The sequence below is a fragment of the Elephas maximus genome, chromosome 17, assembly GCF_024166365.1.
Source record: "Elephas maximus indicus isolate mEleMax1 chromosome 17, mEleMax1 primary haplotype, whole genome shotgun sequence".
Lineage (NCBI taxonomy): Eukaryota > Metazoa > Chordata > Mammalia > Proboscidea > Elephantidae > Elephas > Elephas maximus.
Window position 1 is genome coordinate 42011298 of NC_064835.1, and position 71767 is coordinate 42083064.

The window sequence follows — 71767 nt, forward strand, 5'->3', positions numbered from 1 at the left end:
GTGCGAGGAAGCCCCTGTCTAGAGAAAAGCTTGTGGTTGCCTTGAGAGGGTTTCTTCAAGTTCAAGGGAATGGACAAGCTACCGCACAGCCCAGGTCCTATTGTTAAGGCTGCAATGGACAAGCTGTGGTGATCTGAACTGATACCTGCAACTGTAGGTGGCAGGCACAGTGTGGGGGTGACATGTACCCCCTGACTGGCCCTGCCTGGCTGGGTACCCTAATCTGGCGACCTCTCTGAGCTCCAGGCAGCCACAGGGAACAACAACATCACATGCTTGGCCTTAACACTTTTAAACAGACACAGTCTAGGTGTGAGAATCAGAAGAATGCTGTCTGGGTTGGTCCTTGTCCCACCTCCTCCACTCGATAGGTGAGACGCTCCAAGCTGAGAGCTCAGAAGAAGGTGGGAGGGAAGAGGAAGAGCTTCAGGATGGTAATGTAGGAGTCTTGGGGCACGAGGCCATCGAGTTAAAAAAAAAATTTTATCTGGAAATAATTTCAAGTTTACAAAAAGCTTCAAAAATCAAAAACAGTATAAAGAACATTCTTATCCCCTTTGCTAAGATGTACCTATTATTTTCCAACACTTGTCTGTCAGTTTGTTGTACTGTAGTGGCTTACTTGTTGCTATGATGCTGAAAGCTATGCCACTGGTATTTCAAATACCAGCAGGGTCACCCTTGGTGGACAGTTTCAGTGGATCTTCCAGACTAAGACAGACTGGGAAGATGGACCTGATGGTCTACTTCTGAAAAAATTGGCCAGTGAAAACCTTATGAATAGCAGTGGAACATTGTTTGATATAATGCTGGAAGATGAGCCTCTCAGGTTGGAAGGCACTCAAAATACGACTGGGGACCAGCTGCCTCCTCAAAGTAGAGTTGACCTTAATGACGTAGATGGAGCCAGGTTTTTGCAACCTTCATTTTCTGATGTGGCATGACTCAAAGTGAGAAGAAGCAGTTACAAATATCCATTAAAATTTAGAACATGTAATGTATGAGGGAAAATTGGAAGTAGTGAAAAATGAAATGGAATGCATAAACATCAATATCCTAAGCATTAGTGAGCTAAAATGGATTGGTATTGGCCATTTTAAATTGGACAATTACTATGCCAGGAATGACAAATTGAAGAGGAATGATGTCGCATTTATCATCAAAAAGAACATTTCAAGATCTGTCTTGAAGTACAACGCTGTCAGTGATGGGATAACATCCATACGCTTACAAGGAAGACGAGTTAATACGACTATTATTCAAATTTATGCACCAACCACTAAGGCCAAAGATGAAGACACTGACAGTTTTTACCAATTTCTGAAGTCCTTAACTGATCAAACATGTAATCAAGATACACTGATAATTACTGGTAATTAGGACATGAAAGTGAGAATCAAAGGATTAGCAGTTAGAAAATATGGCCTTGGTGATGGAAGTAATGCCAGAGATCGCAAGATAGAATTTTGCAAGACCAATGGCTTATTTATTGCAAATACCTTTTTTTCCCCCAACGACATAAATGGCGACTATACAAGTGGATCTTGCCAGATAGAATACACAGGAATCAAATCGACTACATCTGTGGAAAGAGATGATGGGAAGCTCAATATTATCAGTCAGAACAAGAACAGAGGCTGACTGCAGAACATACCATCAAGCTGAAAAAAATTAAAACAAGTTCACAAGAGCCAAAGTACAACCTTGAGTATGTGCAACCTGAATGTAGAGACCGTCTCAAGAACAGATTTGACGCGTTGAACACTAATGACCAAAAGCCAGACTAGTTGTGGGATGATATCAAGTACATCATACATGAAAAAAGCAAAAGGTCATTAAAAAGACAGGAAAGAAAGAAAAGACCAAAATGTATGTCAGAAGAGACTCTGAAACTTCCTCTTGAACGTAGTGTAGCTAAAGCGAAAGAAAAAAATGATGAAGATTTCAAAGGGCAGCTCAAGAAGAAAAAGTAAATTATTATAATGACATATGCAAAGACCTGGAGTTAGAAAACCAAAAGGGAACAGCACACTTGGCATTTCTCAAGCTGACAGAACTGAAGAAAAAATTCAAGCCTCGCGTTGCAATATTGAAGGATCCTGCAGGGAAAATATTGAACGACACAGGGGGCATCAAAAGAAGATGGAAGGAATACACAGAGTTGCTATACCAAAAAAGAATTGACTGACATTCAACCATTTAAAGAGGTAGCATATGATCAAGAACTGATGGTACCGAAGGAAGAAGTCCAAGCTGCACTGAAGGCATTGGTGAAAAACAAGGCTCCAGGAGTTGACGGAATACCAAAATGAAATGTTTCAACAAACAGATACAATCTGGAAGTGCTCACTTGTCTATGCTAAGAATTTGGAAGATACCTACCTGACCAACAGACTGGAAGAGATCCATATTTGTGCCCATTCCAAAGAAAGTGATCCAACAGAATGCAGAAATTATTGAACAATATCATTAATATCATATGAAAGTAAAATTTTGCTGAAGATAATTCAAAAATGGTTTCGGCAGTACATTTACAGGGAACTGCCAGAAATTCAGGCTGGTTTCAGAAGAAGAGCTGGAACGAGAAGTATCATTGTTGATGTCAGATGGATCTTGGCTGAAAGCAGAGAATATCAGAAGTGTGTTTACTTGTGTTTTATTGGCAACGCAAAGGCATTCGACTGTGTGGATCATAACAAATTATGGATAACGTTGCGAAGAACAGGAATTCCAGAACACTTAATGGTGCTCATGAACCTATACATAGACCAAGAGGCAGTAGTTTGAAAAGAAGAAGGGGATACTGAGCAGTTTAAAATTAGGAAAGGTGTGTGTCAGGGTTGTATCCTTTCACCATACTTATTCAATCTGTATGCTGAGCAAATAGTCCAAGAAGCTGGACTATATGAAGAAAAACGGGTCATCAGGATTGGAGGAAGACTCATTAACAACCTGCATTATGCAGATGACACAACCTTGCTTGCTGAAAGTGAAGAGGACTTGAAGCACTTACTGATGAATATCAAAGACCACAGCCTTCAGTATGGATTACACTTCAATATAAAGAAAACAAAAATCCTCACAACTGGACCAATAAGCAACATCATGATAAATGGAGAAAATATTGAAGTTGTCAAGGATTTCATATTACTTGGATCCACAATCAACATCCATGGAAGCAGCAGAACAGAAATCAAAAGACGCATTGCATTGGGGAAATCTGCTGGAAAAAAAAACTTTAAATTTTTAGAAAGCAAAGATGTCACTTTGAGGACTAAAGTGTGCCTGACCCAAGCCATGGTATTCTCAGTCATCCCATATGCACATGAAAGCTGGACAATGAATAAGGAAGACCAAAGAAAAATTGATGTATTTGAAAGACTGTGTTGGCAAAGAATATTGAATGTGCCATGGACTGCCAGAAGAACGAACAAATTTGTCATGGAAGAAGTATAGCCAAGATGCTCATTAGAAGGAAGGATGTCGAGACTTCGTCTCTCTTACTGACAAGTTATCAGGAGGGACCAGTCCCTGGAGAAGGACATCATGCTTGGTAAAGTAGAAGGTCAGCAAAAAAGAGGAAAACCCTCAAGGAGATGGATTGACACGGTGACTGCAACAATGGGCTCAAGCAGCAAAGATTGTTTAAGAATGGCACAGGACCATGCAGTGTTCTGTTCTGTTGTACAGAGGAACCGACTTGACAGCACCTAACAACAACAACAACCTATTATTTTACCCCATTTGCCTTTCACTTATCCTCCATTCCCATACACACACACGCACACACACACAGAGGTATGTATGTGTGTATATACACATAATTTTGTTCCCAAACAATTTGAATTTACAAACATCCTGACCTTTATCTTAAATACTTCAGTATTTCCCAAGAATTGGGGCATTTTCTTATATTACCACAGTGAGGTTATCAGCTTCATAGATTTGCATTGACATAGTACTTTTATCTAATCTACCATCCACATTCCAGTTTTATTTGTTGATCTAATAATGTTCACTGTAGCGTCCTGCAGGGCTGGATTCAGTATGCGGTGGGATATTGCATTCAGTGCTCATGTCTCCTTTAATCTGGGGCATTTCCTCAGGCTTTCTTTGTCTTTTATGATGCTGAAAAGTTTAGGGGCTCTCGTAAAGGACCATGGGCAGAGGTGGTTTTGCCTAGTGGTTAAGAATGCAGACATTGGTGCCAGGCTGCCTTTAACCCCTGATCTGCCATTTATTAGCTGTGAGAGTAGGACAGTTACTTAACCCTTATGTGCCTCAGTTTTGCCATCTGTGAAACTGGAATAACAGTAGACCTACCTCACGGGGCTGTTACATAGCTTGAATATGTATACAGCAGCTTCAACCTGTGCCTGGTACTCAGTAAGAACAACGCAAGTGTTCACTTATTATTATTGTGGCAAACCTCCTCTTCCTGAAGGAGTTCTGAAAATGCTGTGTGCCCTGCAGGTGTGCCCCACAGGTGTGCCTCACAGGTGTGCCCCACAGGTATGCCTCACAGGTGTGCCCCACGGGTGTGCCTCACAGGTGTGTCTCACAGGTGTGTCCCACAGGTGTGCCTCACAGATGTGCTCCACAGGTATGTCTCACAGGTGTGCTCCACAGGCATGCCCCCAGCAGTGGCACAGGATCAGGGCCAGGGAGGGCCCTGTGATAGTCTGTTCTTCTATGGCTGGGCCTGCAGTTAGCCAGGGGCTCTGGTCTGGAAGAATGGGCAGTAGGGTGGGCCCTCAGGCGCTGCCGTACAGCTCTATATTCAATGGCCCCCTAGGGCTCTGCTTTAAAAAAAAATTAATATATTTTGTTGTTGGGAATATACAGAGGAAAACAGAAAACATGCACCAATTCCCTAGTTTCTACACGTACAATGCAGTGACATTGATTACATTCTGAGTTGTGCAACTATTTTCACTTCCTTTTCTCAGTTTTTCCTCCCTCGTTAACATAAGCTCACTGCCCGTTTCGTTTAGCTTCCTACATAATCTTTTGAGTTGCTGTTGTCAGTTTGATGCCATGTAGATAGTTCTTAAAAGAGTGCAATGCTTGTGGTGGTCAGGGTTGTGTGTCAACTTGGCTGGGCCATGAGTCTCAGTGGTTTGGCAGTTATGTAACGATGTAATCACCTCCATGATGTGATCCAATTTGATCAGCCAATCAGTTGTAAGGGGAGTTTCCTTGGGGGCATGGCCTGCATCCAAAATATATGAATATTCTGGCAAAGCTTGCTGGCTTTTGCTTGCTCTGCATCTTGCACCTGGCTCATCATCATCTGACATCCGATTCTTGGGACTTGAGCCAGTGGCCTGCCGTATTGCCTGCCAATCTTAGGTTTATCAGCCCCTGCAGCTATGTTAGTCAGGAGAAGCCTCCAGACCGACACCTGACCCACGGACTTGGGACTTGCCAATGTCTACAACCCCATGAGTCAGTTGCTTGAGACAAATCTCTCTGTGAGTGTGTGTGTGTGTGTGTGTATACATATATATACATTTCACTGGTTTTGTTTCTCTAGACAACCCAGCTGAAGACAATGCTCAAGGCAGGCATTCTTTATTAGTTAAGCTAAACTATTGTTTGGCTTTAAGAAGACTTCAGGGGATATTTTTGGTCTAAGGTTTAAAGATTATCTCAGGGCAATAGTTTCAGGGGTTCATCCAGCCACCATGGCTCCAGAAAGTCTGGAGTTGGAGTCCATAAAAATTTTGTTCTGCATTTTCCCCCTTTTGATCAGGATTCTTCTATAGAATTTTTAATCAAAATATTCAGTAATTGTAGCCAGGTGCCATCCATTCTGGTCTCATGGCAAAGGAGGCAGTTGTTCATGGAGGCAAGTAGCTTCAGATTCTGCTTCCTTGTCCTGTTCCTGACTCTCCCTCTTTTTCTGTTGTTCCAGGGATTAGACAACAATTGTTGTGCTTTGAATGGCTGCCCACAAGCTTTTAAGATCCCGGGAACTACGTAATGAACTAGGAGGCAGAACAGAAACTCTAAACACGTTATTAGGCCAATTAATTGGGATGTTCCATGAAACCATGACCCTAAATCTCCGAATCAAGCAACCAAATCCCATGAGGTGTTTGATTGTACATAAGCAGGGAGTGCTCTGCTTTTTGATACATATTTCTTCCAGAAATATGTGCCAACTTGGCTACGCCATGATTCCCAGTATTGTGTGGTTGTCCACCATTTTGTGATCTGATGCATTTATCCTGTGTGGTAAATCCTAACCTCTATGATGTTAATGAGGCTGAATTAAAGACAATGATGTTAATGAGGCAGGACTCAATCTACAGGATTAGGTTGTATCTTGAGTCAATCTCTTTTGAGACATAAAAGACAGAATTGAGCAGAGAGGAGAGGGGCCTCATGCCACCAAGAAAGAAGTGCGAGGGTGTCCTTTGGACCTGGGGTCCCTGCGCTGAAAGCTTCCTAGGCCAGGGGAAGATTCATGACAAGGACCTTCCCCCATAGCCGATGGAGAGAGAAAGCTTTCTCTTAGAGCCACCCACCCTGACCCCAACCCCCAAATGCCCTGCCTCACACAATATCCTCTTGTTTTGTTCACATGACTGCCTCTTGATCTATGTACAGGTTTACACACAGACTTCTGGCCTCTTAGACCATGAGATAGTAAACATAGGTTGCAATCCCCCAGATTGAGACTCAACACTCTCCCCTTCCACACCCCAATTCCCCCTTTTCATCTGTCCATTTTTCCTGCCCCTTCCATCATTGCTTTCAGGCAGGTGTTACCCTTTTGGTCTCCTATACATGATTGAACTAAAGGACATTCCTCACGTGTGTTATTGTTTGTTTCATAGACCTGTCTGATCCTTGGCTAAAGGATGAACTTCTGGATATCCTCCCTTTTTAAGAGCTGTGTTTGCTTCATTCTGGGTTCTCTGCTACATTCCAGTTGATTGAGGTCCTTGGCTATGTAAGCCCTAGACATGGAGGTGGCATAGCGTAGATGAATTCCTCTCTCTCAATTGTTACTGCTTCCTCTCTTAAAGAAGGGAGGGGATATCAGAAAATGTCCTGGTTGACTCCTCCCTCAAAGTGGTGGGCAATGGGGGCTTAGGGTGGGGTCAGCTGGGTCAGTGCTGTCCGAAGTTTCTGAGGAAAGGCGTGGCTGGGCCCCACTGATAGTGTGTTGGTGGCTGGAGGAGAGACCATTGCCTCCAGCCTCACTCCTGGTGATGATGGCCAGTGTCTTCTCCCACGGCCTGGAGCAGGACTGGCACCAGTGGTGAGATGGGCACTTGAGGTGGGGGCGGGAGGACCTCAGCCTGTACATACACTGTTTCATGACATGCACTACAGGACACAGCAGCACTGAGAGTGACTTCTTTAAATACACGGTGACACCCCCAGACACAGACAAATGCCTGCACTCACAGGAGACACTCGTCTATAGGTGGGCAGTGACCCGTCAGCTGGAACCACTGGCTCTGACAGGGAGACCCCCCCGCCGTAAGACCTCTCCCCTCACTCACCTACTGACACTGTGGTGTGTGCTGTCCGATTGTGACAAATGCATCACTTCTGAACTTGCACACAGTGACCCCACTTTGGAAGGTGACACCCTCCCACACCGACACGCACACATCTTTGCACACAGAGGGATGCCCATGGCATACTCCCAAGTGGCGGGACAGCAAGCTGCTGGCTCATGGCAACTCTTCACACACGCTCACATGAATGCTCACATGCACTCACACACTCATAAATGTTCACACACATGCACACACAATGCTCACACGCTCATATACTCACAAAACCCTTACACACATGGAAACAGGAAACACACACTCGCATCCTTTCACATGCTCACACACTCATACACCCTCACACGTATGCACACAGGATGCTCACACACTCACACACCCTCACGTGTATGCACACGGGATGCTCACGCACACACTCACGCATATTCACACATGCTCACCCATGAACACATGCACACACGGACATATGCTGCACACACGGACACACACACACAAGCATTTAGACACACTCAGACTCAGAAATGATGGGCAGAGGTGTGCTCTGCCTGCTTTCCTGACTTTCTACCCCATCCCCTGCCCTTCCTTGGGTCTTAGATTTTGGGGGGGGGGCGCGGAATAATTCCAACATCCCCCTCCCATTCCCAGGATTTTTGTGAACCGCAGCCTGGCGCTGGGGAAGATTCGCTGCTTCGGCTTCGACATGGACTACACTCTGGCTGGTAGAGAGAGCTGGAACCCAGGGCGTTTAGGGGCTGGGGGGGTGGGGTGGGGTGGGAAGCCAGGCCCCAGCTGGGCCTCCATCTGCCTGGGCTTCCCCGCAGCCTACAGGTCTCCAGACTATGAGGCATTAGCCTTCCAGCTGCTGCTGGAGCGCCTGGTGTCCATCAGGTACCCACACGAGATCCTGCGCTACACCTACGACCCTACCTTCCCTACCAGGTGCAGTGCTGGGCTGGGGGCATGGGGGCTGTCACTGACCCTGAGCACACACCTACAGCCTCTGCTCCCTCCCCAGGGGGCTGGTGTTTGACGCGCTCTATGGGAACCTGCTGAAGGTGGACGCCCATGGGAACGTGCTACTGGGCACCCAGGGCTTCACCCTCCTCTCTGAGTAAGGGACACTGGTGTGGTGGAGGGAAGCAAGGAAGAGAGGCTAGGACGGACAGAGGGAGTGAGGAAGCTGGATAAAGGAGGGAAAAGGGATGGCTGGAGGCGGCAAGGAACGGCCAGGGCCTGGAGGGCCTCGGGAGGTGCTGGCGGGGGCATTGCTACACCCGGCCCACCCCTCCCCAGGGCCGAGATCTGGAGCTTCTACCCCAGCGAGTTCATTCAGAGGGATGATGTGCAGCGATTTCACATCCTCAATACGCTCTTCAACCTGCCTGGTGAGGCGCAGATAGGGCAGGGGCAGGGGAGCCTCAGGACCCCACCTCTGGCCGGGGGGTGGGGGGGGCTGCTTCCTTGCCCCCAGGGCCGGCAACTGACCGACATCTCCGCCTCAGAAACTTACCTCTATGCCTGCCTGGTGGACTTCTTTTCCAGCTGCTCCCGCTACACCAAGTACGTCCCCACTCCCGGCCAGCCCTGGGTGACCAGTAGGGGGCAGCTGTCCAGGGGCCAAACCCGGAAGTGAGGGCCCCACTGAGGGGCAGAGTTTCCTCCTGTAGGGTTGGAAGGGGCTCTGGAGTGCAGGGGAGAGTCCCCTTGACCCAGAAACCAGTGCTGCCCCCAAGGGGTGACCCTCAGCACAGTGCGGCACCCCTCCCAGTGTGGCTGGAGGGGTCACTCTGGTATAAGCCCCAGGGTTGCTGGTCACCCTGGTCCCCTCGTTGCTCTTCCTGTGCCCCCTCGGTGGGGCCCAGCTGTGACACTATCAGCACGGGAACCTCTTCATGTCCTTCCGAAGCCTCTTCCAGGATGTGACCGATGCCATGAATAACGTCCATGAGTCGGTGAGTGGTCCAGGGCCCCAGGACCCTTGGCTCTCCTGGGCCGTGCCACCAGCCACTTTAGCATGTTCCCTTCTCCTGAGGACTTTGATGGTCTGGGCTCCCCAGTGCCACTCCCACCATCCTGGACACAGGCATGGGGCACGGGGTCACACATACACGCACCCCTCTGCCCCCTCCTGCGGGGCTGTCTCAAGGAGAAGACCCTGGAGGACTTGGAGAAATACGTGGAGAAGGATGTGAGTGACTGTAGACCCAGGGCCATGACAGGCCCTGCCCTGCTGCTCCCTAGGGCAGTAGGGCCCTCTGCAGGCCTCTTCTCTCAAGGCTTAGACGGAGCTCTATACCCTGGCACTGCTCAGGGCTTTCCTGGCTGGCCTGGGGCTCACCTGCTTTGAAAGACTGAGGCCTGGTTGGGCTTTTAGGAAGCTGAGAGCAGAGGATGGGTCCCCAGGGCAGCTCAGGGAGGTCCACCCTTGGATGTCACTCTGTCCTCTGTCCCAGGTGCGAATACCCATCCTGCTGGGTAAGATGAAGGAGGTTGGGAAAGTGTTTCTGGCCACCAACAGCAGCTACAGCTACACTGATGTAAGTATGTGTGGAAGGTGGGGGCCCTCAGCCTCTGAGCCCAGAGAACTGCCTCCTTCCTGGCCCTAGGGGAAAGCGAAGCACTGTGGAAGGGGTGGGAAGGAGCCAAGACCCTGTACCCCTCGCCACCTGGCTGGCATCTTGGGTTCCATTTCCTGGCCTTTTTGGGTCTCAACGCATTGAGCAACTTCTCTGCCATTGTGCACCTGTTGTCCCCAATGTGCCCTAGGGGCAATGGGGTGGGGGGCAGAGATAGCAATATGCTCTGGGGGTGATGGGGTGAAGGGGGTGATGGGGTGAAGGGGGTGATGGGGTGAAGGGGGTGATGGGATGAGGGGCAGAGGCCTGCAGTGGTCCCTGGCCCAGCCCAAGCCTGGTGCCCTGACCCCTGCCCTGTCTTTGCCAGGCCATCATGACCTACCTGTTTGACGTTGGCGAGGTGAGTTGGGAGCCGTGTGCCCGCTGGGGGTGGGGGCAGCACAGCGGCCCCAAAGGCTGTGCAAAGGGCAGGGAGGGCCAGGGCCACACCATGGTACTAAGAGTCGCAGCAGGTCAGGGGGTGGGAGTATAGAATGCCTTTCTGTTCTGGCCTCTCCCATGCCTAGCCCTCCCCTTGAGGAAGAACAAGTGGGTGAGAAGGGTCATTTCACATGTGGGCCTGGCTGGAATCTCCCCAGATGGGTGGGGGGTCAGCACCCTGAATGAGAGGCTTAAAGTGGCCACTCCCTCAGCCAGGGCACGGGAGGAGCCTTGGGGGACAAATGACCACTTATGGCCTCATATAAAGTCATAAAGTGGCAAGCCGGCATTTGGGGAGGAACTGGGAGAAGGTGGGAAGGGGTTGCGAAGAGGACAGAGGATGGGCAGCTGAGGCCAGGGAAGCAGAGGTTACCAGGTGTCATGGGGCATATGGCAGCCATGTCCCTGTGCATCCGGGTCCCTCTGACTATGTGCCTGTGAGTGGCCCTGGAGGCTGACAGGTACACATGGCACCCAACACAACCTCCCCAAGCAGCTTTCCAGAACCATCACGTACCTGGCTTAGCTGGGGATGCTGGGGCAGTGAGACTCCTGGTTCCTGGGCCTGGGATGGCTCAGCCGGCTGGGCTGCAGGACCTGGGCACAGGAGCTGGCAGGCTTTCACTGGGCTGCATGGAGCTTGGGCTGGTGGCTTGGCCAGGGGAGGCAGGGGGAGGCAGCTGGCTCAGATTTTTCAGGCCAAGTGTGTGTGCCCCGAGTCAGCACAAGTTCCCACAGCCCTGTCCCACAGGCGGAGGCTTCAGCCAGACCCTGGAGGTCCTACTTTGACCTTATTGTGGTAGACACACAGAAGCCCCGATTCTTTGCAGAGGGAACGGTGCTGAGGCGGGTGCTGACCCTGGGTAGCAGGGAGGGGAGCCTGCTCTGGGAGGTTGCCTGCTTTGCTGGTCTGCCTGTCCCTGGTGGCAGGGGATAAGGGGGACTTCTTCAGGGCCTCTGCCACCTCCTTCCTCCTGCTCTCCCACAGTTACCCCTGCTGCATCCAGCCCCAGCCCTCTACCAGGGATAGAAGACAAGGTTCTCCTGACTTCAGGACGCCCCTCTGCCCCCCTCCCCAGGACTTGGGGAAGCTCCGCGTGGGCACCTATACTGGGCCTCACCAACACTGTGCTGTCTACTCTGGAGGTACCCAGTCCACCCCACGCCCTGTCCCTCCATGGCGCCCCCTCCGGGTCCCTAACCTGCCCAGCCAGGACAGGGAGGGGCTGCGAGTGTCTCTCTTCCCTTGGTGAGGCAGGCTCATCTGACGTGGTGTGCGAGCTGCTCGGGGTGCGGGGGAAGGACATTCTGTACATTGGGGACCACATCTTTGGGGACATCCTCAAGTCCAAGAAGCGGCAGGGCTGGCGGACTTGCCTGGTGGTTCCTGAGCTGTCCCGGGAGCTGGGCATCTGGGTCCAGGAGAAGGGTGAGCTGTGGGGGTCAGGACAGGAGGAGGGGCACGGCCACCGGTGCAGAGTTCTGCCCCATCGTCACTGCCTCCCTTTCCTTTTGGGGTTAATAGTGGCCATGATAATCCCGCCCACTCTGGCTTATGAAGCACTGTCACCTCATGAGGGAAGATCTATTTTATAGTTTCAGGGACTTGCCCAAAGTCACAGTGCCAGTAGGGACACAGCTGGGACTCAGATCCCAGTCTCCTGACTTCAGGGCCCTGTGGCATGCCATGCACTGGAAGATTCCAGAGGAGTCTCCTTCCTCACCCTACCCACCCCACCCACTCCGAGGTACAAAATCCCTGATCCAGCAATGACTTGAAGCAATCTTCAGGATTAGCGGTTGCTGTGAGCCCAGCCAATTCAGGGTTTATTCTAACAGCTGGGTTCGAATCATGGCTGAATGACCTTGGAAAGGTGACCTGACTCCCTGAATGGCTTCCTCCCCTGACCCACAGGGTCTAGACTGTCCCTGCTTTGCGTGGGCGCAGCTGGGTCTAGGGCTGACTAAGGAGGAGGAGGGCAGGCTATGGGTGACCCAGCAGTCCCTCACTCCTGCTGTGCCCTGTGCCTTTTCCAGAGCAGTTGGAGTTGCTGCAGAGGCTGGACATGCGCTTGGCCGACCTGCACCAGTGAGAGCCCTGGCCTGCAGCCGCTGCCTGGGGAGGGTCAGAGGGATGGAGGGGTGGTGGCCCATGTCCAGGCTTGGCATCAAGGGCCTGGCGAAGGTCATCAGGAAATCACCAGGGTCTGTTTTGGGGTGGGCTCCCCTAGTAAACTGGACTTGGGGCCCCACTGCCCCCCCGGGGACTGCTCACACTCTGTGACCTGTGGCCCCTCCTAGCCTAGCACACATGTTTTCAGGACCCTACCATCTCACACGTGCACACACCCAGCCCGTGCGGGATCAGACCAGCACTCCCACTGGAAGCCATGAAATGCCCCCTTGCCACAAGATCCCTGGCTCTTGGAGGCCTGGATCCTCTCTTCCTGGGTCATGTGGCCCTTTTTGTACCAGGCACATGGATGGGAGTGGTTGTGGACTGCAAGTCATCAACTCCACCAAGAGGGAGATTCGGGTTAGAGCAGACAATGAGGTGTGAGAAGGGGAAAAGATCAGGGGCGGTGGGGGTGGGGGGTGCTGCCCAGACTTGCCTTGCCCTAAGTCCTTTAACTGAGTCTCCCCAACCTGGCCTTGTCAGCCAGCGCCCCCTGCTGGCCGGAGTTCCACATGAGAGCAGTGTATTTGCGAGGAGGCTCAGCCGTGGGGTGATATGTAGGACCTGGCTCTTGCCCTGCCATCTCCACCATTAAGCCCTCTTGAGAAGTGACTACCTGCCCAGCTGGGTCCTCACGTGACTGACGAGTCAGCCCTCTGGCTGGAGGGCGAGCCCCAGACTCTAAGAGTCCTGACAAGATGGGATTTAGAGCCAGAGGGTTCTGGAAAGAGAGGAGAAAGAAAAAAATTCCCTTGGGTGTTACTGACCAGCCACTAAATCTGGGAGATTCCTATGGAGGGGCATATTATTCAATAAGCAAGGAAAGCACAGTGGTTACCTTGCTTACCAGATCATCTGTAGTGAACAATTTCACATGGGTTTCACCACATCAAAGATGTGAAATTGTTCACTACAGATTAGTAAGCACAAGTAAGCCCATGCTTACCTCTGCTTATTGGGTCTTCTGCCACTGTCAGGGATTATAAATTTTTTTTTTTTAACTTTTATTGTGCTTTAAGTGGAAGTTTAAAAATCGAGTCAGTCTCTCATACAAAAATTTATATACACCTTGCTATATACTCCTAGTTGCTCTCCCCCTAATAAGACCGCACACTCCTTCCCTCCATTCTCTATTTTTGTGTCCATTCAGTCAGCTTCTCACCCCCTGTGCCCTCTCATCTCCCCTCCAGACAGGAGCTGCCCACATAGCCTCATGTGTCTACTTGATCCAAGAAGCTCACTCTGCACCAATATAATTTTCTATTCCATAGTGCAGTTCAATCCTTGCCTGAAGAATTGGCTTTGGGAATGGTTCTTGTCTTGGGCTAACAGAAGGTCTGGGGTCCACGACCTCTGGGGTCCTTCTAGTCTCAGTCACACCATTAAGTCTGGTCTTTTAACGAGAATCTGAGGTCTGCATCCCACTGCTCTCCTGCTCCCTCAGGGATTCTCTGTTGCATTCCCTGTTAGGACAGTCATCAGTTGTAGCCAGGCACCATCTAGTTCTTCTGGTCTCAGGCTGATGTAGTCTCTGGTTTGTGTGGCCCTTTCTGTCTCTTGGGGTCATAATTACCTTGTGTCTTTGGTGTTCTTCCTTCTCCTTTGCTCCAGGTGGGTTGAGACAAATTGATGCATCTTAGATGGCTGCTTGCTAGTGTTTAAGACCCCAGATGCCACTCTCCAAAGTGGGATGTAGAATGTTTTCTTAATAGATCTTTTTTTATGCCAATTGACCTAGATGTCCCCTGAAACCATGGTCCCCAAACCTCCGCCTCTGCTACGCTGGCTTTTGAAGAATTTGGTTTATTCAGAAAACTTCTTTACTTTTGGTTTAGTCCAGTTGTGCTGACCTCGCCTGTATTGTGTGTTGTCTTTCCTGTCACCTAAAGTAGTTCTTATCTAATATCTAATTAGTGAATACCACTCTCCCACCTCTCCTCCCTCCCCGCCTTGTAATCATCAAAGAATATTTTCTTCTCTGTTTAAACTATTTCTCGACTTCTTATAATAGTGGTCTTATACAATATTTGTCCCTTTGCAACTGACTAATTTCACTCAGCATAATGCCTTCCAGATTCCTCCATATTCTGAAATGTTTCACAGATTCATCACTGTTCTTTATCGATGTGTAGTATTCCATTGTGTGAATATACCATAATTTATTTATCCATTCATCTGTTGATGGGCACCTTGGTTGCTTCTATCTTTTTGCTATTGTAAACAGTGCTGCAATGAATATGGGTTCGTGTAAAGGCTCTTATTTCTCTAGGATATATGTGGTTTTTTTTTCTTTTTTTATATTCCAAGGAGTGGGATCGCTGGGTCGTATGGTAGTTCTATTTCTAGCTTTTTAAGGAAGCACCAAATTGATTCCCAGAGTAGTTGTACCATTTTACATTCCCACCAGCAGTGTATAAGTGTCCAGTCTCTCTATAACCTCTCCAACATTTATTATTTTGTGTCTGTTGGATTAGGGATTGTAAATTTAAAAGGAGGGTTTGCTTCTGTAGGAAGGTGCTGTGGGGCTGGGAGAGAGAGGTGCCAGCCATACCCAGTAGCAGAATCTTTGATGTGGTAAAAAACATGTGAAATTGTTCACCACAGATGATCTGGTACGCAAGGTAAGCACTGTGCTTACCTTGCCTATTGAACAATCTGCCCCTGTTCCTGCTCGGGAGTCACAGGCCCAGCTGGGGCCCGTAGTGAAGGATCTTGGCAGAGCCCTTTGCAGATTACAAGCCCCTGTGCAGCCATTTAATCCTCCTCATAGCCCTGTGAGCTGGGCGGGCAGAGGTTGTTACCCTAGTATTACAGATGAGAAAACTGAGGCTCAGAGAAGGGACAGCATGCTCTCGATGACCCTGGAGTAAACGTCCTGATCAATTATCCAGGTTCTTGAAGCTGGGCCTGGTGTTGGGGTGGAGACTGCTAGAGGGGAGGAGTAGGGATGGGTGTGGGCCTTTCAAACTGTCTGGGGGAGAATCAGAAGGTAAGTGCTCCCTCTCCAGGGCCAGGCAGGTAACTGGGCAGGAAGCTGGGGAGGGTCTCACGGCAAACCGAGAGCCATCCCACATCCAAAAGCACGTGTGTGCAGCAGCCTCTGTGTTTAAAGAAAACATCTCCTTCCCTAACCTTCCCTAAAGTCAGCGGTTGGGCGAAGGCCTCATTGTCCCCAGGTGAGAGACCCAGGGAGGGTCATTCAGGGATGGAGCAGGTGAGGGCAGAGCTGGGTGCGGTCCCAGCAGGATAGGCTGGTCCTCACGGTGGGTGGTCAGTGCTGTTAGGGGTGCAGGTCCAGGGGTGGGGTGCGGTCTCCATTCAGCATGTTCCCACCCGGCCAGAAGGTCACCCGGGAGCTGGACCTGTGCTACAGCGCCATGGGGAGCCTGTTGTGCTGTGGCTTCCGCCAGACACTCTTTGCCAGCCAGCTGATGCGCTACGCCGACCTGTACACCAGCACCTGCCTCAGCTTCCTGCATTACCCACTGAGCTCACTGTTCCGGGCGGCCCCGGAGCTGGTGCATCCCACAGGACCTCCCTCACGTCCCTATCCCCCGCCCCAGAAGGGCCCGCTGGTTCCCAGCCCTGCCAGCAGCTTTCCAGGCCACCAGACCCAATCTCCTAGACACAAGTGGGTCAAAACCTTGTAGATAGCTATCTGCACCTTAAAAAATGCATGATGTGAGCTAAGGAAGTGTGGATAAGACACCCGTGCTGGGGAAGCGCTTCCCCATGCCCAACCTTAGCTCCTGCTTTGAGCTGAGGTGAGACCACGTTATCTCGTTGTATGTCCTTGTAGAAGTGGTACTGGAGGCAGTGGTGCTTCAGTGGTAGAATTCTCACCTTCCATGTGGGAGACCCAGCTCCACTCCTGAATCAGTGCACCTCAAGCACAGCCACCACCCATCGGTCAGTGGAGGCTTGAGTGTTGCTATGATGCACAACAGGTTTCAGCAGAGCTTCCAGACTAAAATGGACTAGGAAGAAAGGCCTGGCGATCTACTTCTGAAAATCAGCCAATGAAAACCCTATGGATCACAACAGTCTGATCTGCACCTGATTATGGGGATGGTGCAGGAGGCAGCATTCTGTTCATTGTGTGTGGGGTCGCCATGAGTCGTTGATGGCAGCTAACAACAACACCATCACAAATTATACCAGTTGCAAGAAAGAAGGCTACAGTCCTCCTGCCCTCAGTGACTCCAGAGGAGGCAGAGGAAGCAGCAGATGATACAGCAAGCGCTTTGGCTGGTCTTCCTCTGAGACCCAGGGATGTCCCTTGGTTAAGAGCAGGAGCAAGGAAGTGGAGGCAGCCATGGCCGCAGGGGGAAGTTCAGCAGAGCCGTGGCCCCCAGCAGCGCAGGCCTCCCTGGGCACGCACGTGCCAGGTCTCCCAGCGAAGCATCTTCCTAATTGCCATTTTATGAGATGTCAAGACTAAGTTAAGGATCTGGACTTGAAACTAGTGCTTCGGGGCTTCTTGCCCCCTGCTTGCCCCGCCACCGTCTGCTGCCTTCTAGATGTTCCAAAGAGGAAAAACCGTTCATACGTATCTGCTATGCTTCCTGCACTGGGCTGGCCTGGGTGATTTTCACTGATTATACTTGATTCTCAAAAGAACCTAGCGACAAAACAAAACAAAAAAATCCCAAAAAACCCAAACCCAGTGCAGCTGAGTCGATTCCGACTCATAGGGACTGTAGCACTTAACCACTACGCCACCAGGGTTTCCTAACAAAACAAAACAAAAACCAAACCAGTTGCCACCAAGTTGACACTGATGCATGGTGACCCCATGTATGTCAGAGTAGAAATGTGCTCCAAAGGGTTTTTGATGGTTGATTTTTCAGACACAGACCACCAGGCCTTTCTTCTGAGGCATCTCTGGGTGGACTCGAACCTCCAACCTTTTGCTTAGCACCCAAGCAAAGTAGGCTTTATTATCCTCATTTTAACTTGCTGTCATACCGCTAGCAGGCTGAAGAGCTGGGAGTGGAGCCCAGGACTGCCCAGCTGCAGGGGAGGCTCTCTGTTCTCGACATTGCAGCCCGCAGGCTCAGGGGAACCGAGTGCTCACCACACTGCCTCATCTCATCCCTGGGCTTTTAGACAGGCAGGGCCAAAGGCCAGGCTAGGAGCCTGAGACAGCCATTGGTGTCGTTAGACATCATGACTAAAGTAGAGACCAGTCAGGTGAAGAAAAATTACCCATAAGCAACAAGTGAAGCCTTTAAAGAAATCTGACCTGTGCCCAACTGTGCTGGCCTGTGAGTTCTGGGGAAGAGAAGTCCATCTGCCTTCCTTCCCCTGTTGACCCTCTCGGGTGGGCTCCCTCTTCTGCAGAAGGAACCTGGAAGCTTGGGGGTGAGGCGTCCCTGCATGACTGAGGAATCCCTGAAGGTCTTACCACTGGTGGAGCGACCCTGTCTCCATCTGCCTTTGTCCCTGCAGATGCCGCATGAATCCCTCGTGGAGCAAGACCGCACCAGTCTGAACCGCCTCCAACCTCCACTCTTGCAGCCACAGGGTGAGTTTCCGGGAGGTGGTGGTGCTGTCCCCACTGCTGAGTGGAGCCCTCATGCTGCAGCCCAGGAGCTCAGCAGCTTGGGGCTACCACTGGGCTAAGACAGAGGTTCCTAACGGGGAGATAAAAACCCTAGGAAGCATTTTGGAAAATTGTGGGGCTTTTTTTTTTTTTTTTTGTCTTCAAGTGTGGCCATTCGAGTACTTACGTAGAAATACATACTATTACTTTTTACCTCCCCTTTATATTTGGAGTCCCTGGGTGGCGCAAATGATTAAGGACTCAACTACTAACTGAAAGGTTGGTGGTTCAAACCCACCCAGAGACACCTCAGAAGGCAGGCCTGGTGATCTGCTTCCAAAAGGTCACAGCCTTGAAAACCCTACGGGGCAGTTCTACTCTGTATACATGGGGTTGCCATGAATCAGAGTTGGCTTGAAGGCAACTGGTTATATCTAGGGCATTATATTGACTTTAAAATTACTGAGACACTTACTATATTATCTATAAATTTCAGTTCAGGATAGAAAATGAGAAATTAAATATTTGCTTTGAAAATGGGGGGATTGGGTACTTTAGTGCCGAGAACCACTGGATATAAGATCCCAGACTCCCGGATTCTCACATCAGGGGTTGGCTAGCTGAGTCGGTGCCCTGCACGCTTACAGACCACCGTGGGCTGATCCATATCACAAGCTATCTCTACCCTGGGAGTCGCTGCAGAGCACATGTTCTCCCCAGCCAAGGCTGAGGCCTTTATGAAAATACCATGAATAGGGGCCCTACTCTAGATCTCTCTTGAGCTAACACTCCAGCTTTCATGGGTGCAGCCTCGACTCCCAGACTGGTCCTGCATCCACAAACCGTGGGTGAGGCTTCCTGTTTCTACCCTGGCTTCCCTGGGGCTGGCTTTTGGACATGTCCATTCTGTAGGTTCCCGTTAGCTGGGTGGTATCAGTGTTTATAGAGTGCTTCCTACATGCCCAGCAATAAACTGAATCCTAAGCTACTTTATCCTTGCTTGGGAGAAGCTCAACATTCAAGCACATTCATTACCTTTAGTCAGTGGTTTGCAATTATTTCCCCCCACAACCCACCAGACAGACACACTTTCGTGCAATGGTGGCTCTCAGGGATGTGTGTGGTTTGATCCCCTCCCCTTTCCTTCATCCTCATCCAACCTCAGTTTAGGGCATCCTGATACATTTTCTACCCCTGGCTGAGCATCACTGTCTGAGCTTCACTCCATGAGCTTCACTGTGTGAGCCTGCGAAGAGTTTCTTCGTTTCTTGGAGGCCAAGGGCCAAGGGAGAGACAAGCAGGCTACATCGAGGCCAGCTGAACCAGGACATAGGCTGGCACCACGGGCCATCTTCTAGTTGAGATATACTTCAAATAACAAAAAAAAAAACACGGGGAAAAAACCCAACCATACCGAAGTCTCCTAAGTTTGGATCCCCAGAGCATTTGTTTTAGGGAGCAAGAAAGAGTATTGCTCTCACTCTAGAGGGCATCCCCCATGGCCTTTGAGGCGTTTGGAATTATTTTACCCAGTTCCCACGAGCTGCATCCTGTTGCACATCCAGTCTCATTTCTAGACTTTTTTTTTTTAAATAGTACTTTAGTGCATTTTTGATTCTATTACTAGTATAACAGTAATACCTGGTTGGCTATAGATGATCTCATTAGCTGTTCTTTCATTCCAGGTCGCTATGGAAGACATTAAATGAAATAGCCCAAAAGTCTTTGCATTTGATGTATAAATGCATTAAAACACGTAAAAAGTCATACCTATGATTTAAAAACTTGATTCTTCATTTTAGTAGGAGCTTCTCTGTGATGTTAAAGCCCTGGCCCTTCGTTGTTCTGATGTCACTGACTTTAATCCACTCCGACAGTTCACTTCTTGCAGGTTAGTGGGATCAGCTGGCATTATATGTAGGCTTAGAATGAATATAGGTCCCCGGGTGGCACGAATGGTTTGCACTCGACTACTAACCTAAAGATTGGCGGTTCAAACCCCCCCAGCAACACCATGGAAGAAAGGCTTAGAGATCTGCTTCCATAAAGATTACAGCCTTATGGAGCAGTTCCACTCTGTAACGCATGGTGTCGCCATGAGTCAGAAGCCACTCGATGGTAATGTTTTTGGTTTAGAATGTATATATTTACACGTCTGAAATGATGAAGCAAAACCTTGAAAGAATATGCCTGGCAATGCAATTAACTTTGTTTTCTGTGTCTGAACAATTGAAACGTTTGAGATATCTGAGGATAACTAAGGGATAACAGGCTGCCTGTTCAGAGAGTGCACGGTCATCTTTTACGCCCCTGTACGTTTCAGAAACTTCCAAGCCCCAGAGTCTGCAAGGGCAGGTTCTCCAGGCAAAGAACAGGTAGTCCTCGTGTCTTTAAACACTAGATTCTTATTCAAGGGCTCGTTGTTAGTTGCTCCGACTTGTGGTGACCTTATATATAACAGAATGAAATGCTGTCCGGTCCGGCACCATCTTCATGGTCGTTGATATTTTGGGGTAATCTTTCAGCACTATATTGTATAATGTTCTGTTGTGATCCAGAAGGGTTTCTTGTGTATGTGTGTGCGTGTGTGTTTTAATCAAAAAAAGTTTTTATTGGTAATACACTAAAAATTAGGTATCTGCAAAATAATTTGGGTTCACTTGGGCAAACATGTTCAACTGCAATTGGGGATGTGTCCATTTTTGGGGTTCAAGTTTCTATTTCCCAACATGTGTGATTGAGACTCCAAATTATGTTAAAGTATCTTTTTCATTCAAGCACAAAGGTAAGTTTTAAAATAAAGCTGTTTTTGTTAGGTGCCCTTGAATTGATTCCAACTCATAGCAACCCTATGAACAACAGAATGAAATGCTGCCTGGTCCTGTGCCATCTTCACAATCGTTATGTTTCAGCCCATTGTTGCAGCCACTGTGTCGATCCATCTCACTGAGGCTCTTCCTATTTTTCGCTGACCCTCTACCAAACATGATGTCTTTCTACAGGGACTGGTCCCTCCTGATAACATGCCCAAAGAACATGAGATGAAGTCTCACCATCCTTGCTTCTAAGAAGCATTCTGGCTGTACTTCTTCCAAGACAAGTTTGTTCGTTCTTCTGACAGTCCATGATATATTCAATAGTCTTTGCCAACACCATAATTCAAAGGCATCAATTCTTCTTTAATCTTCCTTATTCACTGTCCAGCTTTTGCATGTGTGTGAGGCTATTGAAAACACCATGCCTTGGATCAGTCCTCAAAGTGATTTCCTTGCTTTTTTATTTATTTTTATTTTTATTGCACTTCAGGTGAAGACTTATGGAACAAACTAGCTTCTCATCAAATGGTTAGTACACATATTGCTTTATGACATTGGTTAACAACCCCACAACCTTGGATTCCTTATTACCAGCTTTCCTGTCCCCTCCTGCCTTCTAGTCCTTGCCCCTGGGCTGGTGTGCCCCTTTAGTCTCGTTTTGTTTTATGAGCCTGTCTAATCTTTGGATGAAGAGTGAACCTCAGGAGTGACTTCATTACTGAGCTAAAAGGGTGTCCGGAGGCTATACTCTTGGGGTTTCTCCAGTCTCTATCAGGCCAGTAAGTCTGATCTTGTTCTGTGAGCTAAAATTTTGTTCTACATTTTTCTCCAGCTCTGTCTGGGACCCTCTATTGTGATCCCTGTGATCCATAAGGTTTTTATTGGATATTTTTCAGAAGTAGATCATCAGGCCTTTCTTCCTAGTCTGTCTTAGTCTGAAACTCTGCTGAAACTTGTCCAACATGAATGACCCTGCTGGTATTTGAAAAACCTGTAGCATAGCGTCCAGCATCACAGCAACACGTAAGCCATCGCAAGGGCTAGATGATAGTATTTTATCAGGAAAACTGCTCAAACCCTAGGGCCCATGCATTTCTGGAGAGGTCCCGAATTATGGCATAGTAGCCAATACTATAATAATCATCCCTTAAAATTCCTACCTAGGGTGCAGCAAATGTAGAAAGGGACTGAGTGATAAACAGCCCAAGGGGTCAGAGAAGATAAAAAATATCAAGAGCGATGCTGAAGGAGAGAGAAAGCATGCACACACTAAAGGGAGGAAGAAGGTGACCAAAGGGCCTCTTCCACGCTTTCCTTCTGCCTAGAACATTCCCCTGCGCCTTCTCCCCTTTACTCCTGCTCTTCCCTCAGATTCTTGGGGTCCTCTTCATCTTCCTGGCTATGTGAGTTCCTTCTCTTAGTCCCTCTCCTATGAGCCTCTGTTTCTCTTAAATTTGTGATTCTTTGATTAAATATCTCCCCACTAGACTCTCAGCTCTGTGGGGTCAGGGCCCAGGTCCTTTTGGCCCGCTGCTGTATCTCTGACATCTACATGTCCTCCATGTTATTTTGAATGAGCCATGTCAGCCAGTTGATTGTTACCCTGGGCCTGCTTGTAGGACTGAAAAGGAAGGAGCAGGGCACAGGGTACACTGTGAGAAGAGGAAATGGAGAAAATAAAGCTTTGAACTAGAACTGTCCTAAACCCTATGGGACTTGGGTGAGGCAAGGGTATGGTGGGACAGATACTTCTACTTGGGGGTTCTTCATCTGGTGCAGTCTTGTTTTTAAACCTGGAGGCAGGCAGCCTTAGAGCCCAGCTCTTTTAAGGGACGCCTCCTCTGGCTTATCCTCCTACACCAAGCAAAATAAGCTGCCTTTTCTTCTGAAATTGTCCTTGAAAGGATAGCCACAGGATGGGCCACAGCTGGGTTCTACTTGCCTCTGGGTGGAGACTTAACATACTAAAAAAAAAAGAAAAAAAATCAACTTTTTCTTCCATCCTGAGGGATGGAACCCTTGTTTAAAGAAAATGCATAGTCACTCCCAAGCTCTGAGCATCTGCATAATGGTCAATCCTAAATATTCATGATGAATTTGCATTTCCTTGTCTGCTCTCTGCAAAAGTCCACCTCTCCAAACTGCCTGCGAGCAGCCTTAAAGGCAACAGCCCTGATTGCTCCTTTCCTTGTACAATGAAATAAAGGTGTCTTTCTGGTCTCCCACCTCCGCCTCTTGTTTATTGGCTATAATGAGTCACTCCAAGCAAAACCTGGGGTTCCACCCAGCAACAACCTCTGCACTCCAGTTTATTTACATCTTGGTTAGAGATGTACTCCACTTTTCCTGAGACCATGACACTGACTATCATCCTCCATTTCTGGTGGAATTTTTAGTTGGGTATGTGGCCACCCAAAAGACATTTCCTAGCCTTTGAAGTTGAGTAGAGACATGTGACCAAGTTCTGGCTTCTCCTTCCCAAGCAGAAGTAGTGTGTCCAACTTCCAAGTTGTGACCTTAAAAGGAGAGGGTATGCCTTCCCCTTCCCTCTGGGTGGAATGTGAAGTTGGCTGGGAGCTATCTTTGGTCATGCGGACGAGGCTGCATCCCAGGAATGGCAGAGCCACAAGATAGACGGGGCCTGGGCCTGACACCATATTAGCACTCAAATGTTTCACTTAAACCCGTTCATGCACGAGAGAGACATATTCCCATTTGGATCTAGTTGAAGCAGCTGAATCAATATCCTAATTCTGGCACCTAGTCCTGAGTGGTGAGGAAATGAAGAAGAGGAACATAAGCAGTACTCCTGGGGTAGTGATCTTGTGGTAAAAACGTGATCTAGCCACCTCTTTTGTAGAATGAATGGCAGTAGTTCAGCTATCACAGTAATTCCTGTTTGGCAAATTGGGAACAGTTTGAGTTTCCTATACGATTAAAACAGTTTGTGTGTGTATACTAGTCAGGATTGCTAATGAGCAGCTGACAGAAATCCAAATGAAACTGGCTTAAGATAAAAGGGAATGTATTGTCTCATGTAACAGAAAAGTCCAGCCAGAGCTTTCGCCAGGGAATCAAATGATGTCACAGATGGAACCTCGCTGTCTGCAGCTCACGGAGCTTACACTGTGTTGGCGCCATTGTCGGGCAGGTCGTTTCACACAGTGATGAGATTTCCATCCTATCTTTCCAACAACTCTACTAGGAAGAGTCTCTTTCCAACAAAAGTTCTGCAAGTGAGTCTCACTGGTTCCGACTGAGACATGACCCCTTCCTCCTTTCAGCTCCACTTGACCAGCTCTAGTTTAAATGCTCACCCCAGGTGAAGTCTGTTCTGCTTAAGCCATGTAGACTGTGAGTGGGAAGGGGGTGGTCTTAACGAAACTGGCGTGCTCTTACCAAGATGCCCAGCAGGCAAAAACACATGTCCTTTATAGTATGGAAAAGACAGAGCCGAGTGTAGGTACGTAATAAACATTAAAAAATGTGAACTATCGCTCCTCTCCCCCTGTCTGCTGGTTTCTGGCCATTCCGCACAATGCCAATAAAATCCTCCTTGTGTATCTTCCTTTAAAACTCGCTTTTTATACTTAGCTCCTCTAAGAAGGCTTCCCTAAACATTAGACTTGATTTCTGCAAAGGCCCGTATCTCCATTACAATTTCCTATAAATCTTCTTCCCTTCTGCCTCTGCTTCCAGGAGCAGCTACTTACTAACAAGAGGGTTATCGAGTGCTATGAAGAGCCCCGGAACTGGGTACAGCTTTCTGCAGTGCTATAGCACCCACAATCATGTCCACATCTGTTTGTATCCTGAAGCCTCTCTCTCGTCTGGTACGGTTGTTCAAAGCCTCCAGTTTGTCACTTTGAAAACGATACATTATTAAACTCCAGTAGTTCAACCTAGGCTGCTGTTGTTAGTACTCAGGGTGGTAGAGGGAGATATCCCACAAGGAACTGGTGAGAGATAGCAAAGCAAACATAGAGACAGCTGGTTCCCAGGCCTGGGCTGGGGGTGGGAGGTTGGGTGAAAGGATGAATGACTCTGGAAGCCTAGAAAAGGTGAATGGACAAGCAAAGGACGGCAGGGTAGGACCAGCCCTCAGGACCCTGTCAGTGGATTTCAGACAACCTGAGTAAGGACATTTCTAATATGGAGGGGCTTGTTTCAGACTTAATTTGGTGGTTTTGAATATTTGATTCCTCTAAGTTCCCAGGACCTGACTGTGGCCTTTAAGCAGCTGCTCTCTGGCCTCACAGGCAAGGTTGTCTCAGGGAGGAGGCTGGCTGTGCAGGTTCCTATCATTTTGGAGGCAGTGACCATTGTTTCTTACTGAAAGTAAGTTTACCGGCATTATCATTTTATACCTCAGTTTTATGAACCTCACTACTGTAAATCTGATCCTGAAAAAGGGATCTGTTTCCCTCACATTCACAAATCCAGTGCCCGGGTAAGGCTGCTGGTTAGATCTTTGATCAAGATAAGTTCTTCAGGGTAATGAGTGCTCCCTGTCAGGCCTCTTGGGAAATAATCTTGGTGTTTCCCCAGACAAGCTCCTAATTCTCTGGGCCAAGCCATTGTTACTTTTCTACAAAAGATAAGAAAAAAATGAATAAGCAGAAACTTTTAAAGACTAACAAAAATTTATTTATGTTTATTTTTTTTTAGATAATATTTAAGAAAGCTAAAAAAAAAAGCTATGTTTTTCTATACATTATATTTACATAATGATTCTGACTTTACCTTTCTGAGGACAGCTGCCCAGGAGGAAGGAAAAGCAACCTGTATAGTGGTCTCAGGAGCTTGCCTTTCCTTCTCGGGACAGGTCTCCCCAGGCAGACAAGGAATTGAAAGAAGCAAGCACTCCCTCTGCATCTTTCTCTCCTGCCCCTTGTTATATCTGAATAACAAATGCAAAATTAGATGGTCACCCTGTCCACCCTAACCAGTAGGTTTGTGGGGACCACATCTGCCTTAGGATTTTGTGTCATTAGAAGATACCTGACACAGAAAGGAGGAGAACTGTCCCTCATCTGCAAGCATACTGCTAGGGCAAGTCAAAGCACACACATAAAGGCATCTGCAACCTCTGAGCAAAGCTATAGCTCGGATAGTGGCATCTATAAGATGAGAGGATTCGACCCGACGGTCTGCCGAGGCCGTCAAGCCTGGCAGATAAGTGTAAGCTAGTTTCAAAGCTCGTATTTTCCATACTATAAGAACTTGCTCTCTTTGCTAAGGTGAATACAGAAACAAAACTCTATCATATTGTGGCATCAACTGTCTGATACAAAAATTAGTTATGTTGGGATTAAAGTAGATGAATAAAGCCCAAATTTTACCATCCTTGTGGAGTAAATTAGTTAAGAACTACAGTATTAAATAAGTCAGATATTCCTGTTGGGATAGAACATTTCAGAGTTAAGGCCGGTGAATCACTTTGTAAGTCCCAAGATTCCGTAATGTGCATCCATGACGCCTCTCCATTATCCATGTTTTTCCAGGTAACTCAGACGAGGGTGGTTCTTGTCTCCTGGAGGCTCTGAGACACCAGAGACTTTTTTTTAAGCATCAAGAAATTATGATTCAAGGATCTGAAACCCTAGGGTTACAGGCAAAGCCTCATTTTTGCGGAACAGAAAACACTCTGTTTCTTCCACTTCTAATAGTTCGTCAAGGGAAGCCACTACTAAATCATGCTCCTGTAGCATTTCCGGATAACGGGACACGGCCCGTTCGATCCTCACTGAACGCCGTACGGGAGTGATGAGCTTCATGTCTGGCACTTCGGGCATCCCAATTAGTCTGAAAGATGAGAGAGAGAGAGAGGACAGCAAGAGACTCATTCAGAACCAGGGCTTTGAACCAGTTCCTTACCGTTTGACCCCCTGCTGAGAATTCCCATTTCTACCCCAGATATACTGAGTCAGATTCTGTAATTCAACAAGATTCCCAGGTGATTCTTACGTCAGAATCTACATTTTAACAAGATCTCCAGGGTATCTTGTTAAACTCTAGATTCTGATTCAGTATTTCTGGGGTGGAAAGGCAAATTCTCAGCAGAGGTTCCAACAGAACGAACCAGTCTGAAGACTTGTTCAGAACCCTGTAACTTCTTTGGAAATTCTATACATTATTTTTGTTTCCTGTTCTGAAATAAAGCATGACAGCCATGTTACATAACATGACAGACAGGTCAGCGTAGGTGGTACAGTGTAGGGCAGCACACATCCTGAGACGGCTTTTCCCTCATTCCAGAATGAACTGGGTAATGTCCACCTGATTAGACTGCTTGGCCCTCAGATTAGGCAGAAGATATCTGTAACTGCTGTCACTCTGGGTCTGTGGAGGAGAAACTGAGAGCTGGACTTGAATTAGACCCATGAACACAAAAGCGGGCTTTAGAGTTTGCTTACCGAGGAATTGGGGCGATCTGTAATTTGATGCCTGGATGATTATCCTGGCTTGCTTTGGTTACTTGGGGTGTTGCTGTAACCTGTTCCCTCTCTTTTGGAGAAAGATGAGACTTCTCAGATTCCACCTTCTTGATCAGCTCTTCAGCAACTAAAGAGTCAGAAGTAATTCCTGTCAAGAAAATGTCAAGAGGAAAGTCAGGCTTAACAATTCAATGTTTAAGCTAAAAATCAATAAAATGAAAGAGTAACACATACAGATAATGATTTCTAGCGATCCTCATGGACTCTGTACACCAAATAAGTGGGACTCATAACTAGCTTTTCCTTCTAAGCACTGTAGCAGCACCGTGCTGGGCAAGGCTAGCCCTTCTAACCAGCACTCAAGACAGCTTTAGGCCTCCTTGCCACTTGACGGGGGATCTTTGATATCCGTGCAACACTCTGAATACATCTCCAAACTCTTCGAGAGAGCTCCCTTAGCTAGTCACTGGCCTTCTGTCCTTCACACCATACCTTGGACTCTTGGGGTTAACTCCTGATCCCCTCTCTCCCCAGGGACAAACACATGGCCATCACCTTGGACAGTGGACGAAAAAAATGTCTTGTACTAACACAATGTTCAAAATGAAAGGAAGGAAATTAGACAGACATTGTGGCTAGTGGCTGAGACCAAAAGAGAGGTCAGTAGGGCCAATAAGTGGTAAAGGCATGAATTCTGACTCTTCCTTTTTTCATCCTTTGAAGAACACCGCTATCTATTATAACGACATATTTGAACTGTAGCACCATTTCCAGCAAAAGTCTACTATTGACCCTATTCCCAAAAGTCACAGGTTACTAATTTGTAATTCCAAATGACATGATTGTTCCCCAGAGTTAAGTATACTCTTAAAAGAAAGAGATTTGTCACATTCTAAGATAATAAAAAGAATCCATTTTATCTTCTAATGGTAGCTTGTTTTTTATCTTTTGATTCATATAATGAATATAAACAATTACAGCGTGCCATTCACTGTGTTGGGCACAATATTGATCAAAGCAGAGTCCTCTGAAGACAGGAATGGGTAACTAAGTGAAGAGCCTCCAGATGGCTGTTCTTAACAAGAAGCATGAGTTTAGGTGTATAAGTGTTGGTGAGTCTGTTATGATTAAACTTCATGTAACTTAAACCGAGGCACTTCTCCATTCTGTCTCAGTCTCTTCTGAGAAAGCCATTTGTCTTTTCCCACCTAGGACTCCAAGGAAGCAGAACACTTGAGTCTAGGCTGTTCTAGTGCAAACAGCATTTTGCTCAGCATTGAGCACTATATTTGCTTGTAATAATAGAAATAAATCAGCTGATGACAATGACTGTAAGCATTAGGCCACAGAAATCAAGAAGTGAGAGGTATTTCAGGGGACTTATAAATCTTTCCATTTTTCCTTGGATGAATTTTCCTTACACAGCTAGAGGAAACAAATTTAAATACAAAAATAGCAGTACCTTCTGTGGTTCTGTTTGGGTCTTGCAAAATATTAAGAATAACTTCCCGCAACTCTAGTATTGGCTGGAAGGAAGGAAGAATATACATAAACAATATTAAAAACATTCACGGAAAAAATGAGCTAAGGGACTTTGTTTAACATCAAAGGAACTTTTTCTAACAAAAATGTTTCCTTTTTTACCTCTTGCCTATAGCTATAAATTACATTTAAAACGTTTCAGATTGATAGGTTCATGGGAAAAATGAAGGAACAGAGAAAATATTGGTTAAATGTAGGCACATGACTTTAATGACAAGATGTGTTTGTGGAAAGTTGTCAATAAAACTCTGTAAATCAAATTCTATTTTCTTAGTGATTTGCATGATCACACTGGAGATGTGCTCCCACAGAAAGATCTGACCCAAAAATGTAAAGCTAGCCACATAGAAAATACACTTGTAGTTTTGTCTTAGTTTAATTTTTGTTTTTATTATAGAAATCACATACCTCATTACTGAGAAATTGAGAAACAGATTAAACTTAGAAGAAAAGAAACTATCCATAATTTCATTACCCAAACCTTTGTTAGCATTTTGGGCATTTTCCCCCCAGTCTTTCCTTTCCTTTCTTCTATTATTTAGTAACATAACCACATACCTTAAAACAAACTGACAAACAAAACCCCAAAAAAATCTTTATAGAAAAGTAATTTTCTTATGAAATTATCTGAGATAGCTTCTGTTTTGGATTGAATTGTGTTCCCCAAAAATGTGTGTCAACTTGGCTAGGCCATGATTCCTAGTCTTGTGTGATTGTCCACCATTTTGTCACCTGATGTGATTTTCCTATGTGTTGTAAATCCTACCTCTATGATGTTAATGAGGCAGAATTAGAGGCAGTTGTGTTAATGAGGTAGGACTCAATCTACAAGATTAGGTTGTATTTTGAGTCAATCTCTTTTGAGATATCAAAGAGGGAAGCAAGCAGAGAGACAGAGGGACCTCATACCACCAAGAACAGAGTGTGTCCTTTGGACCCTGGGGTCCCTATGCTGAGCTGCTCTTAGACCAGGGGAAGATTGATGACAAGGACCTTCCTCCAGAGCCAACAAAGAGAGAAAGCCTTCCCCTGAAGCTGGCACCCTGAATTCAGACTTCTAACCTACTAGACTGTGAAAGAATAAACTTCTGTTTGTTAAAGCCATTCACTTGTGGTATTTCTGTTACAGCAGCACTAAATAACTAAGATAGCCTCCCTCTTAGAAATTATGTGACCCATACCATGAATCACAGTATGTATTTGGAGGTTGATCTTCCTGACCTGGGATTCTATAGCAAATACATAGTGGATGTAAATTGACAATATAGCAGAAAAGCAAAGCTAGCCATACTTTTTTATTTAAAAAAAAAAAAAATGCTTTAAGCTTAATCCAATGGGAATAAATGTATAGAATGCACTGCAAAGAGTCCTAATTATATACGACATTTATCAAGTGTATTTTACACTTTTACAGACTTCTGGACAAAGAGTATTGAATACCAACTTATTTCTAATCCCTCTTGAAACTCTACTGAAATGACAATAAAGGGATTTTTAAAAAGGCAATAATCCACAAAGCATAGAGAGAAGAAATAGCAGTAAGATTTTGGAAGTTGGAATGTAGAAGGAAGAGAGATAACCAACCTGACAGGGTCAAATTTTAAGCTGGCATTGTGGCTGAGAAACAACCTGATTCACACTATAGGGCCCCAGAAAGGCTCAGAAATGAGTGGTGGGGCGAATATCAGGAGGACTCTTGAGCATCTGATCGAGTCCACCCTCCATACCTGAACTTCACGCAGCCAGGTGACTGTGTGCCAGCTCCCCCTCCCCCAACTTCATTCTAACAGCAAACTGGGAATGTATTCTCCAAGTCAGTCTCTGGTGGACATCATTCAAGGTTGAGGGTCCCTAGTCTTTGCCCACTGAAAAGGGAATAAATTAAAGTTTCCATGCTGAAGGTTGAGACTCCCAGCTCTCTTCTCTCCCACAACACTGGCAGCATGGTTTATAGTTCCCAGAAAGGAGACTAGAAGAGCCTTCTCTAGAAAATCTGACTTGTCTAAGTTCACCCTATGGTAAAGATCCATTGATGTGTCCAGAGCCTTTAATAAGCTTTTTCAAAACCATCTCTTAAATACATGCAAACAGCCCAGTTTCATTAACATCTGAATAAAGCCGTTAATGAATGACACAAAACAAAATAAAACAACAATAACGAGAAAGAGAGAGAGAGAGAATATGAACAAAAGCATTGAAGAAACAGACAATGCAGGAAGGAAAAAGCTTAAAAAAACTATCATTAATATTTTAAGAGAGGTAAGAGAAGATACTGCAACTAACAACAGAATATTATATACGTATATATATAAGCAATCAGAAAATAGGAGTCTTGGAAATAAAAAAATAAGATAGTAGAAAGCAAACCTCAATAGAAAGGTTAGAAGACACATTTTAGGAAATCATTTAGAAAGCAGAGCAAAAGACAGATGAAATATAGAAGAAAAAAAGTAAGAAAATTAGAGAGTAGGTCTAAGAGATCCAATGTCAAAATGATGGAAATTTCAGAAAGAGACCAGAGAAACTGCAGGGAAGGAAATCATTGACAATATCACGCAAGAAAATGTTCCAGAGCTGAAGGGCCCAGCATGAGAGGTGCCTACGTACATTTTAGTGAAAATTCAGAACAGTTGGTGTGGAGGTGGGGGAAGGTCCTTCCAATCACCACAGAGAAAACAACCAAATACAAAGGATCAAGAATTGGAGCGACTTCAGTCTTTCCAACAGTGGAGCAACACTCTAAAATTCTAAATGATTTCTAACCTAGAATTCTTTACCCAGCCCAGGTATCAAATTTATCTCCCAAATGTTTGTCTCTGAAGCTACTGGAGAATGTGCTCTGCCAAAATGAGGGAATAACACAAGAATGAAGATATTCAGGAAACAGGGGATCTACCCAACTCAAGAACGATGTGAAGGGGATCCGAGGTGATGGTGAAGGGAGATCCCAGGATGACAGCTGGAAAAACAGTGGGTAAAGAGCAACCTGGAACTGACAGAAAGGTTCTGAGAGAAAGTTCTCCAACAAAAAAGGCATCAATAGAATATCTGCTGTTTTAAAAATATTGAGAAATTTAGACAATTAGAGAAGGGTTTGGGTATTAATTATATTAAATACTCAGATAACTAAACAAAAGAAAAACAAGACAATAATTCATTTCAGAGAAGGAGAAAGTTGTACGTGAAAGGCAAAGCAATCTTAGTATATATTACATGGCTCAATGTATTGATATATTTCTTATACATATAGTATGACTGAATAGTGACCAGGCTTTCCATATGATTCTAATGGCAGTATGGAGATGGCAAAGGTATTCAAAGGTGGTAGAGGTATGTATGCTTGTGTGCTGGGGGTCCGTGCAGGTGTATGTAAAAGAAGGCTAAGTCTTGTCTTCCAGGGATGTAAGCCCACAATTCATGTCTAAAACTGAAAACCTGAGCAATAGCAATATAAGTATATTATCTGAAACTACAGTGTTAAATATAAAAATACTCGGTTTGCCCTGGGAAGTGGGAAATGACAGGGGAGAGGAGGAAAGCAAAGGATTGATGTTTTTCCTAAAACATCTCCTTGAACTATTTAAACTATCTGCAGGTATAACTCTAATTTTAACTATCATGGAAAAAGGTACTGCAGAGTATGCAATGACGCGGAAAGTGACATTTAAATGAAAAGAGTTATACAGCTATTTGATGCAGTCTGTAAAACAAACAAACATATACGTATATATATACAGAGAGAAAGAGAGAGAGAGACAGGTTTGAGAACTACAAGTTATTTCTCATGATGGCTCTGAATTATTGGCTTATGGATGCGGATGTGTTGGGTTAAATATATTTCTAGGTTCTTTATAGTAAGACCTGTCTTTATAAGCACCGGATATTGACATTACAACGCTCTATGCTATTATACTCCATAGTGCACATTTCTACAGTGATTAGTAAGTGAGACACATTCACTTGACAAAGAAAACCAGCTCTGTTGGTTTACATGTAATACAATTTTCTACAAAATAAGTATTTTCATCTAAAATTTTCACAAAGGACATACTGCACTTCATATTCTGTATATAACTTTATGAAATGATACTTAGGAGCTTAACACCACATGATGTAACTGCCATATTACACATAATAGAGAACCCACATGAAAGAGAATTTTCAAGAAGTCACCCACCCAAGACAGATACTCACACTTGCCCCATTTCTAATGGCTTCTTCGTACAGCCCAATAACATCAAAGGTGCCTTTACTTGCCAACAGCTTTGCTTTGCAGATCCAGAATTTAGCAAATTTTTCAGCCTCAGGAATACTGGACAATATGGTAAATACTTCATTAGAAAATATGCCCTGGAAAAATAAAATGCCCAGAGGACATCATTACCATCTCACATCTCCTAATATTTATCATAGCAAGTATGCAGAAATCAGTCTGATCATTAAGTTTTTGAACTTTAAAAAATTTCAACTCTACTGATGTACAGTTTGCATGCAATAAAATACAACCATTTTAATTGTACATTTCAATGAGTTTTGACAACGATCATTAAATTTACATGAGACCGAACATACAGAAAAATGTGAAGGTAAGGAAGGTAAGGGAGTATGCTCTTCATTTTTATTTGTGGAAAAACAAACAAGCAAAAAAAGAAACTCCCTAGTGTAATCATTTACGCACAAAAAGGAATTTGGAAATGGTTTCACCGGTTTGGTCCCCTTCTGGCTGGTGCCCAGAGCAGGACAGTGACATGGACCAGGAGGAATGAAGAACTACCACACCCAGGAGCTGAGGTACAGGCACACTCACGCAAGCACCAACTCCTACTCCGCCTCAGATGGAAGAGATAGAAGATAACTCACCAATATTTGAGAAAACCAACACCACATGGAAGAGGCACAAAACCCAACAAACACAAGAATGAACACTGGAGTAAAAGTTGAGGAAGCAAAGAGGAATAAACTTTAAGAGTACTACAGTCAGTATCTTCAGAGTGGTAAGAGAAAACAGCCACCAGAAGACTAGAATGGACTACTATGCAGCAGAACCAAGAAAAGGGCTGAACGGTGCATGGATCCCCCTAAAGAATAAGGCAGTGAGCTGAAGATCCAGTGGAGGAATCCTCCCAGAACCCAGCACCAAAGAACAGAGAAATGAAGAGAAACGTTAAGAGTTCTGGAGGATACCCCTACTACTCAGGAATTTCAATACCCATCTAAGATAATTTCTCAGAGAAATATCAAGAGAACAAAGAACATACACTCAAAGCAGTTGTAGAAGAAAATTTATAGGAACTGAACAAAGATATAAGTGTTCAGATTGAAAAGGCCCTCGGAGAGCCAAGCAGGATGAATGAAACAAGAACCATACTCAGAAAAACCAAGGGTACAAAGAAAATCTTAAAAGTTTCAGATAAGAGGAAAAAAAAAAAAAAAGATTCCCATAGAAGAATGAAAATCATACTGACATGAGGTTTTAAACCAAGAGCTCCAAACGCAAGAAAGAAAATGAAGCAATTAACTTAATATTTCCCAGGGAAAATAATGTACAATTAGAAAATTTTCCCAGTCAAACAATGATTCCAGCATGAAGGCAAAATAATAACATTTTCACAACCATAAGGACACAGAAAGTTTATCATTGAAAAACTATAAGGTTACTAGTGAATGAACTTTAGAATCCAAGTGGAAGTCTCAAAACAAAAAAAAAAGAGTTGTGAGAAAGGAAACCAGTAAAACTTTTAAAAAGTAACATCAATCTGGAACTAAAATCCAAATGATCTCAGCACGTAAGGAGGAGCTGAAAGAGGGGTAAGGAAGACAATAAAAGCTTGCTAAGTTTCCTTTCTGTTTGGTGAGAAAAAGGGAGGTGGAAACGGGAATATATATGCTGATCAATCCTAAATATATTTCAAACATTTACCAGTAACTAACAGAAGACTAGCATATATAACTTGCAAACCATGTTTGAACTTACACCTACCATTGTATTTTGAAATATCTATTTATATGCTTTTTTTTATGAAATAAAGAAAACTGGATCAAATACAGAAATCAGGGAAAATAAACAAAAAGGAATTCATGGAAATTGAATTACAAAATAAAATGGTGCACGTTAAGTGTAAACATATGAATAGTCACAATAAATACGTATGGGTTGAATTCATTAAAAAAAAATTTAAGTTTACAATTAAAGAAAGCATTTTCAGATTTGGTTAAAAAAAATTCAACTCCATGCATTCACAAGAGACATACCTAAAATAAAGCAACACAGGAAAGTTTGAAAATAAAGGGATAGAAAAAGATTTATCAGACAAATATTAACAACAGCAACAAAATGCAGGTGTGGCAAGATGAATACCAGACAAAACAGAAATCAAAGCAAGTGATGAATCTTTATGTACCTAACAACATACCTATGAAAAATGTAAGGTAAAAGTTGACAGAAATACAAAGAATATAATTAAAAATAACAAAGAGAGCCAGAAAACAAAACAAAAAACAGCGACACATCTGGAAATAAAATCATATTCTTCTAAAATAACTTTTGGATTAAAGAACTCAAAATCTCGAACTATTTAGGAGTGAACAATAATGAGAGCATATATCAGTTAAAAAAAAAAAATTTTTTTTTTAAGTTCTTAGCTCTTCTGCTGGGGCCAGAGCTCTGCAAACCACATTCCAGAGGCTGGCTGTTGGGCTGTTGCCAAAAGAGGGCAGTAGAGGGAGAGTGCAGAGATGGAGAAGGGACGTCCTCCTTCCCGTCTGTGTTGTCATCCCAGCAGTGGCCCTGTGCCCTGGCAGCAGCGGTTGGTGCCAGCCTCCACCTTTTCTCTGGCATCCCTGGAACCTGCCTCACCGTGTCCTGTCAGAGGATGCACACCACTTGGGCAGCGTTCTCTCCTCAAGGTCTGAGTCCCAGCCCTACAGCCCTTCCTTCAGCTCCTGGGGTACCAGCATTTGCTGAGTAGTAAGCCTTCCTCAGAAGTGGAGTCCCACTTCACAGGACTTCGTGTCTCCTAGTTTTTAGTTTCTGATACCCCTAGCCTGTCTTTGTTCCCCTAAACTCAGCAGGTGCCAGCTGCTTGCTGCAGTTATTGCGACTGTTACCTGAGGTCCCCACTGCTTTTGTTACCCTGTGTGTAGCAACCATATTGCCTCTGTCCCTTTATCATTTTTGTGCACACAGGGTCACAATGTGCTTTTATTTCTGATGGCCTCCTTGTATGTGTCCAGAAAGCCAGAAGACAAGTGCCTGGGGATTTATAAATTTTTTTTTTCTTTAGGGGCAGCCATTCACCACCGACTGTGGCAGTATTAATACCCCAGCTCCCTTCCCCTGATCAGTAGATTCTGAGGGGTGTTACCACCGCTGTCTCCAGAGCTCCCTGTGAGATTGTGCCAAGTCACCCTCCATGGGACTTTGCTTGACACTGTACCCTGCTTGGCCTCCCCTCCTTTCTGACCCCATATCCCAGCACTCCCCTACCAGTTGTCCCTGGGAACCTCTTCCTAACAAGTTACTTTCACACAAACCCCAGTCTCTGCATGAGACATCATGTAACCAATTTCCGCATTACATTCCTTTTATTGAAATGCCAGGTGTGGTTTGTTTTTTTAAGTTGAGCTTGACTGATAAAAAAACATTATTTAAATCTGAGGCATACGACCAAGCAAAAGTTAGAAGCAAATTTATAGCATTAAATACATTTATTAAAAAAATAAGATTGACATAAATGATACAGCTTTCAATGAAAAAAGCTAGAAAAAGAATAATAAACATGATGATAAAAAGTATAGGTACTGATATTAATGCAAGAGAAAAAATAATCAATAAAAACCAAAGCATGAGCCTTTTAAAAGATAAATAAACAGAAATTTTTGGCAAGCCTGATTTAAAAAAAAAAAGACACAAAAATAAATGACCTAAATTGGCTCAAGAAGAAATATAAAAATAGACCAATGACCATAGAAGAGATTGAAAAGATATACATAAAACTATGCCCAAAGAAGCATGGTTCAGGTAGTTTTATGGGAAAGTTCTACCAAACTTCCAAGACCTAAACGATTCTCAAGTTGTATAACCTATTTTCAGCGTACGGGAAAAGAAAACTACCGAACTCATTGATAAAACTCATAGGAACGCACAAAAGACAACCTAAGAACATGTGTAAAAATCTACAACAAAATAATTGCAACTCACAAAATGGGAGTACTTCACCTCTCTATGGACCTACACTGTGCGCACATGCATAAAAACCGCCTGGAAGAATAAATGGTCGCTTCCAGGGAGAAGCGTGGGATGTGTAAGTGTGTGTGTGTGGGGGGGGGGGGTAGGGTTATGGGAGGGAGGAAGGGACAATGGTCATTTATCTACATTGTTTGAAATGTTTCAATACTACAAATGTATTCTTTTTTTTTTTAATTTAAGCATAAAAAGAACCAAAAAAAAAAAAAAAGTTTGAAAAGGGAAAGGAATGAAATCAAAACAAAAAAAGCTGAAGTTTAATTCCACAAAAGAGAAATAGTTAATGTTTAATTGAATGCTGTGGAATCAAAACAAAAAACAACAACAAAAAAAACTGCCTGGGGCTGACCTAGACTGAACGTTTCCTTCTTTTGCTGATGGTCTTTCCCAATACTACCAGCCAAAGGACAGGATGGGGCTTGTTTCAGGCAAAGGCCTTCCTACAGAAGTCTGTCTGTTCCATCACTTTAAACTGTGTTTCCTTCAGGGAATACTCCTGAGGGTCATACCCTTTTCCTATCATCTACTTTATTCTTATCTGCAGAATCCAAGACATCATTTAACACTGTTTATAGCTACCAGAGAATTTAGAACAACATGTATTTACACATGATCTTGCTTTTGACTTCAGCTTCATGCCCAAAGGTTAAAGGTGGACTGTTTGGACCTTGATACACACAGAAGACAAAGTTCCTTTTGGATCTTTGGATCTGGAGCCAGACTGCTTGGGTTACTTTCCTAGCTTCTCTGTGCTTCCACTTCCTTTCTAAAATGAGGACAGCAACATTTGTGATGATGGTTATGAGGTAATACAGGCTGAGTGCTTACAGCAGTGCCTGGGAGACAAGAGCTACTATCTAAAACCCACCAGGATTATTAGTGTTCTTCTTCTGTATTAAAAAGAGCAGCTAAATTTCTACTGAGACATCTGGAATAGTTAACTCCCCTACACTATATTTACGAAACAGGACTCTGGGGCAAAGCTCTGGGAGCTTATCCTCCTCACTCACCCCTTCGATGAGTTGCAGACATTCTGCCAAAGTGTTGTTAATTCTATTGGACAGTTCAAGTTGGGCTTTCTTTTCTTCCTCTTCTTTTTCAATGCTCTTCCAGAATGAAACATTCATTTTCTCTATTACTTTTCTTTTTGTTTTAAGTTCCATAGGAGGCCGTTTATAAATTTTGCCCTTAGACTTCTGCCATTCTTCCAGCTGTTTCCTGTAATGCAATTAAAGTGGTGGGGTTGGGGGTTAGTTTTTACATAGTCAAGCTTCTCAGGTATATGGTATGCATAGACTGAGTATAACTAAAGACCTTCAACTGCAGGCAAAGTCAGTAGAATGAAAAAACAACTTACAAATGGATCATGGCAGCACTGGGTCGCCCCACCCTTCAGAAGACAGGTGCCATTAGGGATCACTGGGATCGCAGGTGAGCAGCACCTCAGTCTTCAAATTCTTTAACTGTGATTATTCTTTATTCTTTTTCCCTGGAAATTGTCATTTCACCTACACGCTAGCTCTGACGTTTCCTAAGACATTCTATATCTGAGACCACTCGGCACCCCATCTTTCTCATGATAAACTTGTTATCAGTCACTCACCCAGACCCACCAAATCTGTGTTCTGCCCCCGAGTTTACCCAGTTCCTTGGCCCTCTCTTGGCCATACGTGAGTCCTTTTCTTCCTGAAGTGATGGACAATTTTAGGGCTCTTTTCTTAGGTAGCTGGTCTCTGGGCTACCAAATCCTAACCCTAGACCTCCTCTATGTTCAGATTCTCCTCTCCTGCTTCCAAGCGGCCTACCCACTGCTCCAGGGAGGGAGGCACCAAGATATGCAGACCCAAGTCTGCAGATGTGGGTTTTCTGGCTTCTTAAAATGACAACTACATACTGATGACTCACAAATGTACATCCTCAGCCTGGATCTCTCCCTGGAGCCCCAAGCTTCACAAAATGCAGTGCCTAGTCGATATCTCCCATTTGATATCTGCTATGCATCTCAAATTTAATATTGTACAAAAAACAAACTCTTGATTTTCATCTCCAAATCTGTTCAAGTCTTCCCTACCTTGGTAAACAGCACCCAACCCACCCTGTTGCTAGGGTCCAAAACTAGAAGTTGTCTTTGAGTAGTCCCTTCCTGTCCCCATACCTGACACACGACGGTGCAGAACTAGTATTACTTCTGTCTCCAAGGCCAGCACCCTAGTCCAAGTCACTGTCTTCTTCTGTCTGAAATGCCACACAGCCTCTTAACTCATCTCCTTGCTTCCACTCTAACCTTGATCAAATTTGTTCTTTGCACAGTAGCTAGAGTGATCTTTAAAATGTAAACCAGTTCATAAACCACCAGGGTCTTCCCATTGCTCTGGGAATAAAACTCAAGATGTTTTCCGTGGCTGAAAGGACTGGTGTTACTTGGCTCCTGCTCACCTCTCCAACATCTCGCCATACCCCTCTCCCTCCCTGCCTCTCACTGCTCCTCAGAAACTCTGGCATCCTTTCAGTTTCCTGACCCAAGTTCATTCCTGCCTCAGGGACTTCCATTTTCAGTCTTCAGTCCTTTGTTCAAACGTCAACTCTTTGAAGAGATAATCTGTAATTATCCTGTCTTAACTTAATTACATGTTGATTTTTCTGTCTTCTCCAGTTAATGCAAGCTCTGCGAAGTCACTGGATGCTGTGTGCCTAGGACAGTGTCGGGTACACACAGGTATTCAATAACATGCAGTAAAGCTCACCCTTTAGTGTGCAGTCCTGTAAGTTCTGACAAGTACATGAAGTCACATAACCACCAATACAAGCAAGATATAAAACAATTCCAGCATCCTCAAAAAAATTTCTCACCCTCCTTGTTATTCAACCCAGCCCCAACTCCAGCTCCTGGCAACCACTGATCTGTTTTCTGTCCTTATAGTTTTGCTTTTCAACATTAAAATGCCAATACTGTTTTTTTTTTGAATGAACGAATGTTCCTATTAACCCTCTTGTTTCTTTCCTTGACTCCAGAGCACAATCCATACAGTGCCTATTTCAGCCCCAACTGCTCCCCACTCACCTTCACCCTAAGTACTTATTTAATGATAAAGTTGAGACAACAGGCACCCATTTCCTCTGTTCCTGGTTCAATTCCTGTCCCCTCAGCCTTCCTTTGAATCACAGGTAAAAGGGAGCTTTCCTTCTGTGAAGCCAACTTATTACCAGGACCTCGCTGGCAAGCCATGCCACTGGTATTCAGATATTGGCAGGGTCACCCAAGGAGGACAGGTTTCAGCTGAGCTTTCAGACTAAGACAGACTAGGAAGAAGGACCCGGCAGTCTACTTCCGAAACTAATTAGCCAGTGAAAACCTTATGAATAGCAGTGGAACATTGTCTGATATAGTGCTGGAAGATGAGCCCCCCAGGTTGGAAGGCACTCAAAAGATGACTGGGGAAGAGCTGCCAACTTAATAAAGTGGATGGAGTAAAGCTTTTGGGACCTTCATTTGCTGATGTGGCATGACTCAAAATGAGAAGAAACAGCTGCAAACATCCATTAATAATCAGAACTTGGAAAGTACAAAGTATGAATCTAGGAACATCGGAAAATGTCAAAAATGAAATGGATGCATAAACATCAATATCCTAGGCATTAGTGAGCTGAAACGGACTGGTATTGGCCATTTTGAATTGGACAATCATTTAGTCTACTATGCTCGGAATGACAACTTGAAGAGGAATGGTGTTGCGTTCATCGTGAAAAAGAACATTTCAAGATCTATCCTGAAGTACAACGCTATCAGCAATAGGATAATATCCATATGCCTACAAGGAAAACCAGTTAATAAGACTGTTATTCAAATTTACGCATCAACCTCTAAGGCCAAAGATGAAGAAATTGAAGATTTTTATCAGCGTCTGCAGTCTGAAATTGATCAAACATGCAATCAGGAGAGGCACTGATAATTACTGGTGATTGGAATGCTAAAGTTGGAAACAAAGGAGAATGATTGGTAGTTGGAACATATAGCCTTGGTGACAGAAACAATGCCAGAGATGTAATGATAGAATTTTGCAAGACCAACGACTTCTTTACTGCAAATACCTTTTTTCTCCAACATAAACGGCAACTATACACATGGACCTTGCCAGACAGCACACACAGGAATCAAATTGACTACATCTGTGGAAAGAGATGATGGAAAAGCTCAATATCATCAGTCAGAACAAGGCCAGGGGCTGACTGTGGAACAGATCATCACTTGCTCATATGCAAGTTCAAGCTGAAACTGAAGAAAATCAGAACAAGTCTATGAGAGCCAATATATCCCACCTGAATTTAGAGACCATCTCAAGAATAGATTTGACATGTCGAACACTTATGACAGAAGTCCAGACAAGTTGTGGAATGACATCAAGGACATCATACATGAAGAAAGCAAGAGGCCAGTGAAAAGACAGGAAAGAAAGAAAAGACCAAGATGGATGTCAGAGGAGACTCTGAAACTTGCTCTCAAACATCGAGCAGCTAAAGCAAAAGGAAGAAATGATGAAGTAAAAGAACTGAACAGAAGATTTCAAAGGTTGGCTTAAGAAGACAAAGTGAAGTATTATAATGACAGGTGCAAAGAGCTAGAGATAGAAAACCAGAAAGGAAAAACACGCTCGTCATTTCTCAAGCTGAAAGAACTGAAGAAAAAATTCAAGCCTTGAGTTGCAATAGTGAAGGATTCTATGGGGGAAAATATTAAATGATTCAGGAAGCAGCAAAAGAAGATGGAAGGAATACACAGAGTCATTATACCAAAAAGAATTAGTAGCATATGATCAGGAGCTGATGATACTGAAGGAAGAAGTCCAAGCTGCTCTGAAGGCATCGGTGAAAAAAAAGGCTCCAGGAATTGATGGAATATCAGTTGAGATGTTTCAACAAATGGATGCAGCACTGGACGTGCTCACTCATCAACGCCAAGAAATATGGAAGAGAGCTTCCTGGCCAACCGACTGGAAGAGATCCATATTTATGCCTATTCCCAAGAAAGGTGATCCAACCGAATGCAGAAATTACAGAACAATATTATTAATATCACATGCAAGGAAAATTTAGCTGAAGATCATTCAAAAGCAGCAGCAGCAGCAGTATATCAACAGGTAACTGCCAGAAATTCAGGATGGATTCAGAACAGGATGTGGAACCAGGGATATCACTGCTGATGTCAGATGGATCCTGGCTGAAAGCAGAAGGATGTTTACCTGTGTTTTACTGACTATGCAAAGGCATTCGACTGTGTGGATCCTAACAAATTATGGATAACACTGCGAAGAATGGGATTCCAGAACACTTAATCATGCTCATGAGGAACTTGTACATAGATCAAGAGGCAGTTGAAGAACAAGTAAAACAAGGGGATACTGAGTGGTTTAAAGTCAGGAAAGGTGTGCGTCAGGGTTGTATTCTTTCACCATACCTATTCAATCTGTATGCTCAGCAAATAATCTGAGAAGCTGGACTACATGAAGAAGAACAGGGCATCAGGACTGGAGGAAGACTCACTAACAACCTGCATTATGCAGATGACGCAACCTTGCTTGCTGAAAGTGAGCAGGACCTGAAGCACAGCCTTCAGTATGGATTACACCTCAACATAAAGAAAACAAAAATCCTCACAACTGGACCAATGAGCAACATCATGATAAACGGAGAAAAAATAGAAGTTGTCAAGGGTTTCCTTTTACTTGGATCCACAATCAACACCCATGGAAGCAGCGGTCAAGAAATCAAAAGACGCATTGCACTGGGCAGATCTGCTGCAAAGGACCTCTTTAAAGTGTTGAAAAGCAAAGATGTCACCTTGAAGGCTAAAGTACGCCTGACCCAAGCCATAGTATTTTCAATCGTGTCATATGCTTGTGGAAGCTGGACAATGAATAAAGAAGACTGAAGAAGAATTGACACCTTTGAATTGTGGTGTTGATGAAGAATATTGAATATACCATGAACTGCCGAAAGAAAGAACAAATCTGTCTCGGAGGAAGTACAACCAGAATGCTCCTTAGAAGCAAGGTTGGCGAGACTGTGTCTTACATACTTTGGACATGTTGTCAGGAGGGATCAGTCCCTGGAGAAGGATATCATGCTTGGTAAAGTACAGGGTCAGCGGGAAAGAGGAAGACCCTCAATGAGGTAGACTGACACAGTGGCTGCAACAATGGGCTCAAGCGTAACAACAATTGTAAGGATGGCTCAGGACCAGGCAGTGTTTTGTTCTGTTGTGCAGGGGTCGCTATGAGTTGGAACTGACTGGACGGCACCTAACAACAACACTGGCATAACTTTATTTGTCTAGATTTTGACACACAGACAATAAGCTCCCTTTGGGGAGAGACTGAGCATGTGCTCACCACCACACCCACCTGTGCCCAACACTTTGTTGGTGAAGGAACACTCCAGGAAGGAGCGAACAAAGTTAACCTTCTCCATTGTCCCTTCCCTTTTGTAATCAGGCATGTTCTGCATTCAACACACTGTTTTGTGATGGATTGTTGCCTAATCTAGACTGTGAGCTTCAGGGCTGAGACCCTGACTTTCTTATTCCCCAGCTCAGGGTCTTTACACTCAGTTTTCTTCATGTGCAGAAGGTTGGTCCTTCTTGTCACTAGCCTTTTCTCAACCTTAGGTCTCAGCTGTTACTGTCACTACCTGACAGAGTATCTCCTGTGATCCTTCTATTTAAAGAAGCCACCCCAGCCCTCTCTATCAGATTACCCTGAATTAAGTTGTTTATTTTCTGTCTCTTGAGGTGAGCAGAGAGCTTATTGGTCAGGGCTGTACCTGTTCCTTTCATTCTTGCCAGGAATCTCCTTATTTTCTTCTTCAACCAGGAGTACATAGGTGCTTCCACCGAGAGGTTTACAATTATGAGACTAGGTCTGGCCCTATGCCAAAATTGTACACAATCCTTTGGCTCAGTTTCAAGAGTCATGTCTATTAATACTAACCCCCAGAAAACTGAGATCCTGCTTTCTATCATCTGACCCTTTGAACTCTGATTTTGAACTGACTGCTTGTCTGCCTTAGCTTACTTCCCCAAACTTGGCCCACTCAGACTCACAGAACCTTTTTGTTCCTTCTTCCCTGATAACATTTCTGAACTTAACCACTGGTTTGCTTGACAAGCGGCCACCAACTCCCCACTTTCTAGCTCTGTGAACTCACTACTCTGGCTCCTCTTAACCTGCCTATTGCTCAGTCCCTGCGTGGTACTTCCTGAATAGGGAGTCTACACCTACAACCTCTATTTTATACTCATCCATTCTGTTTCAGTTTCATTTCTTTTTTTTTTTTAAATGAACTACTTCAAGCATATGGAAAATTACATAGGATGATTTATAACACATGTATATACCACTAAGCTTTGTCAAATCTTAGTATTTTGTTATATTTGCTTCCAATCTTTTTTTTTTCTTTCCTTTTTTTCAGGGCTACACCTAAAAATTACTTAGGAACCACTATTTATGGCCTATTTCCTGATCAAGTATTCTCCATCAGGAAATTTGCCTAACCATTTAAGTTCCAAAATAATTTTAGAATCAAAGCAAAGTACCTTCGATCCTCTGTTGCCTTCTTTTTAATATTTGGGTTAGTTTGCGACCCTTTTGGGACCTCTCTTCTATTCATGGTTGTGTCACCAGCCTGAATTTTGGGAGCTGTTTTATTCAGAAAATAGTTCTGGGAAAGAGCCCTTTTCAACTTGGAGTCCAAAGTTTGTGCTTTTTGTTGAAAGTCATCGTTGCATTTATTCCCATTTGTCCCATTTGCTCTTATGCTAGGGGTGCTTGGCATTACTGAAGTAGAGCTGCCAACGGTCAAACCAGGCCTCTGGCTTACGGCTTTTGAATTTTGCAGTACACATGATGCCCGGGGTCTAAAACAAGTCTGACTAGACTTCTGACCTTGCTTAATGTTTGGATGTCTGTTGTTAATTCCTCCCTGAAGCAAACTGGCATAGGTCTGGGATACCAAACGTTTTGTTTTTTGTTCATTAACAGGAAATGACTGTAACTTAGCTTCACTGCGTCTTTCGTGTTTAACCCTGCTAACCTTTATATCCTGTTCCTTGGCCACAGGTTTCTTTGGTGCTGGAGTCCTACTAGGGGTCTTAACAAAGTGACAGGGAACCGTTCTTAGAGGTTTTTCTCTTGGTCTTGTAAGATCTGCTCCTCTAGACAGTTGTTGTGATTTTACTGGTAGAATTCTGATTTGTGTTTTTCCAACAAATTGCTTATTAACTCTGTCTTTCAGAGCAGCACTATTCATCAAACTTTTGCCCAAGGCATGTTTAGGAGCCAACCTGCTCTTGGTTGGATCATGAGAGTTAGTCTTTGGCTTACTTATAGTACAAAATCCAGGATCTGGCTTCCTCTCAGAGTCCAATAAGGTTTGGGGCAGGTTCTCTTTATTTATCTCCTTTAGAAAGTGATCCAATGATCCATTTTCAACCTGGGTTTTGTCCACAGAATCCATACATTTAACCTTTCCTTGATCTGTTACCTGCTGCTTTGTAGTTTTCAATTCCTGTCTGTAAAGTGAACCCATGGGTTTTCTTGATGGTTCTCTTGTAGCAGATGATCCAGTTTTGAGCTGCTGTTGACTACTGCTGGAGGGCTTACAGTTTAGGTGAGAAGAAACACATCCTGAAGTTAGCCTTTTGCCCAGAAGTTTTGGTGGATCCAACTTCGGCCTCTGGGTCTCTGTGATATTGGTGGGTCTAGGCTGGAGTTTAAGGTTAATGGGCCTTGTAGTTTTGACAGGCAAAGCAACGTGGTTGGTAACATCCTTTTTGGGTCTAGTAGTCTGTAAAGACAAAGAAAAACATCCAAAAAATAAATTCATAACAGGTCATTATTTTTTAAATAATAAAAAATCCTGTTTAAACATATGCTAGAAAAAAATTAAGTATTTTAGTTAGAATCTAATTTAAGAAAGTTCAATCCTGAGACAGTAACAAAAGTTGATTTTTTTAAACCATTTTTTAAATTGTGGTATATATATATATAACAAATCATTTGACTTTTGAGAGCTATATATGAAACAAATAGTTGATTTTAATAACTTGAGTTCCTGTCAGAAATACACCAGAATCTTTTAGCGTGATAGAATTAAGCAGAAATGCAGAGAATACACAAAAACTGCTGTTTAAAAACAGAATTTACCTCACTTAACCAAATACTTGCTGAATGCCCATTATGTCCCAATGATTGTCCTTCTAGGGACACTGGAGAGATAACTGCATACTAAGCTTGTGTTAGGGCACCTCCCAACAAATTTCTCCTACTACTTTGTACTGCTGCCCTATTAAAAAAAAAAAGATGAAACACTCTTTTGTAAGGTCGCAGTATCACTCAAGAACTTCTGCCTCGTCCCTAGAGATAGGGAGTAAGAAGACCTACAGGTGGTAGGTACTGTGAGGCCTGAGATACTTGGGAAAAGCTCTCAGTAAACATCTAACATCTCAGTAGAAAGTAAGTCCTATTTGTGAAGTCAGACAAGACAGGGTTGTGAGATTAGATTTCAGGCCATTAACAAGCAAATGGTTGTCATGTGATGTAATTTTGGATAAGAAAGGTAGGATTAGGTTACAGAGGGCATGGGAAGCTAGGGAAGGGAGTTAAAATTGATGTGGTAAATATTAAGAGTGAGCCACCGTGGATTATAGGGCATCCACAGTGAAAGCAATCACTCAGAAAGGAGAATTTGGCAGAGATTTGTAGGACATATGACTCTAGAGGAAGACCTGGGAGTGCCAGAGTTACCACTCCCTCTTTTTATTTTTTGTTCTTGTTTTAAAGGTATATAGAAGCACAATTGCCCATTCAATATATTTCACATGGACAATTTAATGACAGTAATTAATCATGTTTTTCAACCATCACCAATATCCTTTGCCAAATTTTCCATCACCATAAACAGAAACTTAACGCTCCCTAAACAGTGCTTTCTCCTTTCCCTCCTACCCCTGGAGCCACTGATAAGCTTTATACTCTATTCACCTACCTATTCTAGGTATTTCATATATATGACCACTCTCATTTTTGATTTGATGATATTGTTAGGAATCACTGTGCAAACCTGGGTAGTGTATAAAAGAAATCAGCAACCAGAACCTCTGGGCACTGAGGGTAAAGTGATGTCCACCCTGGAATGGTATGGGAACCAACAATTGACTTTCTGTTTCTGTGAATTTGCCAATTGTGAGCCTTTCATATGAATGGAATCATATAACATGTGGCCTTCTGTGTCTGGCATCTTTTACTTGGCATAATGTTTTCAAAGCTCATCCATGTTGTAGCATGTACAACTTCATTCCTCTTTATGACTGAATAATATTCCATCGTATGGATATGTTAAAGTTTGGTTGCCCATTCATCAGTTGATGGACATTTGAATTGTTTCTACTCTTTGGCTATTAAGAATAATGCTGCCCTGAACATTTGTGTGAATACATGTTTTCAGTTCTCTTGGGTATATACCTAGGAGTGGAATGGCTGGGTCATGTAGTAGGTGTATATTTATCTTGAGAAACTGCCAGAGTGTTATCCAAAACAGCTGCACCATTCTACATTCTCAACAGCAGAGTATGAGGATTCAAATTTTCCACATCCTTGCTAATACTCGTTATTGTCTGTCTTTTTGATTATAGCCATCCTAGTTGGTGTGAAGGTCCCTGGGTGGTGCAAGGTCGGTAGTTTGAAGCCACTCATCTGTGCTGTGGAAGAAAGGCCCGGCAATCTGCTTTGATGAAGATTACAGCCAAGAAAATCCTGTGGAGCAGTTCTACTCTAATGTGGAGTCGCCATGAGTCAGCAATGAGTTTTAGTGGGTATGACAGTTAAGGTTGTGTGTCACCTTGGCTGGGCCATGGATTATGTGGTGGCCTACACTAAATCAAGTTGAAGTACCACACCTGCCTTGGTATACTGTAGAAGAAAGTATTCAAAGGCTGAGGGAAACTGGCACGCTAGAGTGGGTTTATCAGGTTAGTTCCACAGACCCACATGTGGAGTGCCCAGAAGACACACCTCTTACTACAATGGTAAGGAACAAATTTGTGAAGGCTGCCCCAGCATCCTTGGAGACTGTTGTCATTGCTATTTTATATGTCAGATTTGACACTGAGAACTGCCCTAATTAGACACCTAACTACAATGGGGCTGATTGGACGCTGTGGTTGCAGGGGCCAACTGGTGGCACTTAATCAACAAAGACAAGGTGGGTGTGGTTACAGTAATGGACAGCGAAGTCAAAGCAATAATCAGAACAGTCTGACTCGTATGGACTTATGGCGTTGGTTACTTAGTCATGGTGTCCCTGGGAATGAACTAGATAGGAAATCTACTAAATATTTACTTAATCTATACAAATGGATGAATTCTAGATCAGGTGAAGAGCAGTCTAACTTGGATTGCCAGTATACAGTCACGACTACTCAAAGACCCACAACCATTTGAATGAAGGGGAGGCCAGATCCCCTCAAGGAAGGACTCCAGTACAATGCCAAAAAAATCTGTTTATCTTTCTCCTAGCCTTCCACAAAGGGATCTACAGCCTTTTATGACAGTGACTGCTCACTGGGGAAAAGAAAATAATCAGACTTTTTGGGAATTACTGGATACTGGCTCTGAACTAATGCCAGATGACATTCATCCATTAATCAGCACCCAGATCAAATTCTTGTACTCAACATGATTTTGTTTATTTCTGCTTAGTGCCCAGTCTCCCTTGCCAGTTCTTCCAGGTGAACTGTAAAAATCTTCTGTCAAGTTATTCTCCAGAAATCAATTGTTTTTAAAAGTACACATCTAAGGCAAGCATGTGGAAGACTAAAAATGCTTATGGAATTCACTGGTCTTACAGTGTTCCCCATCATCCTGATGTGGCTAGCTTGATAGAAGGATGGAATGGCCTTCTAAAGACACAATTATGTTGCCAACCAGGTGGCAATACCTTGCAGGGTTGGGCCAGTGTTCTCCAGGAAGCTGTATATGCTCTAAACCAGTGTCCAATATACAGTGCTATTTCTCCCGTAGCCAGGATTCATGGGTTCAGATATCAAGGGGTGGAAATGAGAGTGGCATCGCTCACTATTAGCCCTACTGACCCATTCATAAGATTTTTGCTTTTTGTCCCCATGACCTTATGCTCTGGAACTAAGAATGCCACCTGGCCATTTTGGGTTCCTTATACCTCTGAGACAACAGGCAAAGAAAGAAGTTACCCTACTGGCTGGTGTGATTGATTCTGATTACCAAGAGGAAATCTGATCAATATCACATAATAGAGGTAAAAAGGAGTATGTCTGGAATACAAGACATCCCTTAGGTTGTCTCTTAGTATTACCATGCCCCATGATTACAGTCAACGGAAAACTATAGCAACGCAATTCTGACATGGCTACTAATGACCCAGACCCTTCAGGAATGAAGGTTTTGGTCATCCCACTTGGCAAAGAACCATGAGCAAGTGAGGAGCTTGCTGAGGGCAAAGGGAATATGGAACGGGTGGTGGAAGAAGGTAGTTCTAAATACCAGTTACGGTCATGTGACCAGTTGCAGAAACGAAAACTATAATTGCTATGAGTATTTCTGCTCTGTGCATGAAATATTCTTGTTTTCTTCACTTATAAAATATAAGATGTGATCAGTGCTAGTGCATTTTTGGTTTTATGTGTGTTTGTTGTATCATGTCAGGTGCAAGTATGACTTTATAATTGTCTTTCTTTAGAGATTACGTATATTTTAAGGAGATGTGTACAGGTGCCAAGTTGACAAGGGGTGGGCTATGATGGTTAAGGTTGTGTGCCAATTTGGCTGGGCCATGATTGTCAGTGGTTTAGCAGTCGTATGATGTTGTGATCACTTCCGTGATGAGATTTGATATAATGCGATCACCTCCATGGGATCTGTGAGTAGGCAATCAGTTGAAAGAGAGTTTCTCTGGGTGTGTGGCCTGCATCAAATATAAGTGGACATTCTGGCAAGGCTCGTGAGCTTTTGCTTGCTCTGGATCCTGCAGCTGGCTCCTGTTCCTCTGACCTCTGGTTCCTGGGACTTGAGCTAGTAGCTTACCTGTAGCATTTCCTGCTGATCTTGTTTTTTTTTTTTTGACCTTCGCAGCCTGTGAGCAAGAGCCCTGGCTCTCTGACCTGCCAATCTTGGGTTCACCACCCCCTGCAGCTATGTGAATCAGGAGAAGCCTCTATCCTGACCCATAGACTTGGGATGTTCCAGCCTCTACAACTGCGTGAGCCATTTCCTTGATATAAATTTCTCTCTATAAATATTTATGTGCTTTACTGGTTTTGCTTCTCTAGAGAACCCAGCCTAAGATAGTGGGTATGGAGTGGTATCTCACTGTGGCTTTGATCTGCATTTCTCTGATGGCTAATGATGTTGAACATCTTTTCACATGCTTATTGGTCATTTGCTTATCTTTGGAGAAATGTCCATTCACATCCTTTGACCATTTTTAAATTGGGCTGTCTTTTAATTATTGAGTTGTGAGAGTTTTTAAAAAATATATTCTGGATACTAGACCCTTATCAGATACATGATTTGCAAACATTTTCTTTTATATATCTTTTTAAATATCTTTCATTTAGGTCAGTTTGACCTTGCTAACTCACTGGTGGTAAAACTGGTTATGCAGTTTCAGTCCATTGAGAGATAAAAGCAGTGCTTAGAAGAGTCAGCAGGCTAGCAGAATCAACATTCAATCAATAGGCAAATATAAAACATTAGAGCTAGAAGAGATTTTGGAGATCACTGAATTTATCCTCTTCATTTGAGAGGGAAACTGAGTTGCCCAAGGCTGGGCAGGGCGTTAGAGGCAGGGTTGGAGCTAGATTTGACTCCTGGTCTTTTTCAACCCACCTGAGAATTAATGGATCAATTTAATAAAAAACAAAGATTGAATGTACAAGAAGAAAGAGTTGAGGTTAAACTGAATTTGGTTTCTTCATTCTGGACACATGAAGCTGGAGAAGAGATAAAATTTACAAAGGGCATGACTAGAGTTTAGTCATTCAGGAGAGATTTACTAAATGTCAACTATGTGCTACGCACTGTGCTAGACTCTAAAGGAGATGACACCTGCCTCTCAGAAGCTCTAGTAGAAAGATATATACACAAAAAATATGATACAATGCAATAAGGGCTATCATAGGTCTGTAAAGGGTTGTAGAGGCCACCTAGTCAGAGGTTTTGAAGTGTTTTTGTTCATATAATTTGACAAATTCTACCCTTCCAAACTTGTAAAAGTTAACATCTAATACTTTTTCATTGTTAGTCAGTAGTTGCAAAAGGTGCAATTTCAGGCTCATTGCAAATATTGGCATTTTAAGATAAAGTGAAATTTGATATTCAACATAATCCATTAAAAAAAAAAAACTGTACAACATGCTTTTCTTTAAAATTGAAAATATAACACCATTCCCTTTTTTCGTTGATCTATTTTTATTCCAGTTCAACCACATAATTTTGATGGTAGATTTTTATGCTTATAAGTTTATTATTCATTACCCTACCAAACTGCTCCACAAATATATGTAAATTTATCTTCTGTGACTAAAATAATTCAGTAACAAGATAAATATCCTTCTTACAGTACTGTTTTGAGTATTAATTGAGATATTGTATGTAAACTGTCTCGCCCAGTATCTGAATGAAAACAAGCACTCGAATGTTAGCTATTATTTTTATGTATCGCGTTTTGTAAATTATAAAACATTATACAATTGTAGTGATAAGCATTATTTGCATAGTGCTTTTAACTTCTCCTAAGTTCCATAATTGCTTTCCCTGCTTCATTTTTATCTTTACAACTATGTAAAGTAGATGAAGTAGGTATCATCCCTATTTAAGAGATGGTTTACTGAAGTCAGTAGTGTCAGCTTCTAGAGAAGCCTAGTAGCTTCAATAGTACTCTGATCTGAATGAGGGCATTTCCCAGCAGAGTTTTCCATTAAGACTTATACCCTGCACTGGTTCAATCTGCATAAAGCAAAAATTGAACTCAGTGCTTTCCAACCAGCTGTTCACACTGTAGGCCAATTTTGTCTTATGTACAGTTTTCTATCCTCCACAGTGTCTAGTGATGTCATCAGTTTGGAAAAGGAAACATACACGTTGTTTGCTGTCAAGTTGATATAAATGAAGACAGAGTCATGAAAATTTATTAAAATTTGTACAAATGTCTCATTTTGGGGAACACTATTTCGGTTATATTTTAGAACTTAGATAAAACTATCTTTTTAAAAATTAAAAGTGGGACTTTTCAAAACTGATTATTTTATTGTAGATGAAGAATTTGTGCCCCTTTCTGAGAGCTTATTTCTGCAACTTAAACCTTAAATATCTTAGGATGCTTTACTATTCTACCCACAATCTAGCTGAATTGAACCCATCAGAAGGCATATTCTTGTTTAGAAGTTCAGAAGATCCAACATAGCTGTTCTCTTTTAATGGCTACTGAGCTACTTCATGGCAGAATAACAAAGTGGTTAAGAGCACAGGCTCTCAGCTGTGTCACTTAACAGCTATGTGACCTTGGGGAACTTTCTGTGACTCAGTTCCCTCATCTGTAAAATGGGAACACTAATAGTACCTATTATTGACTATGCCAAGGCATTTGGCTGTGTGGATCATAACACATTATGGATAACACTGCAAAGAATGGCACTACAGAACACTTAATTGTGCTCATGCGGAACCTATATGTAGACCAAGAAGCAGTCATTTGAACAGAACAAGGGGATACTGCGTGGTTTAAAATCAGGGAAGAGGTGCGTCAGGTTGTATCCTTTCACCACACTTATTCAATCTGTATGCTGAGCAAACAGTCTGAGAAGGTGGGCTATATGAAGAACGCAGCATCAGGATTGAGGGAAGACTCATAACAACCTGTGATATGCAAAGGACATAACCTTGATTGCTGAAAGCAAAGAGGACTTACTGATGGAGATGAAATACAACAGCCTTCAGTATAGATTACATCTCAACATTAAGAAAATAAAAATCTTCAGGACTGGACCAATAAGCAACATCATGATAAATGGAGAAAATATAGAAGCTGTCATAGATTTCACTTTACTTGGATCCACAATCAACGCCCACGGAAGCTGCAGTCAAGAAATCAAATGACGCATTGTATTGGGCAAATCTGCTGCAAAAGACCTCTTTAAAGTGTTAAAATGCAAAAATATCACTTTGAGAACTAAAGTGCACCTGACTCAAGCCATGGTATTTTCAATTGCCTCATATCCATATAAAAGCTGGACAATGAATAAGGAAGACCAAAGAATTGATGCCTTTGAAATATGGTGTTGGCAAAGAATATTGAATATACCATGGACTGCTAGGAGAACAAACAAATCTGTCTTGGAAGAAGTACTGCCAGAATGTGCCTCAGAAGTGAGGATGGCGAGACTTCATCTCACATACTTTGGACATGTTATCAGGAGGGATAAGTCCCTGGAGAAGGACATCATGCTCAGGAAAGTAGAGGGTCAGCGAGAAAGAGGAAGACCCTCAACGAGATGGATTGACACAGTGGCTGCAACAATGGGTTTAAACATAGCAACGATTCTGAGGATGGTGTAGGACCAGGCAGTGTTTCGTTCCGTTGCACATAGTGTCGCTATGAGTCAGAACCAACTCGATGGCACCTAACAACAACAATAGTAGCTATCTCACAAGGTTGTTTGAAGGCTCAATAAGCTAATGCAAGTCAAAAAAGTGTCAGGCATATAGTTTAGTATCCAATAAATGTTAGCTGTTAACAGGAGCGAAGTCTACTCAAGGTTGTTTTTGGTTAATAAAACTAAACTATAATATGCTGTACTTTAAAAAAAAAATGATTCCGTCATTAAACAAAGCTGCTCTTACGTTTATGAAAAACATCTTTGCAATACATGTTCTTTAGGTTGCTAACATCTTTACTTTTTCCAAAATGGATATTTCTTAAAAGATTAGTTTCTACTCACGGATTTAGAAGGTGCAGGATGTGGGCAAATATTCTTGGCTTTTAGATAAGGCCTACAAAAGACAAAATGAAATTAATCCTCAGTACAAAGAATCTGCAAGGCTTGGGAAGTATAGTGATTAAAATGATTATAAGTTAGAATTTTAAATTATTAGAATTTCTGTAGATGATAAAAGAATTCAAAATTATATTCAATAAAAAGTCTCCTTATCATCCTTCCCTTAGTATCATTATTTCCTTTCTCAGAGACCACAACTGCTATTACCCATTTCTGTGTGTTTGTGTGATCCCGTTATTTCCTTCCTCAGAGACCACGACTGCTATAACCCATTTTTGTGTGTGATCCCATTATTTCCTTCCTCAGAGACCACAACTGCTATTACTCATTTCTGTTTGTGTGTGTGATCCTTTCAGACATATCCTATGCATAAATATAGCATTCTAACGATATTTATGAAATGTGTCTCCTTCATATTTGCATAGTATCATTCATTCAGTTGTCATTCCCTGGACATAGCAATGTGCCAGGGACTGGAGATACAGTGCCAAATAAGATAATTCACTGCTTATCTTTAAAAATTTCTTGGTTTAATATCTCCAGCTACAGAATTTTCAGGGAAAAAAAAGTGATATAATTGAAAAGCCAGGGACACTTATGAAATCCAGTTAGTGAGACAGAAAATACAAAAAAGGATAAAAAAAGACTAGAGAAAAATTTAGAAGGATTCGATCCCTATGGACCAAAAACAACTGCCAGACTAATAGGGACTTTGGTTATCACCTGTTGAATGTTTGTCTCTCCCATCTAGAACATAGGTGCTGGAAGGGCAGGGACCTTTTTGTCATGTTAGTCATCATATCTCTACCATCAAGAGTGACTGATACATTGTAGGTTGTTGTTGTGTGCCCTTGAGTAGATTCCGATCCATAGCAACCATCAACCATCAGCTATAAATGCCCCATAGGGTTTCCAAGGCTGTAAATCTTTACAAAACAGACTGCAACATCTTTCTTCTGTGGAGTGGCTAGGCGGTTCAAATCTCCGACCTTTTGGTTAGCAGCCCAGTGCTTAACCATTATGCCACCAGGGATCCTCCTGTAGTTACTAAATAAATATTTGTTGAATAAATGAATTGTCTTAATTTAATGAAGGAAACAGAGTTGAGTAAAGCCCAGGATAAAAATAAAATAAAGATTAAAAGCTAATGTTGTACAAAAATAATTTTCAAATAAAAATTTAGCAACCCAAATGGGGAGAAAATTCATCAATGCTAAGTAAGAAAGATAAGTAATACCACTAAGATGGCAAAATGTTAACAAAAGATAAAGGAAGTGGTCACATTCTGTCCACCTCAAGGGTAAGTGCTAATAGAATGACCAAAGAGCACTGTCAGGTTGGAGTACGTTGGCATATTGCTGCTGAGGACTGATGGTAACTGGCTCTCCTCTCCGAGGAAGAAACAGCAGAACCAGGGACATTCAACTCCTTGACCAAAATTGCCTTCATGAGAATCACTTTCCCAGGAAAAAAAGGAGGAACAGGAAAAGCTTCCAACATGGGTAAGTAATATTGTAGACTCATTCCTCCTTCCTTTGGAGTGTATCACAATGTTTAGGTCTTTGTCAATGGACTAGGCACAGTCCAGGGGTTTTTGCCATGTCTAGACTGAAATACCCTTTTTTATCACAAAATCCCAATGTAGTTTGGGTGGACTGAAAGCAAAAGAGCTATGTTTTGAAAAGCTTTAAGATGTTATTAGTAACCAGGGCAACAAAACTTGCATAACCGAGGTAGACAAACTCACTTGGTGTTTTGGCACTTCAGCTTTCCTTTGGCTGCTAGGTACTCCTGGAGCTTTCTCTGACGCTCTTCTGCAATACAGGCAAGCAAACAGAACTTGAGCTTGGGATTTTAACCAGTTCATTTATATTCCTAAAGATGACACTTTTGTATAATTTTGGTTTTGGACCATGATGTTATAAAGTTCCCTAATCCTTTAAGTTTGCCTTCAAATTAATACCAACATCAACAATATTATTTATTGAGCACTTATGCACCAGGCACTATACTAAACACTCTACGCTTTATTACCTGGGTGAACCCTCACAACAATTCTATCAGATATTTTACAATCTGAAACTTAGTGAGGGTAAATAACTTGCCCAACTCTGCCCAGCTCACATGTGGCAAAGCCAGGATTTGAAGCTGGTTTTATCCAACCCGAGAGAGCTTGCTAACAGCTGCTGTTCTCAGCTATTAACACACTCTGCTTTGCTTTACTGTCCGCCTGGAAAGGGAGCCAGGCCTGGTCTTTTTTTTTTTTTTTTTTTTCTGACAGAAATGATGAGGTTTATACACGAACTTTTACACAGTTTCCTTTGGGACTAAGGACAAAACAGACCAGGTTAGAGGGCTCATGGGAAACATTTATATACAAGGCATTTGTGAGGGGTTGGGAAGTCAAAATTTCTGCCTCCAAGAAGTTTCAAGCTAGCAGAGATAAAATCAACATAACAGTAATTATAAGGCAAAACCCAGGTACCATAAGAGAGGAGCAAAGAAAGCATTATGGGAGTTCAGAAGTAGGGGCTGGTGAGAAAAACAGGAAGAGGTTAAAACTAAATAATGGTCAAAACAAAACCCAAAAACTACAGGGGTGCAAAACTACTCTTGATGAGGCCTGAACTGAGTTGGCCTGTATTTTGGTATCTGATGCATCCACAGGAGGTAGGAAGAAAGGCAACATTTTAGGTCCAGGCAAGGCAGTGCAGAGCGCAGGAGCCAGCAGGCTGCCAAGCTGGGGTAGGAATCTCAGCTTTGTGGCTTCCAGCCGAACCTGCAATGGGGACAGAAACACCTGCTTTGGGGACCGTTCCGATCGTGCCTGGCACCTAACAGGCAAACACCGTGTGTGTCGCGGAGAGGACGGCATCGGCAGGAGGATTTTGAAGGGCTCCTCTATGAGGCCAGGGAACCTCAGCTGTTGGTGCAGATGTCACCTGTCACAGGAGGATTTTGAAGGGCTCCTCTAAGAGAGCAGGGAACCTCAGCTGTCAGTGCAGATGTCGCCTGTCACAGGAGAATTTTGAAGGGCTCCTCTAAGGACAGGGAACCTCAGCTGTCGGTGCAGATGTTACCTGTCACTCGCAGTCGGCAGCATCCTGGAGGGGCGGGAACCAGGCTCGGTCAAAGCCCCGGGCGCGGCGCGGGGGAGGTGGTCCCCCGGCTCGGCCTGCGACCAGCCTGGCCCCAACGGCCTGGGTGTCTTTGTCTAAAGGCACTGACAGTGAGGCTGCTGCGGGACCTACCGGGAAGGGGCCCGAGAGACAGCTGATGGCTCACGGCCTCGGCCACCCCACGGTCAGCGCTCGGGGAAACGCGGTCTCCGCCCGAGGCTCAGGCGCTGTCAGGGCTGGGGCCGCAGGGCCGGGGCTGTGCTGTGGGCTAGGAACCCGGACCGGAATCTCCGAGGGGAGGCTGAGACCCGCCGGCGAGGGAGCGAGCGGACGGCTTCCGTGGAGAGGACGCACTCAGGGTCCTCTTTTCCTCCCCCCGTTTCCAACGCCTGCAAGAGACGATAGTACTCACCGACAGAGGCGGCGGCGGCGGGTCCGGGCCCCACCATGGCTCCTCCGCGACAGTTTTCGTTCAAAGGCCGCGCCGGGACAAAGCAAGGCGCGCCGCGAATCCGTACGCTCTCATTGGCTCCCGCGGGTTTGAAACCCACCAATTAGCGGCAGGGCGTGGGGGGGAGGGACAACAGCAAAATAAACGCTTGGCAGTTGGCTTTGGCCTTTTGAGCCCTCCCCTGTGACCTCTGATTGGACCACGGTGCGGCGTTTAAGTCAGCTTTAAAGGCTGTAGGGGTGGCGGTGGCGTAGCCAGCGGGGAGTCCACAGGGGCACCTACGGTGCTGTCCCGGCTGGCGCTGCAGGAGCTCCTGAGGACCTGGGCGGCTGCCTTCGCGGACCGCTGGGGCCGCCTCGCTGCCTCCTCCTTCTCAGACCTTCGGCTGCACCCGAGCTGTGAAAAATACGCTAAAATCAAAACCTGATGAGTTAGGTGCCTCTGCAAAAGAATATATCCCATTGAAGGTCTGATGAATCTCAAAGGTTCTTTAACAAATTTTTTATTTTCGTTTTTGTTGAAAACATATACAGCAGAACATACACCAGTACAGCAATTTCCACATGTATAATTCAGCATATACCATGGACTGCCAAAAGAACAAACAAATCTGTCTTGGAAGAAGTACCAGAATGCCCCTCAGAAGCATGGATGGCGAGACTTCGTCTTACATACTTCGGACATGTTGTCAGGAGGGGTCAGTCCCTGGAGGAGGACATCATGCTTGGCAAAGGAGAGGGTCAGCGAAAAAGAGGAAGACCCTCAACGAGGTGGATTGACACAGTGGGGCCAACAGTGGGCTCAAGCATAACAAAAATTGTGGGGACGGCGCAGGACCAGGCAGTGTTTCCTTCTGTGGTGCCTGGGGTCTCTATAAGTTGGAGCCAACTCCAGGGCACCTAACAACAGCAAAAATAACAACACAATTCAGCGACTTTGATTACATTCCTCAAATTGTGCAGCCACTCTCACCTCCTCTTACTCATTGTTCTTCACAGTTGACATAAACTCACTGCCCCCCTAAACTTCCTAGCCAACCTTTGGAGTTGCTGTTGTCAATCTGATCCTCTATATAATTTGTTAAAAGAGTGCCCTGCTTGAGGCAGACCTGCTTTTTTTTTTAAAAAAAAAAAAAAATTAAGTTTTAAGAATTCTTTATATATTCTAGAAACAAGTCCTTTATCAGATATGATTTACAAATATTTTTCTCCCGTTCCATGGGCTATCTTTTCACTTTTATTTTTGTTAATATTGTACTTTAGAGGAAGGTTTACAGAATGAATTAGTTTCTCATTAAACAGTTAGTGCACACACTGTTTTATCACATTGCTTAACAACCCCACGACATGTCAACACTCTCCCTTCTCAACCTTGGGCTCCTTATTACCAGCTTTCCTGTCCCCTCCTGCCTTCTAGTCCTTGCCCCTGGGCTGTTGTGCCCCTTTAGTCTCATTTTGTTGTATGGGCCTGTCTTATCTTTGAATGAAGGGTGAACCTCAGGAGTGACTCCATTACTGAGCTAAAAGGGTGTCCAGGGCCATATTCTTGGGGGTTCTCTAGTCTCTGTCAGGCCAGTAAGTCTGATCTTTTTTTGTTAGTTAGAATTTTGTTCTACATTTTTCTCTGTCTCTATCCAGGACCCTCTATTGTGATCCCTGTCAGAGCAGTCAGTGGTGGTGGCCGGGCACCATCTAGTTGTACTGGAGTCAGTCTGGTGGAGGATGTGGTAGATGTGGTCCATTAGGCATTATTTACTAATTAAACTAAACTATTGGTTTATTGGTTAGTTTAAAGATTTCAGGGGATACTTTTGGTTTAAGGTTTAAAGATTATCTCAGGGCATAGTTTTGGGGGTTGATTCAGCCTCCATGGCTCCAGGAAATTGGATTCCATGAGAATTTGAAATCTGTTCCCATTTTCCCTCCTTTGATCAGGATTCTTCTACAGACTCTTTGATCAAAATGTTCAGTAAAGAACATGCTTCTTAGTTCAATCAAGTATACAAGACCAAATGGACAACACCTGCCCAAAAGCAAAAAATGAGAAGGCACAAAGGGACAGGAAACCTGGATGAATGGACATGGGGAACCCTGGGTAAAGGGAAAGGGGAGAATGCTGACATATTTTGGGGATTGCAACCAATCTCATGAAACAATTTATGTATAAATTTTTGAATGAGAAACTAATTTGTGCTGTAAACTTTCACCTAAAGCACAATAATATTAAAAACAAAAACCATAAAACAAAGTAAACAGACAAGAACATAGGCAAACTCTCTCCTCCAGGAAAATATTAGTAAAACTTTCTGCTCTCAGTAGCTCCTGTTGGAGATGTTGTTTTTGTTAGGCGCCATCGAGTCAGCTCCATCTCATAGCAACCTATGCACAACAGAACAAAACATTGCCCAGTCCTGTGCCATTCTCACAATCATTGTTATGCTTGAGCCCATTGTTGCAGCCACTGTGTCAGTCCATCTTATTTAGGGTCTTCCTCTTTTTCACTGACCCTCTACTTTACCAAGAATGATCGCCTTTTCCTCTAGGGATTGGTCCCTCCTGATAACATGTCCAAAGTATGTGAGATGAAGTCTCTCTATCCTTTCTTCTAATGAGCATTCTGATTGTACTTCTTCCAAGCCAGATTTATTTATTCTTCTGGCAGTTCATGGTTTATTCAATATTCTTTGCCAAGACCGTAAATCAAAGGGATTGATTCTTCTTTGGTCTTCCTTATTCACTGTCCAGTTTCGCATGAATATGAGGCAACTGAAAACACCATGGCTTGGATCAGGCACACCTTATCCTTAAAGTGACATCTTGGCTTTTTAACACTTTAAAGAGGTCTTTTGCAGCAGATCCACCCAATGCAATGTGTCGTTTGATTTCTTGACTGCTGCTTCCACAGACATTGATTGTGGATCCAAGAAAAATGAAATCCTTTAAATTTCAATCTTTTCTCCATTTATCATGATGTTGCTTTTTCGTCCAGTTGTGAGGATTTTTGTTTTCTTTATGTTGAGGTGTAATTCACACTGAAGGCAGTGGTCTTTGATCATCAGTAAATGCTTCACGTTCTCGTCATTTTCAGCAATAAAGCTTGTGTCATCTGCATATCGCAGATTGTTAATGAGTCTTCCTCCAGTCCTGATGCCCCATTCTTCTTCATCTAGTCCCCCTTCTCAGATTCTTTTCTCAGATCGGATAAGTATGGTGAAAGGAATAAGTATGGTGCATAAACGTGATGGATTGACTGGGTTAGTAAATTCAGACCCTAGACTTAAAGACAATGGGGGATATAGGTTGGGAAAATTCGGGTGCAAGATTCCTGAAGTGACAAGCTGCCAAACAGGATAATGGAGGCGTCTGCCTTATGCAATTGAGAGAGTGGAGGAGGAAACACTGGGAGTCTTTCAAAGGAAATGGGGGAGTAGTCTGGACAGAACTGCTCTATTCCTGGATGCCTCCAGCAGCCCAGCAGCCAGAATTTCTATGATTATTGCTTTTTTCTTCTTTTGCTCCCAGTTATATAATCCTGTTCTTTGTAAATGCAAAAAAAAAAAAAAAAAAAAAGTTCAGTTCTGGTTTCATGGCAAAGGAGGTAATTGTTTATAGAGGCAATTAGCCACACATTCCATTTCCTACTCCTTTTCCTGCTCCAGGCAAATAGAGACCAATTGTTGTACCATGGATGGATGCTTGCAAGCTTTTAAGAACAGGGTGGGTTGCCGTTGAGTCGATTCTGACTCCTAGCAACACTACAGGACACAGTAGAACTGTCCTGTAGGATTTGGAGCAGTCTCTTAGGGATGTATTTACTAAGTAAAAGTGGTAACAGCTACTCTTAAGCGAGTGAATGGATTGAACACTCTAAATCTCTGGTACCGTGCTAAACTCCTTTTGTATTTTATGTCCTTAATCCAACAACACTTTTATGAAGTTATTACTGTCTCTATTTTCACAGATAAGGAAATTGAGGACGAGAGATTAAGAGTCTAGCCTAAAGTAACAGTCAATTAGATTTGTGTCCTCTTTATCTCTACAATTAAGTTCATAAGAGTTCAACTTACAATATGCAGAGCCAATTTCACTTTTCAGTGGGCCTAGGACTGCAGAAGAGACTTGACACTCACATCCTCTAGCTAGCACCTTCTCTTTCTGGATGCAAACATGTAGGAAACCAGGTTATAATCAGCAATTTCTTTGGAAAGCATAGATCAGAACAAGAGAAGTTATATGTTTTTTCTTAATGACATGAAGGCACAATAAACCTATTTCCACAACAGAGATATACCTGCCAAATAGACACCAAACAGATTTGGTCTTTGGCCAAGACATCCTCTTTCCTGGACAATGTTTTCATGGGTCCTGCAAGCCTTCATTTTTATTTTTGCCATTTTTTTTTCTCTGTATAAGTTATTTGCTTACTAACACACACTCTCTCACAGTTTTTTATTACATGTGTAAATACTAAGTGAAATATTACGCCTGGCCCAGGAGCCATCCTGTGTCTTTATATTGACTTCAGTACATCTATTAAAAAATTACAATCTCTTATATTGATCCTGTAGCTTACACTTTCAGGAGTTAGTTTCTTCCTTTTTAACAAGCTCTCTGTGTCACACCTTAATATGATCCTCTGTGTTTCGCCTTTAGATTGTATGCTGATTGGCAAGCCCAGCAAACACAGAAAGGGGATCAGTGTGGCATGGCTTGTTCTCAGTAAGCTCAGGCTGATGCCTTGTGATTGTGGCATTCTATTCTATATACTCACAAAACATGTTGAATAATCTTTTCTAAATATTTGCAAGACATTCATGTCAAGAACTCCTATCTGTAATCTCCACAAATCTTCTCTTTTCCCTCTTTAAAAAAATCAGTAGCAGCATTTCTCTCAAGAGATGAAGAAATGGCTTCATTTCTACCAAGTAGTGACTAGGATCCGTGTGGAAAAAAATGAGCCCTATTTCTTGGCGCTGGTGGGTATGGAGTGTTCCTCTGGAAATCAAAGCCTCTTGTGATTTTTGGGGTGCTGAGAGATGAGAGGACAATTTAGGGACAATTCATTCATGTTTTTCCTTGTTCTGTAGACCTCTTCAGTTGGGCAGAACACCACAGATCTTTGGAAGAGTAAATCAAGGGTAAGAACCTCCGGGCAGGTCCTCAGCTTCTCTAAGTATGCATAAGTGGGCTACTTCTGCTGTTCAGTACCATATTTCCAGTTGGGGCCCATTAATTTTCTTGCAGCTGTTAGAAGACCTCTGCTAAAGTGATGGGACTGGTGTGTTCTCACCTCTTCTAACCGTGGATGGCACTTCCCAAAGAGGAGCTATTGTTAACCCTATGATCAAACCATCTTTGACTCCAGGAATGCCTTAATTCAGTGGTTCTTAACCACGAATACACATGAAAATTACCTTTGGAGCTTTAAACCACCACTATAATCAAGGAAGGAGCTCTGGTGGTGCAGTGGTTAAGAGCTCGGCTGCAAACCAAAAGGTAGGCAATTCGAATACATCAGCCTCCTTGGAATCCCTGTGAGGCAGTTCTACTCTGTCCTATGGGGTTGCTATGAGTCAGAATTGACTTGATGGTTTTTTTTTTTACACCCAAGGAATAGATCCAGATATGCAAACACATTTTACATCTGCCACAATAATTATTGCTATCCTGTTTCTGTCACCCCAAAAGTTTGAGTGTAGGTAATTTTAAAGGTCAGGGGAGGCAACTCAATGGGAAATCTCATTTGGATTTTTGCTTCTGTATCTTGTGGATTTAAAGGCAAAGATGAGGCTTTACTCTCATCAGCTTGGAAGCTGAGGTATAAGACCATCATAAAAGAAATACCCATTATACCCATTGCTGTTGAGTCAATTCTGACTCATAGTGAGCCTATCGGACAGAGCAGAACTGCCCCATAGTGTTTCAAGATTGTAATCTTTATGAAGGCAGACTGCCACATCTTTCTCCCACACAAAGATGTTTCTTTGTATTTCTTAAAACAAAAGGACAGCCCAGAAGGAGACATCTAGTCCTACCATAGACAGTCTTCGAGGAAGAAAATCTTAAGCAAATAGTGCAGCTAGAAAGAACACGGTGGAACAAGCAAGACAGCACGTTCCCTCCTTTTCTCACTGTTCTGTGTTGGTGTTGTCTCTCAGTTAGGCTGCAAGTAATAGCAAACCAAATGAAAATGCCTTAAACCACAATGAGGTTTCTTGTTTTCTTAAAAAGTCAGAGGTAGTTTCTGTAGTGCAACAATGTCATTAGGGCTGCTAGTTCTTTTTCTCTTTCCACTCTGCCTTCCTCAGTGTGTGGTTCTATCTTCCTAAGGCTTGCAAGCTGGTTACTACAGCTCCAAGGTTCACATCCTTACAGAACATGTCTCATGCAGGAAGGAAGGAGGAAAGAGGACATTTTTTACTCACATGGCTTTGTCTCTTGTCCAGGTAGAAAAAATTTCCACAGAATTCACCCCTAGCGGTTGACATCTCATTAGACGGGACTAAGTCAGCATGACTTGTTCATATGAGAAATAGAATGGCCACAATTGGTTTAGACCAATCAGATTCATTCCTTGGGGCATCTGAACGAGATTAAAATTCTGATAGCGAGGAAGAAGGGGGAGACAGTGACTGTGTGAACAACCAACAGTGGTAGTCATATGCTTCTTTTGTCTTCTCTTTCTGATGTCTCATTTAGGATTTTACCTACTACATACCTGCTGATGTCTTTGAGATCTATATCTAGTTCTAACTTCTCCTGATTTCCAGACACATGATCATCAGCCTACCACACACCTGCACTTGGGTTTTTCCCAGTAGCTCAAATTACATGTCTAAAATGATACTTACCATGCTTCATCCTAGAACTGAGAACTCCACATTTCCACTGAAAATACTAAGGATGCCACTGCCCACCCAGTCTTCAATCTCAGGAAACTGAGGGTCACCTTGGACTGCTCTTTCCTCATTATCCCCCACATTTAATTCCAAGTGCCCTTGATTTTAACTATTTACAACTCAACCTGTCTTGTATCCATGCTTTCTTCTCTTTTCCATGTAAATTGCCTTAATTCAGGTCCTTAGTATCTCTTGCCTAAAACTTTTGTAACTGTCTCCTAACTGGATTCCCTGCCACAGTCATCCCTCATGCTAATTTGTTCTCCATATAACCTGTCCTCCATTGTGATGTGTCTAAACATGAATGTAATAATTTCATTTCCTGACTTTTAACTCCTCCCCAGTTGACTTAAGGGCAGTCTCTTTAGAATAGAGGATCAGCTTTCCCAGGGCTGACCCTGCTTCTTTGTCCAGTCTTTTCTAGACCCATGCATGCTGCTTGCTCTCATGCTGTACTGAGCTACTTGCAGTTTTGGAATGCATCATGGAGTCCTAGCAGGAGGGAGAGAGGAAGATAATCATTAAAGGGGCATCACAGATCTGAAGGAGCTCTAGTTAGTGGGGAGAGTTGCAGGAGAAACACTATTTTTGCACAGGAAACCTTATTTTTCTTCTCTCAGATCCAGTTTCTTCAGGAAAAGTACCTTATGAAATCTGTTAGAGTGTAGAGTGCTGTGCTTTCTGAGTACTTCCAGTCCTACAGAATTCCTGTAGAGTGGCTTCACCAGTAGTAGGAGGCTCTTCCAGCTAGCTTTTGCCTTAGGAAAAGCAGGTCTTTAGAGAATCATAGCTGGAGGAGCTGGGTGCTTGACAAGGCCTATGAGAGACTCCTGGGTAGATTTCTGGAACCTGCAGGCTGCTACATCTGAGCACAGCTCTCCCAAGGGCCTCTTATATGGTCCTGGTTTTGCTTACTGGGCTGGCCAGCCATACCTCATGTCAAGAGTTTCTGGTACCTTGAGTTTTTGGATTCCTAGGTGGTGCAGTGGCTAAGTGCTCAGCTGCTAACTGAAAGGTTGGTGGTTTGAACCGACCCAGTGGCTCTGTGGGTAAAAGACCTGGTGATCTGCTTATGTAAAGATTTGAGCCTAGAAAACCCCATGGGGCAGTTCTATTCTGTCCCATGGGGTCACTATGAGTTGAAAATTGACTCAACAGCACATCAACAACAACAGGAAACCCAGAGCTAGTCCTTTTTTTTTTTTTTTTTTGTGACTCGATACAAATTTTTTTTTATTGTGCTTTAGTTGAAAGTTCACAGAACTCAGCCGAGTTCTTGATGGGTGCATGGAGTTCAATCAGACATGAGAGATGGTAGGTTGTTGCAGCCCAGGGCTAGGGGATACAGAGACCCTTATCCATTTGGAAGTTGGATCCAGTAACTGTAGGCTTTTAATGTAGCTCTGTGTATGCGCATTTGTATGGCTATATCAACGCATGTATTGTACACGTGTAACATGAACTTTAAATGAATCCAGGAATATTGTCACTCTTAATGTCTTTTATGCAAAGAAAAGAGAAAAGCCATAAAATCTTGATTTGGCTTTGCAAAAGTAACAGTAATTGTAGTTATTTATGTGACCTTTTTGATCACTTGTCCCTAACTACCACATAATAAAATAATGCAACACAATGAATAACTGTGTCAGATTTGTTGTACATTTTATTCAATTATGATTGATAATTGTGAATTAATTATTATTGCTGCTGATGATGTATCACTATGGGCTGATCACAATTTTTAGAACCTAGAAGGAACATTGATTACATCCCAGAAAAGAAAGTCTAGAAAACTATGATCCCCTTGTTGCCAAAGTTAAGTTCAACCCATTTTAAATAGTAGGACTTGATTACAGTTCTAATTGAATGAACCAAGAATGCCAAAGCATGGTTAAGGGCAGCAGAATGAACAGATTGGTTCAATTATCAGCTCAAACAAAAGTTATTAGTTTTAATGTATTATCCTAATTAAAGAGCTTCCAGGTACTAGAATGCAGAGCTTTTTCAGCTATGAAAAAGTACAACTTGGACCAAAATGCCCTGATGTAACTAAACCACACACTCACTCAGTTATGGGCCTGGAAAACAGTCAGCTGTTGAGGCTGTCTGGTCACACTCAGACAAGGAACTGCCATAAATATAACAATATGTTATAATAATCTTAAAATATATTTATAAATACATATATATGTGAGTATATATAGATAAATAATAATTTAAAATAACATTTCATACTTTGCCTTCTTCCTGAGGCTTAGCTTCAAAAAGTGTTTTATCAAAATGACCCCACCAATTGGCATAAAAAACTGTTGAGGCAGAAAGAATACATGTATTCCCTTCATTTTGAAGATGAAAAAACACAGGTCCCAGAAACTTGTGCTATTTGAGTAAGGGCCTGCCAGCAACTTAAAAGCAGAAGACAAACAGTTGGAATGAAATCTTGGGTCTGTAGGTTTTCATTCCAACTGCATCTGTTTGTATTTTATAGTTTTCTTATGCCTTAGTTAACCCATCTGTAATATGGGTAGAGTCTTTTTGGTAGCCATGGTCAGTAGCCCTGGTCCTCCCATTATGAAGAATAATAATTAAAATGATTAGTACTCTGCAAAGTACAGGGTGTTCTTTAAATAACAAACAACATTGTAGTACGTTAGTGTTGGTTCCACTAGACCTTGCTGCTTCTCTTACAAAGAGGGTAAACATTCATTTAGAATTGCAAAGGCTCAGCCATGCTCCACAAATGGTAAGAGTAAAGGACGTATGTACATGGTACACACAGGCTGTCACCATTTCATGGTATGCAGACTGCAGAGTCTAGTTATCCCATATCTTGAAGTCAATGGTAGAGGGTTGCCCTCTTGCCAGGTGTACACGTTCTTCATTCTTTGTGGCAATAAACAACTCTGGATGGGCCATTGATCTGAAGTAGTGCATAATACCATGGTTTTCCCACAGGAAGAGGAGGTTGGTCTCATCTGTGATGACTTTGGGTGTCTCAGGCATCTCCTGTGATAAGGAGAACAGAGCTCTGTTAGAAAATAAGAAGATGCTAGAAAAAGAACTGAAGCTCCATCCCTTGGCATTTGGTCTTCATGAAAAACACAGTACTCCAGGACTATGACTTTGTAATATGATGATATAGGCCCTTCATTCATTTGTTCATTCAACAAGCATTAATTACACACCTTTTAGATATGTGGCCAGTCTATTAATAATAGTTGACGTTCTTAGTTAACTGAAAAGAAATCCAAATTAGTCTTTGGATTGCTAACAACACTTATGTCTCACTGTATCCTGACAGGTAGTGGGGGAACAATTTTCTCATCCTGCCTTCAACATAGGCATAAGGCAAATCAGAGCAATGGTGAAAGACTTCTAAACATGTTGGCCTCTAAGCATACAAATCTCACTTTTGGCAAACAATTTTGATGACATTTACCTTGGCATATAAGTCAACAACTGAAGGTTTAAAGAAAAAACACAAAAAACTTCCCAGATATATCAATAACTGCATGCTTTGAATGTAAGTTCTAGGCAATTGTGATCTTTTTAGATGGTACTGTTCTTGTCAGTATGAATAGAGTCTAACAATACATGTATGGAAAAATTTCAAATTCCAACTTGAGATGCTTCTTCCTTAATCTTTTTAATCTACAGCATGTAAATATCCTTTTAAGGTTTTCTTAGAGTTTTCAGTGACAACGAAGATTTTATATCCCAAAGCTATTCCTCCCCTAGTTTTTCCCATCTCAGTAAATGGACTTTCCCTCTTTCTCCTGTTGGTTCTATCTCCAAAATATAACCCAGTTCTGTCTACTTTTCCTCCCCTTTCTTTCTCTCCCCACCCCCATGACTGCTGTTAGAACCTCCTAATTGGGCTTTCTGCTTTCCCGGTTGCCCTTGTTCTGATTGCTTCTCCGTTTTAGACAATATAGAAAGGTCATGACATGATTTTGTTTGAAAGGTTTTAATGTCTTTTCATTGCACCTCAAACGAAATCCAAATGAGAGGCCCTGCAAACACTAACCAAACCAAAAACCCATTGCTGTTGAGTCAATTTTGACTCATAGCAACCCTACAGGGTCAGAGTAGAACTGCTCTTCTTTCTCCTCACAATGTCCAGATCTAAGAGTCTTCCTTCTCCTCTTTGAAGCTGGCCTTTAAGCTCTAGGACCTGTTGGGTGCAGATCGATTTGTGCTCCCTTGCCTGGTGTGCTCCCTCCCTTCAGCAGCTCTCATCTCCGAGGGAGCTCTGCTCTTGCCATTCTACCTAAACGGCGCTCTTCCATTTTCCTCTATCTCAGCACCCTGTTCATTTTCTTTACAGCACTCTGCACTTTTTGTTGGTTTTCTACTGTCTGTGTCCCCCCAGAAGACTAAGTTCTATAAGGCTAGGGACTTTGGCTTGCAATTGTCTACATAGCCATTAGTGCTATGTCTGAAAAGTAGAAGACTCTCAATAAATAACGTTTGTTGAATGAATTCATGAATGACGCTACTACCCTACTCTGTAGATATTACTTCCGCACTTGATCCAGGTAGAGAAACAAATACACCCATATAGATCTTAATTAGCTAAGGTGACACTTAGATGGAGAAAACACCTAAGGCAATAGTAGGCTTGTGTGTGTCTATGTTTGAAGAGGAAAGAGACTGTGGCAGTGGAAATGCGGCTAGGATGAGGGATAGTGCTGGTAATAATAAAGAAGGAGGGGAACTGGAGTCAGAAGGCCAGAGTGTTCGTTCCTAACTTTTTGCCGTGCAACAACTGGCAGGTGATTTATCCTCTGGGATCTCATTTGGCTTTCTTGGAGGCAGGCCTCTTGTCCTCAATGCCTTGTACCATGTATGTTAGATAGTAGGCATTGGTAAACATTGATTGAATAAATGGATGCCCAGGGATGGAAGGTGAATAGGATCAGGTAGGGAAAGGAAAAAGGAGGAAGAAGGTGATTGATCTCTTATTGACTCTTGCCGCCTCCATTTTACTTTCTCATAGATCCTGCCTCGGATTGCCTCTGGGGATAGGTGAGCAGTAGGGTGCAGGGGTGGCAGGTGAGGATTGTGAAAGAGAGGAAAGAGGACAGTGCCATCCTGCTAGGGTTGTCTGCCTACTGGCAGTGGCATTGCTAGGGTTGGGGTCACCCAGTGTGGTAACTCATGGTGTCACCCCCCCACCACCATGGACTTCCTCCTGTACCAGACCATACAGAATCCTTAGTAGTGTTTTTGTACTAATGTTACTGGTAAATCATATTTCCAGTACATCACTCCTTCTTTTCCTTTAATGAAATAGAAACTTCATCCTCAAAAAAGTTATTGATATAGGTTCGCAAATACTAATTACCACAATATTGTAGCTAAAACACCAGAAAATTTGACAAAAGCAGCGACTATAAAAACACCAGCAACAATGAAAACAACAGCGTGTGCTTTTAGCACGTGCAGATGAAACCACTTGATCTGAAGTATCATTGTCATTGGGTAATAATGACAGCTCTGACCGGAGAGCATTAGAAGGTTCAAAAAGTAAATTAGTATTGAGCTTTAACCTTGTAGTTGTATTGATGCATGTAAGCTGGGCTTGCAAAAAATGTTTTTGTGGTTTAACTACAGGGATATTTTTATAGACAGTCTTTTTGGTGTCACCCCTCTGACAGTGTCACCAGGTGCAGTCTGCACTCCCTGCACCCCTCTAGTGACCCCAACGCCCACTGGGATCATTTACAAATGTATGCAATGTAAATAAGGGTAAGTTTGAAGCAGAGGACAACTGACCTTCAGCAACAGCGGTTCACCTTCGTCTTGGGCACTCACAAATAGTCGAGTTTTTGAGATTCTTAGAGTCACGGGAATGTTAAAACCATCTGCTGGTTTATAAGCACCTATGTCAAATTTCACTGGCAGAGAGAAGAGCCAAAAATAAAGTAAATCTATTGCATTTGCATAAAATGAAATGTTTATGTAGATACCGTGTGTCAGTGGTTAGGTCCCCAACTTTGGGGTAAGTTCCTCGAGGTCATTTTAGAAATTTTATGCATTTTTATGCACTCAGAATTTTCTATGTTGAACGAATTCTTGCAGGATGAATAAGAATTTCTTCAATGTCTTCGAACTGTTTAGGTAGGATAAGACCCTGCAATTTAGGTCATGAGTTCAAAATGACCTAAAATGCAGAGGTTTAGGGAGGCTGAGACACTCAGATGTTACTAGTAATACTGAAAAAGTAGTTCAGTTTTCCCTAAAGAACATTGTTTAATAAGAACTATAAAATTATTTATGTCTGTGGACCCAGGAATTCCACTTTGGCATATGCTCCAAAAAAAAAATACACTCAAAAGGGGAAAAAATACAAAGATAATTGCAGCAGAGCTACTTAGACCAAACCCAAGGGACCAGCATGGTGACTTGATGGAATACTGTAGTGTCATTAAAAATGATAAGTACGTATACTACGTCAAAATGTGGGAATCTGGTGTGAAATGATACGAAGTAGGAAAATAGAACACAAAGTAATCTGTAATGTCATAGAATAAAAAGAATATTAGCTATAGTGTGTCCAATCAAAAAGAGCTCTGCTTGTTTATTGCACAGTTGCCTCTTTGGGTCTGTGAAAATAATTTATATACTAATGACATGTCCTGAAGCTAAAATATATCCACCGTGGTAAATGGATCTGTATGACAAAAATTTCTACATACCCCATCTCAGCCTTCAGACCATATTTGCAGCTAATTGCTGGTGTTGCCTTACAATTATGTAACCAAAGATAAAAATGATTTTTCTAATTTAGTGCTATTTGTAAGTTTGACCAGCAGAATTTCCATTGAGGAATGATTACTCCTTGTTGGTCTCTGGGTAAATCTGAGT

The 71767-nt window shown here is 43.3% G+C and overlaps 3 protein-coding genes across 3 annotated transcripts in view; 1 reads left to right on the top strand and 2 right to left on the bottom strand.

Moving 5' to 3' along the window:
- The first annotated feature begins 7226 nt into the window (after window positions 1-7226).
- On the top strand, window positions 7227-20162 carry NT5DC4 (5'-nucleotidase domain containing 4). Its single transcript, XM_049856351.1, is given in 18 exon segments — window positions 7227-7273; window positions 8178-8251; window positions 8354-8471; window positions 8548-8643; window positions 8826-8917; window positions 9035-9092; window positions 9395-9399; window positions 9402-9483; window positions 9666-9720; window positions 9986-10069; window positions 10476-10508; window positions 11340-11446; window positions 11667-11734; window positions 11847-12017; window positions 12626-12677; window positions 13064-13124; window positions 18216-18291; window positions 20112-20162. Coding segments are annotated over 18 exon segments (1296 nt in total). The 3' UTR covers window positions 20129-20162.
- A 5630-nt stretch (window positions 20163-25792) lies between these two features.
- CKAP2L (cytoskeleton associated protein 2 like) lies at window positions 25793-58041 on the bottom strand. The gene is made up of 9 exons (XM_049857651.1): window positions 57961-58041; window positions 56177-56243; window positions 54373-54424; window positions 44938-46187; window positions 38360-38567; window positions 33299-33454; window positions 29025-29088; window positions 27542-27710; window positions 25793-26930 (listed from the first exon to the last, which is right to left on the bottom strand). Exons 1-9 carry the CDS (start codon window positions 57995-57997, stop codon window positions 26705-26707), a joined length of 2229 nt encoding a protein of 742 aa, XP_049713608.1. The 5' UTR covers window positions 57998-58041; the 3' UTR covers window positions 25793-26704.
- Window positions 58042-67711: 9670 nt separating this feature from the next.
- The window catches only part of IL1A (interleukin 1 alpha), an 8508-nt gene continuing 4452 nt past the window's right edge, over window positions 67712-71767 (bottom strand). Inside the window, exons 5-6 of the mRNA XM_049857659.1 lie at window positions 70676-70797; window positions 67712-67903 (exon numbers count right to left, since the gene is read on the bottom strand). Coding sequence (XP_049713616.1) covers window positions 67712-67903; window positions 70676-70797 — 314 coding nt within the window. The remainder of the gene's footprint in view (window positions 67904-70675; window positions 70798-71767) is intronic.

What these genes read in the sequence shown, in the direction of transcription:
- CKAP2L (XM_049857651.1), bottom strand. Translation starts at nt 57,997, where the DNA reads ATGGTGGGGCCCGGACCCGCCGCCGCCGCCTCTGTCG. An exon ending in CTGAAGTGCCAAAACACCAA is followed by an intron (nt 54,425 to 56,176) that starts GTGAGTTTGTCT and finishes TGTCTTTTGTAG; the next exon opens with GCCTTATCTAAAAGCCAAGA. An exon ending in GTCTGCAACTCATCGAAGGG is followed by an intron (nt 33,455 to 38,359) that starts GTGAGTGAGGAG and finishes TTATTTTTCCAG; the next exon opens with GGCATATTTTCTAATGAAGT.